At 32.3% G+C, this 72089-nt stretch overlaps 1 protein-coding gene across 1 annotated transcript; it reads left to right on the top strand.

Moving 5' to 3' along the window:
- The first annotated feature begins 35137 nt into the window (after window positions 1-35137).
- On the top strand, window positions 35138-69562 carry LOC127727201 (MIP-related peptides-like). The gene is made up of 4 exons (XM_052234654.1): window positions 35138-35299; window positions 64297-64380; window positions 66643-67174; window positions 68821-69562. The coding sequence occupies exons 2-4, from the start codon at window positions 64314-64316 to the stop codon at window positions 68822-68824; spliced, it is 603 nt and encodes a 200-aa protein (XP_052090614.1). The 5' UTR covers window positions 35138-35299; window positions 64297-64313; the 3' UTR covers window positions 68825-69562.
- Window positions 69563-72089: the final 2527 nt, after the last annotated feature.

The following is a 72089-nucleotide window of genomic DNA, read 5'->3' as shown; positions in this document are numbered from 1 at the left end:
CGGACTAGTGGACATAGTCAGACTTGTAAACATGTAGATAGACAGGTGAACATGAAGACAGACTTGTTGACACATAGACGAACCGATGAGAATGTAGACAGACTTGTGTAAATGTAAATGGGCAAAAAATTTGTCAACATAAAAATCTATGTCTAACACTGATTTTAATTTTTAGAAATACAGTCAAATCTGCTTAAGAGACCACCTGTATTAAGCAAAAAACTGTGTTAAAAGACCACCGAATTTAGATCCCTCTGTATAGTACATTTCATAAATATCGAACCTTTATTAAAAGACCACCTGTCTTAAGAGACCACTTTTTTGCTATCCCATAAGTACTAGTGGTCTCTTAAAACAGGTTTGACTGTATATAATGAAATCTATACTGTGGGGGAAAGATTTGCATGGGGGAAAAGTGACTATATGTATACGTATTGCCAATTTTTCGCTGGGGGAAAAATGGCAATGATACAACATTTCCCCGGGGGTAAACTTGGATCATGATAGTTTTCCCCCGGGGGGGGGGGACTGGCATGAGGGAAGGATGTCTATATTACACCGGTAGTTCAGTGGTTGTCGTTGGTTTATGCCTGTCATATTTGTTTTTCTGAATTGTTTTGTTATAAATATGACCGTTTGTTTGCTAGTTTGAATTGTTTACATTTTACATGTCGTTGCCTTTCATAGCCGACTTTACGGAATGGGTTTTTCTTATTGTTGAAGGCCGTACGGTTGTCTATAATTGCTTACATCCACTTCATTTGTACTCTCTTGCATAATTGTCCCATTGGCAATCATACCAAATCTCCTTAGTTTTATATAATCTGTTAAATTTAAAATAGATATCACAACCTGTATAAACATCTGTCATTTGAAAAAGTTATGACGTCATTGCAGCAAATCAATAAAGCGTACGTCGATTAGAGAAGCTAAAAAGTGGACGTCGATTTGAGAACAACAAAAAAGACGTCGATTAGTAGGGTATAAAATTGGCGGTCGATTTGGCATGTTATTTTAATGTCGTCGGATTTGGACGTCGAATTGAGGAACGGCCGTCGATTAGAGACCGATGAGTCTTACATATATATGCAAATAGTTTATATGACAATACCATTTGGCTTTTTTTAAGGGTTTTTTTTTGCTATTATCAAAAGAGTTATTTTGTGTGATGCTACGTTTCAATATTTGGTGTCATGATATATAGTGCGACTGCAGTTTTTCTTATATTTGTTAAGCATCTTACGCCGAATACATTGTAACGTACATAAACATATAATCCCGTTGGTACTTTATATGTATAAGATAACTTGTTTTGGGATTTTGATTGCGCGACCGTAAACGTATTATACGAGCGAACTACATTTGCGCGAAATTCAAAATGACAAGCATTTCGTTTGCGCGAAGAAATTGTATTAATACGCTTGAGCGAATCTACCTGTAATTCACCTGAGTTTTCACCTGACTTTTTATTGTGAGAATAACCTGAATTTTATTGAATTTTTATGATTTTTTTTTTAGGAAAATGAGATAACATGTTGGTGGTTGTCTATCATATTTGTTAAGAACATAGTTTGCATACCACATTTTCAATTCTTATATTTAAGAAATAATTTGTGGCAGCCGTATAGATTTGTTTTCATTTTACAATGGGTTGGGCATTTATATTGGATTATTTCCGAGCGATAGCGATGGGTATAATACATGTGGTAATAGCTGTAAAAAGATTGGACCATTGTTGGTACGATTTGTTACTTCATTAGACACACTGTAATTTCAGCTCACTAGTTACGTAAATTTCTTTTATGTAGTCGGCAAATTTATTTCATTTTTTATTATCAGGAACATCTGACATTATATCGTCAGCAAAACCGTCCTCAACTTCCTCCGCTGGAAGAAATGGCAATCAGAAAATCTGCGTTAACCATTTTTTTATTTCATTTGACCTATCTTTGTCCTCATTAGCTAAACCTAAATTTTGTATTTTGTCCAAGATGAAAACGACAACCTTTGACTGTAGTATTTGGATGAATTTTAACAAAAAGTTCAAATTAATTCTTTTTTTGTGAACTATAAGTAAACTTTGTTAACTTCAAAATTTCTTTAACTCGACCATTCACGACTCATTAATGTGTCCATCCACCCGACCACTAATTGAAAACATATTTGAATTCCGACCAATTCACAATCTCTAGACGTTCTTTACTCAACTAGCTAGACCAAATCAACTATACTCGATCTCAGCCCGATCTTGACCAGACCAGGTCGACCTGGTCGTATTGGGGTCGTAGGGATAGTCGGGAATTTGTCGGGTATGTACAATTTCAGTATAAAAAATGTCTGAATTTGTTAAGCCCCGCCGCAGCGTAGGGGGCATTAAGTGTTAACCTTGTCCGTCCGTACACGTGTACGTCCAATCAGTTAGTTTCCCTTCTCTCTAAATTTTGACCCAACCAAATGTTATGACACGTATACACAATGCTTATTACCATAATACACAGATCATGTGCTAATTTGGATGGCGTCACTTTTATCGATTTTGAGTAATGACCCTTTATAATGCTATATATATGCAAGCGGGCCATTATTTGTGTCCCATGGACACATTCTCTATTCTATTCATTTGGTTAGATTCAGTAGTTTACAGAAGCTCTGAGTAAAATCAGACATTTAAGATATCTACGTCGAAATAAAACAGTTGGATTTGTAGGCAATGTTGTTAGTCCTCCAGAATGTCAGGTTAATAGCTGTGAAGTACCTTGAAAAGGGCGTAGAAGACGAACAAAAAGTCGTAGACAGCAACGTGCGCCAAAGAATCTAGGTGAGACAGAGGTTGACACGACGACAGCTGTATGGGCAAAATAAAAGACTTGCAGGAGTTCAACAAAGAAGACCCCAAATGTTTATAAAATAGTCCTGAAAGTAGAGTAGGAAGCTGATATGTTATGGTAGCTTTCGTTGCTCTTTTCTTGAAAATGACATCATGAAACGAGATTTGTCCTCATATTGGTACTTACGTTAGATAACAATATACATAAATTTTACCAGCCCTTTTTCTTTCCTTTCTCACAAATTAAGCCTACTGTTTGTGTCATATTTGTGTATATGTATGTAATCAGTATTTTGTATAGATTTGATATCCAGAAGTTGAAAGGTTAAAGCTAGAATGTATTTTTGACGTATCCATGGCACAAACCTACATGTTTTTGCTAAAAGTGGTGTAAAGGTGTCACACATTTCCTCAAAATTTGGTCAAAAGTTGAAATTTCAATCCATTGGAGTGATACCTTTTCTCAAACTGTTCACATATATCCATCAAGAGATCAAATAAAAATCATTTGACTTTCGTCTCATTTTTTTGTAAAGTTGCGTCAAAAAGATCGTGTGAAAAAAAATTTTGTAAACATTTGGCCCCGCTGCATGTTTGTGCCTCTCCCAAGTCAGGGACCTCTTCAATGAATTAGTACACATTTTCTTTTAGGGGCCAGATGTAGCCCGCCACCGGGTGCGAAATTTTCTCCCTGTGTTGAAACATATACATTTTGTACTACAAAAATTTCTGGATCCAAGGAAAATACGGACTGTCAAAAAGAAAATAACCCATAAAACGAGTGAAAATAATCTTGATGTTCATATAAACAAACTTTGAAGGCTTTCTAAAAAAGATTGTTTTTGCACAATTACTTTCATATTTGAAAAAAAATCCTCCGTGGCCAAACAGCAGGATCTAATTTCCTTCCGGTGCATCTGAGATCATCCCAGTTTTTAAATGGGTTTCGTGTTGCTAAGTGTTTTGTTTTCTATGCTGTGATATGTTGGCTGCTGTTTGTCTTCTCGTCGGTTTTCGTTTTTCGCCATGGCTTTGTCGGTTTGTTTTCGACCTTTGAATTTGATTGTTCCTTTGGTATCGTTTGGCTCTCTTTTTAAATATTAACCCTCCTTGTAGAAGTACAGACAAGTACTGTACTTGGAGTAATGTTTGCGTAGTTAATCATTTGTTTAGTTAAAATCTGCATATCTAGATTAAATTATAGATTCGTTTTGTCTAGCAAATAATTATAACTCCTTATTAAAGTTTACATATGAAATCTCAAACGATAAAATGTCGTTCTTAGATGTTGATGTAATCAAAGGTCAAAGATTTACAACACATGGCATGCTTGACCTTGACTACATTTTAAAGAAACCAATTCTTATCTGTTTCTGCACAGATATAGCTGTCACTCACAGCATGTATTCAGAGGATTTATTAAAGGTGAAGCAATACGGCAAATTAGAAACACAAGTGACCATAACAAATTAATAAACAATCTAACTAATTTCAAAGTGAAATTATTAGATAGGGGTTATGATAACGTGGAAATAGATGATAGTATTACTGATGCTTTATCAATTGACTACTGAATTACTACAACAAAACAAATCAAAAGAAAAACAAAATATTCCATTAGTTTTAATAACTAAATATAATCCATATATACGTAAAATAAAGAAACGTATTATGAAACACGGGCATTTATTACAGTTAGACGAAGATTGTGTACAAATATTCAATACAGCACCAATTGTTGCGTATAGCAAACACAAGAGTGTTGGAGATATGCTTAGTTTGACAAACTACGAATTTTATATTCAGGAATAGATAACCTGATCTGTATTTGGCAAAACGTTCCGGAATCTTGGGCCTTTTATGATCTAATGACTTTTTTAATCGACCTTTTGTACACGAAACACACATACAAAATTACAAGCATGATATCTTTGACTATGATGCATTTTTTTCCTTTGATATTCAATATTCGCGTTTTTTTTCCTTTTCTTTGACGTATGAATATCTGATTAAAACAATAACCATTTTTATTTATTTAAGTATGTTTAAAGTCATTATAGTACTGCAAATTAAGAGTTCATCCTCAAATAGTTCCTTTTTGACTTAACAGAGCGTACAATCAATGATTGATTGAATGTTGTTTTCTGACCGTCCAGTGACAAATACTTCATGAATGTTTATGACGGAAAGTAATGTAGAGAACAATTTTCAGACAAGAAATACGAAGTTGCACGCGTTGTCGTTGAAAAAGAGCAGCGGGAAGGCGGGGGACAATTACAAATCATAAGTACAATAAATACAAACAAATCCACTCTGTGTTTTTGTTAGATGCATTTCTATTTGTATCCATCTGATGAGTTAAGCCTTTTTAAACTGATTTTTATAGTTCGTTCTTATGTTGTACTGTTACACCACTGTCCCAGGTTAGGGGATCCCGCTAACATGTTCAACACCGCCACATTCTGTATGTATGTGCCTGTCCCAAGTCAGGAGCCTGTTATTCAGTGGTTGTCGTTTGTTACTGTGTCACATATTTGTTTTTCGTTCATTTTTTGTACATCAACTATGCCGTTAGTTTTCTCGTTTGAATTGTTTTACATTTGTCATTTTCGGGACTTTTATAGCGGACTATGCGGTATGGGCTTTACTCATAGTTGAAGGCCGTACGGTGACTTATAGTTGTTAAATTATTTATGTGTCATTTGGTCACTTGTCAAGAGTTGTCTCATTAGCAATCATACCACATCTTCTTTTTTATAAACATCATGGTAAAAAAATTACACAATATTAATTCGCAATAGTGTTGGATAGTTTTATTTGATCTTTATAACTGTTACAGTTTCACAATTAAATAATTAAAATTATCACATGGTGTCGTCTTATGTCGTATGATACAATGTATGTTATTATTTACTGTTCTGTAGTTCTGTAGTTTATTTTCGTAATGATTGCCTAAAATGATAACTTGGCATGCCATACATGAAAGAAATGCGGACGTTAAAGAAAGGACTTTTCACAAAAGCGTCAACGGAGATTAATAGATTCCAGGGCCACGATTTCGTCATTTATAAAACAAAATACGTGTTTCTGACGGGTAAAGTTGTACTAACATTTAATGTTGACACCATTCATTGCCATTATCAATCTGTTGAGTATAGAATTTATAGTCAAAACTTGTTTTTGTTTAGAATACACCATTCCATGGATAACATGTTTAACAAATCTGTGCAGTTTTTACGCTACAAAGACATATCATATGTATGCTTCGACATGCCAATCAACGTCTGTGTCACAGTGTTCCAAATATTGAAATTTAGTCAAAAAGGAACTATTTGAGGATGAACCAGTTATTTAATAACTTTGGTTTCAGTTAGTGATTTACATTCCCAAAATTTCTCTGCAGTTTGTCACAGTTCCTTCTGATTTGTGTCAAACCCCGACAATCTGCTATAATCTCACTTTAAATTCATACAATAATAAATACAGGAATATTCTGTGTTCCTTTCTCGAAGATGTAAAATTTGTCGTAAAAAACTAGCCATTTTAGCACGAAGAAAAGTCTTTTTGTCGAATCCAGCGAATACCGGAAATCATCTCCGGTCCGCAGTTCGTTTAAATATTTCGATGATTCAATGAAAACAGACGATTTTTTTTCACCTTTTTTTAATTTTTAACTATGAGCGTACCTACGGCCCACTAAGGTTTTTGAACTACATCAACATTTATATTCAAGGAATGTTAGGTTTAAATATTATCGTGGGCCGTAGGTACGCTCATAGTTTAAAATGCAGAAAAAGATTTGGAAACTGCCATTTATCTGCCGTTTTCGCGAATCTTGAGGTGTTTACAGCAACAAAGCATGAATAATATCAGCTAAAGCTGACAAATCTATTGATGTTTACAAAAATATAGGTTTTAAACTTTAAAAATATAGTACTATAATTTATGGCATATCACTTTTAATTTGAATCGAAATCGGGGGCCGTTCTCTGATGCTTATCGTACCTAGCTTGTCCTTTTAGTTATTTCTAAACAAAATATTTCATAAATTTATAGGATACTTATATAAAAGAGAACTTATAAATAATTTAACAAAAAAAACTTATAAATAATTTAACAAAAAAACAGCTTGTGTTTATCTGTTTATCTTTTAAAACAAAAAAGTTATGCACATCTGTCGGGAGGAAAAATACGTCCACAAATCCGAATTTTGAGCAAATATCTGAAATTTTGACCTCATTTTACTCAAAAAGTAGCACATGAAGGTATATTTTTTATTACATATTTGATTTAAGCAGGTAAAAAATAGCCTATATATCTTAAGGGGGAAAAATTCTCACCGTCAGAAATAAACTGTTGGATATGCCCTTAATTGCCACGTACATGTGAATATTTGTTAGCGAAAAGGCTCTGCTGGGTACATAATTAATACATCACCCGAGACAGAGATGATATAAGAAAATTATTGTTCATGTATGCCGCGTTTCCATTCCACTTGTTTTAAAATTACCCGGTGCCAGTGTGATAAAATCCACTAATATACCAGGCAAAACATATGAATATATAAAATGTAATAATATTAAAAAATGATTTGTTTTTCAATAAACTCGGACTTGATCATTAAAAAAGTTTTTTTTTGTTTTCAAATTATCGCATTATACATTTCATTTCTATAAGTACTGATAAAAAGGGCGGATACTTTAGTGATGATAATTGACTAGATTCGTTAAACACGCCTTCCAACAGTAAGATATACAGTCTAATCAAAATAAATTATACAGCCTATGCTACTTTCGAGTTTTGACCCTTTAATGATGTGTTTGAAATAGTACAGCATATGCTACAATTTAAAAATATAGCATAGTCAATGTTTGTGATATAGCATATGCGATAAAACTGCAGCATAACCAGACAAATATATATTGACCCTTTTGGGACGTCAAATATAGCTTATGCTACAAAGCAGCATAAGCTATATTTTATAGCTTATGCACATCTTTTTACTTTTGACCCTTTCCGTACGCCATAGTTTACATAGATAATAACGCCATAAATAAATTGCATAATAATATGACCAACATTTGGAACGATTCCGTAATTAAGCTTACTTTTCCATAGGAATAATTGAAGAAATTCGGTCAACTTGGTTATTTTTTTGTTCAGACCTCAATGACGACTATGGCATACGGTATTTCTACTTTATTTTTCCGATTATTATCAATGATTTTTGAAAAGTAATTGCTGAAAGTATAAAAATATAAAGAGATTGGATAAGGAAGCTATCCTTTTCTGTACTGATTTGTCGTCCAATCAAAGCAAGGATAAAACAGTTTTAACCAAAAAAAAAAACAGAACTCAAAGGTCATTTCAAAAAGGGGACGTCCATAAAAACTGACAAAATCAAACGTTAGACTATATCGACCTACGGGACACATGAGTAACATATGTCATATTCCAGACTTATATCAAAATATAGAATATAGAATAAATCAAAATGGGTGCTAAAATATAGAGAATGATAAATAATGGGCTGAAAATATAAAGAATAGAGAACAATCACATGAAAAAGTTATACAAGAATACAAAAGTGAAGACTCCTCATCCATCCCTTCATATACAAAACTCATATGTGAACTACTTGCTGGCAGCTTCGGAGCAGAATTGATTCCACATAATAGATGAGGAAAAAGTAAATTGTTAGAAAACTCCAAGAAAAACGTTACAACAACTCTTCTAGCTATGAACTTGATCTCATATCATGTTTGCATGGAACACAGCTGAAGATCGGATAAAAGAACCTTACCGCCACTTTGAAACGTTATATTAAGACGCAAGAAAAGAACAGGGCAAAAATAAGTAAAATTGTAGTCATTTCTTATTTTGAAATTGTAGTTTTACTTGAATGATACAGGTTTTGACGAATCAGCATTTGACAAAATCATCTATTTTACATGTGACAATAAGGATAAGTAGTCATAAAACATGTTGAACACTGAGGAGAAGGTATCACTGACTCGTCGATTTTGTTTATTGCCATACCCATCTATTATTATTGTATTATTAACATATACCATTCTTTTGTTAATCAGCTGGACTAACGTACCTTAGATAAGAAAAGATCATGTTACATCCAATACTTCTATAGAATGAGACACGGTGGTAATTGTAGAACAGCACAGGCGAGGATTAAAATATTTAACAAGATATTGGATTCTCCAACTATAAATAAATCGTAAATAGGAGACAATAGTGTTCAACTAATACATAAAAAAGATGCGAAAGATACCAAAGGGACATTCAAATTCATTAGTCGAAACAAATTTCAACTGGAAGGAAAAAAAAGAATAACAAAAATATCCAAGGCAAATTCCAAAAGGGGAAAGTCAATAAAAACTAACAAAATCAAACGCTATCAATCAACGGAAACCAGACGTTGGATTTAAAAAAAAATGATCTTTTGTATTTTTAGGATATCACTATCTATATGTATGTATTTCTATGGAAATGTTGCATTTTTCGATGTAAGAGGCATGTCAAAACATATCTGTATTTTGGTAATATTATTTTAATGCGTATAATGAGAACCGTAAATTGAATATAGGCTATATTTAAATGCCATTATAAATAGACAACTTTTAACTCGACGAAAGAAAAAAAACATTTATGAAAAATCAGATGGCTAAAGGATATAATACTTCAGCACTTATTTTTATATTCCGACCTTGACAAAAAATCAACACAGAACCATGGAGCTCGTGTATAATAAGTGAGATGATAGAACAATGTTTATTTGTTGTTTTGTTTTGTATATTTTCCATGCGTTTCTACTTGTTAATTAAACTTTGTCGTAACAGTTGTTACATGATTTTCTGTACTAATTTCTTTTTTCTTCAGAATTTGTTAATACTATCTTCTTTCCACATTTGTTTACTTATTTCAACATCACGAGTTTTCCTTCCGCACTTTCATATAGTACGCCTACACTCAACCATTTGTTTAACAATTGGATGTGAAATACAGGAACTACAGAAAGATATGTAGAAGCATTGGTTGGCCTTGATTTAACAGATTAGTCAACTGATGGAAAGTTTATTGTTTAGATAGTCTCAATAACTGCAAGTATACCGAAATACTTAATTCCATTTCTATAACCCATAATGCGGCTATTGTATTCGGACCTGGTGTTGGTAACGATCGGATACGATTGTTATTGTTTTCATTTGATATTTGAAAGATTATTTTATGGCAATTTTCATGGTATCCTTCTGAGACTCCCATATCGGACCCAGAGCTTTAGCCCAAAGTCCAGATATTGGTCGAGAGATGATACAACCTGATAATCTGATAATTGCTAGGCCGTTTATGTCATATCAGCATTGCAAAACTGAAAGCAAGATTATCAAGTGAAAATATGTGATAAATCATCATCCCGATTGTCTTTGTAAATAATCTGTACCAAAATAAAAGTATCAGCAAAAAAAAAAAACAAAAAAAAAATTAAAACTCAAATGTAAATTCCAAAAAGGCGGAAGAACCTGATAAAATCGAACACTTCACTTTATCAACCAACGGAACGAATGGAAAACAGCTGTCAAATTCCTGACTTAGTACTGGCATTTTCTGAAGAAAATGGTGGGTTAAACCTGGTTTTATTGCGAGCTAAACCTCCGACTTGTATAATAGTTGTTTATAGTTCCGTTATATTAACAAAACTGGGTGAGCAACCCAAATAAACATAATTGGTGAACGTGAGAGTATTGCAAATATTTAGGTAAATAACATATAATTAGATTGATTGTACTTGATATTTCCCCTAAAAAGATTCAAACCATTTTAAAAACTCCCGTTGAAATCTGCCTTTATTTTTGCCAAAAACAATATTTTTAAGATTTCTGCTAATTCTATGTTATAATAAAAAAAAAGAGAAATGCAATATTTATTTTGCATTCAAAAGGACACAAGGGAACATCAAGAAATATACAAGAATGTTGAAGATTTTAAGAGATTCTTATTTTGTAATGTAACTTTTTTTTCCTTCTGAAAATAAGCCTTTCGTGCAACACGATGTTTAACGAATGTGGTTTGAAGGTTGCAATTTCAAAAGGTAGGATTAGAATTTAATCCGATTCAATTGGTAAACTTTATGGGTATTGGCATAGTAAACATTTCTTATTCCATCGACTTGTAGGTGACATATACTAAAATTTAATACATATTAAAAACGTCATCAGGTTCCAGTGGCAATCAAAAAACTAATTCCCTTCCATATCCTAATTTCAGACCTTGCCAAAAGATACATAAAAATAAAATTGAGAATGGAAATGGGGAATGTGTCAAAGAGACAACAACCCGACCATAGAACAGACAACAGCAGAAGGTCACCAACAGGTCTTCAATGCAGCGAGAAATTCCCGCACCCGGAGGCGTCCTTCAGCTGGCACCTAAACAAAAATATATACTAGTTCAGTGATAATGAACGCCATACTAAACTCTCTAAATTGTACACAAGAAACTAAAATTAAAAATAATACAAGACTAACAAAGGCTAGAGGCTCCTGACTTGGGACAGGCGCAAAAATGCGGCGGGGTTAAACATGTTTATGAGATCTCAACCCTCCCCCTATACCTCTAGCCAATGTAGAAAAGTAAACGCATATCAATACGCACATTAAAATTCAATTCAAGAGAAGTCCGAGTCTGATGTCAGAAGATGTAACCAAAGAAAATAAACAAAATGACAATAATACATAAATAACAACAGACTACTAGCAGTTAACTGACATGCCAGTTTAACTTGTTCTGATTATGTTAAGATATTTTTCATTAAACATTAAGCAACCAACGAACAACACAACCCATTTTCCTTGTTAAACAGGACATTGTTTCCGAAACAAGTAAACATCAAAATCGAAATGGCTTTTGTTAAGAAATAAATAAATCCGACTATGATCACATATAGCATGGCTTGATTAAATTTAAATCGATGTTTTCTTTTATAAAGAAAAAATTTTTGTTAATCTTTGAACCTTGCTTATTTCTGTTGAATACATGATTTTGTTTGCATTTTTTTGTAATTAGAAAATTCCATGTCATTTTACTGAATTCTCTAGGCAGATTGCCAGTTGAAGATCATGTGGCAAAGAAAATAATGCACGGGGTTACGAAACAGAATGCATACAGAACCCTCTGAAAGATTTAAGGAAAGCGTCTTGCAACTTTGTTTTTTAGCAACTTTTGATATATATTGATTGCCTGACATTCAACAATTCACATTTCATTGGGTTCTTGCATCTCATATATCACAGTGAATTTCAGATTAAGACATCTTCGCTAACCTAGGGTTTCGGTCCGGCCCCTCATCTTCACCATTGGCAGTTTCAAATAGAATTATCGTATACAGCGTTGGGTAATCTACCTGACTTTATCATAATTGTCTAATGACAGCACTTGTACTATTTTTAGTACGGAGGTGTAACAGTGGTTGTGTCCAGTGTTTACAAATTTCCTACGCAGAAACCGTATATATATACGTTAACATTCCGACATTTACACGAGATACATACCCAAGAACTTCAATTAGTTGATTAAGATTTTAAAGAGTTTCTTATTATCGTCCTATATTTTGGATGCAGCCAGTTACAACTGCGACCAATGGAAATCGTTACCTGACCTAATTTGCCAAGTGTGAAGAGGAGGGCCGGATCATAATACTTGGCCAGCGTAGATTAAGGATACTACCGAACCTAGAAGGTCTGCTTCAAATCTTGATCTCTTCCTCAAAATTGACAAGGATGGACAAATTCAAACTAGAATATAAGACAAACGTGATGATTTAAACTTTCCAATTGTCAACTTCATTTCGCAGCAGTAACATGCTTTTTGCCCCATTGCATGGGTTTTTACATATCTCAATTAATACGTTACGAAAATACATATTTACACTATAGGACTTCCTTAACAAGGGTGTGCACCTTATATAAAAACTGCCCCAATTCAGTATACCCTCTGTTCCATCGTATGGCGTTTACATATCTCGGTTAAACTTTACGCTCGTGCATGTTCACACTAAACCGTCTTTATTTACAAGGGTGTGCTCCCTACACATAAACTGCTCCTACAGATATATGAGGAAGAACGACTGAAAACGACACAGCATAAGTTGCAAGGTCACCATCACCAATTGATTGACCGATACCAGAATAGCCGTCTTACTGTGATTTTATGGTTTTTGGCCTATTCCAAATTTTGACATTTTTACTCAGTGTGGATTCGCATAGCGGGTGGTAAATGAAAAGCAGGAGACAATTGTCTTGTCGATGCGCCCGATATTGTTCCTTTTGGATTTCATGTTACTCCCTAGTTTTTTTAAATTTTTTACCAGTAAACTATTGTTGACCCGAATTATTTTTGAAATACAATATCAAAATATTAAGAAAAAGTGGAACAATTTCTGTGTGCCATACACTACAAACCAGTAAAAATCTGAAATGGCCTATATCTGTACTCGACTGTACTGATTTTTACTCGACCAGTCTGAATTGGTCTGAATTTTACTTAATATTACTCGACCCAGTCTTAACCACACTCGACTGTACTGATTTGTACTTAACCCTTATCTTTGGTATTGAAAATAGTCTGAACTATTACTCGACCAGTCTGAAACAGTCTTAACCCACTCTCGACCTGTACTCGACCAATACTTGACCAGCTCTTGACCTATTTTTTCAGTCTGAACCATACTCGACCAAAGGTCTGAACAATACTCGACCAATCTGAACCATACTCGACCAAATAACCTCTACTTTTTATAATTTTAATTGTTAAAATAACTTTCTTTTTAACTGACAAGCCACTATAAAATAAATATATATATATAAAAACAGATTTTTACATCCTTACATGATTCTCAGATTTATCAAATAGACATAGTTAAATTGCATGAGTCTTGTTAAATTGCATGAGTCTTGTTGAATAGAAAAACTTTCTTTACTTGAAAACCACACCTATACTGGGGGTAATAAAACCTTATTAATGTGCTTTTTGTTTGGCATATGTTTTTTAAAACAAAACTTGATTTTCCTAAATTTCTAAATAAAAACTACATAGGTTTCATGTTTACATTAAACAGTTATATAACTATCTTTTTAATGAGGTAACAACAGCCAACAAATTACTGACATTGTTTAACCTAAATATATCAGAAATATATCTATTCTTAATATAATTTGGGATATATATATATTTTAAAAAGGGATAAAAAATTAAAGAAATGAATAAAATTTTTCTTCTGATTAGGGGTAAACTATTTATAAAGTAATACATCCTGCTTGGGGCATACTGATTAAAAAGATCACACCTGGTCAGAAAGTAATAAATTTTTAATTACACCCATTGAAAATTACAATATCCTGTAAAACTTAAACAACAAGGCCTTTTGAATGCACTAAATAAGTAATTCACGAGTTTAAGAAATATAGGGTTTTCTTTTTACCTGTAAATAAAGGCAACAGTAGTATACCACTGTTCGAAAACTCATAAATCGATAGAGATAAAAACAAATCCGGGTTACAAACTAAAACTGAGGGAAACGCATCAAATATAAGAGGAGAACAACGACACAACAAAAACACAACATTAAAATGTAACACACACAGAAACGAACTATAATATAACAACGGCCATTTTCCTGACTTAGTACAGGACATTTTAAGAAAAATATGGTAAGCTGAACCTGGTTTTGTGGCATGACAATTGTACTAAGGTAATTAAACCTTATTAAAGTGCTTCTTGTATGCCAAGTCTTTAATTTTGACAAAACATATTTAAATTTAATTTAAATAAATTTCTACTGCAACTTTGAAATACAATTCCTTTTTTAGAATGTTATCAAGGATTGCTATGAAAGTTTTATTATTATTATATTAAACTCTTGGTTTTTCAAAACAAAGGTGTCAATGTGAACATTTATTAAGTTGCTTTATATACTATTTTATATATATTTTGATAAAAAAAAAATTTGAATAACATTTAAGATATTTGAATAATGGTTGAAAGTTCTAGTATTTTTGATGTACATAAAGCAATGTGAACATGATATCATGTATATAAATATTCATTTGATGAAAACTGAATTTATTACATGATATTTTTTTAATCCAATCAGAAACTACTTTCTTTGATCATCTTGTTTTAATTTTTTTTTTTAAATGTGATGTACATTGTATATATATATATATATATATATATATATAAAGAAGTCTAAATTGAAAACAACGTCTAACCCTATGATTGCGTTGGATAAAAACCGCAATTTTTATACGTGTGCATGCAAAACAAATTTCTTGGTAGAGGGGTCTAAATACAGCACAAACAACATTTTCCAAAAGACCAAAAAAAGTGAAAAAGTCTATTTTAACAAAACGCATTTGACTAACAGGTCGAACAACTGATGTTCTTAAACCCTGCTGACTGCCATTGTCGATTGCCAAATAAATTGATCACCAGATCTAACAAAATGAATCTTAATATTAATTTAATACCAAACAGAAAGCAATAAACTTGTGGAAAAGATGGTATACCACAAACATGAGGTGCAAAAATTTGTACACCATATCCGGATTTCGACAATTAATTTCTCTTCAGTGATGTTAGGAATCGAAAAGGTATTTGGAAGGCCATATATATATATATATATATATATATATAAGTGCCTATAAATAGCAGCACATGACATACAAATCTATGGGAGTGTGGATTAATCAGTACAGAGATTAATTCAATTACACAAATAAAATTATAGATTGCCTAACAATGTAATTTTAACACACTAATAGTGTGTTAAAATTACATTGTTAGGCAATCTATATATATATATATATATATATATATATATGTATAATAGTTCCTAAATTGATATAATTCAATAGATAGATACAAAAAACAGGTCTAGGTTGGTTAAGACTTGGTCGAGTATGGTTCAGACTAGGTCGAGTATGGTTCAGACTAGGTCGAGCATGGTTCAGACTTGGTCAAGAATAGTTAAGACTATGTCGAGTAGGGTTCAGACTCATATAAAATGGTTAAGTACTGGTCGAGTAAACGTCGAGTACAAGTTCAGACTGTTAAGTATGCTTCAGACTTCAGTCGAGTAATATCAAGTAAATTTCAGACCAATTCAGACTGGTCGAGTAAAAATCAGTATAGTCGAGTGCAGATATAGGCCATTTCAGATTTTTACTGGTTTGTAGTGATATCCCTAGTTAACATATAATGAAGCTATTTAGATCATAATCACCCCCAGTTTTTGGTGGGGTTCGTGTTGCTTAGTCTTTAGTTTTCCATGTTGTGTCATCTGTACTATTATTTGTCTGATTGTCTTTTTATTTTTGGCCATGACGTTGTCAGTTTGTATTCGATCTATGAGTTTGACATTCCCTCTGGTATCTTTCGTCCCTCTTTTAAAACGGTTAATAAAGACTAGTAGTCAATATTTGAAATTTATGTCTGGGATATTGCATGATCGTGATTAAGTATTATAATTATATACAATTTGATGTGAATTTTGAGAATGCTATTTTGAGTTCAGGATTATGTAATTTCCATAAAAAAACTCATGGCGAGATTGATCATATATATCTTACAGAACTTGAAATGCAGTAAACCGTAGACAATATTAGTTCTGCTTCTTATCTTGGCTAACAATTAGAAAGCTACAGTGAGTGTTAAATGAAAACTTACCGTTGCGACAAAAGGAAAAAATTTCCAATTGTCAATTTTTCATTTTCATATTTTCTTTTGTAACATTGTAATAGTACCTCATATACTGAATATACGACAATCGAGTAAGAGATTGTCATATCATAATAACCTTGACGGAAAAAAAATCATCAACGATACCAGGCTTATAGTTTTGTATGCCAGGGGCTTGTTTCAACTACAAACGATTCATCAGTGACGCTCGAATCAAAAAAGTTAAAAGGCCAAAAAAATGTACAAAGTTGAAAAGCATTGAAACCATAAATTCCGAAATAAGTTCACGCCAGATTTAAGTGGAGTATATTATTGAATTCATAACCGTGTAGACAAGGCCATTTTTTGTTGGCACGTCCAGTTCATCAATTGACTGGTCAGATCAGGTGAACTGTCTGTTACGCCCACTTAATACGTTGTTTGTATTATGTACATTTAAACGTACGGGGTCGCCAAAGGTTTATCAACACCCTAAAAACAAATAACTCGAAAAAATACTATAGCAGTACACCTTGTATTTTGATGAATATTTTGACATTATTAACTGATAATCGATAATCAAAAGATTTATGATTTCGCGTGTTATTTAAATATTAGAATGAAATTTAACTAGCTTTAAAAGTAGTAATGAATGTGTGAGCAATTAGATTTTTCGGACTTCAAAGTGATTTTACAACTGTAGTTTTCTAAAAATTTGTACGGGCTCTTCGTATCTTTCAACTTTTATCTTGTCTAAAATTTTATTTTTAGAACGAATGCACGGTACACTTTTAATCGTGGTACAATAACAAAATAAGAAAAAAACATATACTTTGGTACGGTCTTTTTCGAACATGTAATATATTGGACAGTAAAAAGCTACATGTATTTGGACCTAGCTTAATACAATTTGCATTGACTTTATGAAATAAGAATCATTAAAATCACTATCTAAATACAATTATTTGTTGTATTGATCTATTTTCTGGAACGCTATCATTTTGGAAGAATTCAAATTAGTTGGTCCGACGATCTACTGACTGACTCTGCATCCGGACTAGGTCTTGAAAATCATCTAGAATAATACATTATAGTTTGATGTATGGGAAACTTGAACTTTTCTGCTAACCACTTTACCTGATTAAATTCATGATTGGCAGCAGAACTAGTACTTTATCTTTAAAACTACTGTTCAATGCACTTTTTTTTAGGCGGACAATTTAGAGCTTGACAAATTTTCTATTGTTGAGGCAAAACGTAATAGTCCCAGAATTACTGTTTCATGTATATTATGTATCTTAGATTCCGGGAAATGGAGTTATATGCGAAATAAGGCGACGTACTTTGTTTGGGGGTTTGATGATAACTAAATTGCACGATATTTACCAAACACAATCGTATAACCCCGCTTAATTGTTTGTTTTCTTTTGTGTTTCATTTTGATATTTTCAGCCTTTTCCGCTGTGAACGCTCTTCTGCACCAGTGACAACTATTACAAATTTAACACAGATTTGAAAGTAGATTAATTTGTTAATTTATTTGTAACTTTCAAAAAGACTATACTGTTTACGAGAAAAATCACCAATTTCAAAAATTTCACTGTCAATGGTTTAATTTAATAAAACTTTTTTTGATAAATACTGTTTCAATTGTCGGTAATTGTAAAAGTATTTTTTCAACCTTAAGGATACATGTATCGATTTGATTTATGTAAACAATGAATATTTTCTGTCTCTTTTACGTTTGTCCATCTTTTGATTTTTAAATAAGGAATACCCGATAAGAATACAGGCAAAGAGAAAAAGTAAAATATATGGGAATACATAAATTTGACGCACAATAAATGACAAATTATCACAAATATAACAATAGTTTCACCACCAGAAAGAGTAACGGATTGATAAATTTATCTTATTCAATTTATTTCTATTTGATTTTTTATTGTCTTTCACAATCCTTAGGCTCGCAACAATGAATGCAATTAAGTCCTTTTGTTTTAGTGTCTCGTTTTATTTTTAAGTAATTATTGTTTAAAGACAACAACTACTGAGATAACACAAGTTTTCATATCAGTTATCAAAACTCTTTCAGATACAGAGCTGTTACCGCATGTGAACTTATTAAAATCATATTATTTATCTTAAAATTCTATTTTCAACTGGTTCAATTTTTGATGCATTTTAAAAATATCTTGCATCAATATTTTTAAGTTACTTATTTTCTAATATATTTGTCATTAATTCATTTTAATTGTGATATTTATTGGAGGTATATTACGTCTTACAAAAAACGATAACGTATGGAATGGATTGAAGATTTATCTATCGGGGTTGCTTTTCTGCTTGAGTGATTTACCTTACAAGGAGGCGGACACTTTAAAATTAGAAAGGACTTATCATCAGTTTGAATAAATTTAACGGGGGCGTGGCTTATTAGTTTGACGGTGGTTAACCTTATCTTAAAACAACTTTAATGACCGCAAGGAATCTGTTTGACTGGTATCAAAATAGTTTAAAATGGATTGAATGAGATAGAAAACCGTTTTAATTTTTTGTTAATCTTATTCAATATTCCAGTAATCTTTTTAAATAAGGTTACTACCTATTTGGCCGATCAATCTAATTATGGTTGCTAGTGACTGTATCAAGAAATTCATGATTATGTACCGACCATTCATTTGTTCAGAGAGTGTGTGTGTGTGTGTGTTTTTTATTCTACTGCTTTTTTTTGGGGGGGGGGGGGGGGGGGTGGGTATTGGTTTTTTTTCATGAACATACAGGAACAATATTTTTGTTATCTCATTGTCGTAATTCTTTTTGACCTCACATTTTTCTGAATGATTGAGGACTGCTAAAACAAATAAAGTATCAACCCGAAACATAAATACATTTAAACAAATTGGGTACACGGATACACATTCATTATCATACTAACTTTCTGGCTAATATAATTGTTTGTTTGGATAAAAAGGCAATATTTTTGGTCTTAGAGAATTGATCAAAAAGTAAAATCACAAAAATACTGAACTCCATTGAATGAGTTGTCATGCATGATGGACTACTACTTACTTTACCTAGAACAAGTCTTTTTCTTCAGTGAAGTTCAACTCCACTTTTCACATTTTTTTCATTTTTGTTATTACATTTACGACATAAAATTTTAGTTCTATGCTCATATTCAGGAATAATTACTTCGTTGCTATATATATATATATGAAAAAAGTAAAATAACAAAAAATACCGAACTTCAAGAAAAATTCAAAACGGAAGGTCCTCTATAAAATGGCAAAATAAAAATCGTTTGGTGCCTAAAATTTAAGATCGTATATTGAACCATACACACGGTGACCTACAGTTGTTAACTTCTACTGATGAGTCTTATGTTACGTCTGGCGTATTAAATTCTAATCCTGGTACCTTTGATAACTATTCTACGTCATTTTGTCTCTGGGGAAGAGTTGTCTCATTGGTAATCATACCATATCTTATTATTCTTAAACAGATGTATATTTCGGTTTATTGGAAAGCAAAATAATGTTCCCCCAAAGCGTAACGAAAAATTAGCGTGAAAAAAAGTAAAATAACAAAAATACCGAACTCCACGGAAAATTCAAAGTGGAAAGTCCCTTATCAAATGGCAAAATCAAAAACTCAAACACATCAAACGAATGAAAAACAACTCTCATTTTCCTGACTTGGTACAGGCATTTCCTTATGTAGAAAATGGTGGATTAAACCTTGTTCTATAGCTAGCTAAACCTCTAATTTTAATGACAGTCGCATAGAATTTCATAATATTGACAACAATGTGTGAGCAAATCAAACAGACATAATTGGTAAAAATGTTTAAAAAAAATTGGGGTACAGCAGTCAACATTGTGTTATAATCTTAACACTATAAAAATAAATAATTATTTCAACAAAGACAAACAAAAATGTATATCCCATATGCAAGTGAAGTTGGTATATTGCTGCTAAGGTGGGGGAAATTATAATATCAAAATTAAAATCGTCTTGTTTGTCATAGATTCTTGTGCTGAGATGACCGCTTATGTCAAATTCGATGTTTAAGTCTCAAAAGGAGGCGGAGGAAGCCGTGTCTGTTGTTTCTTTAATTTCTAGTTCTGGAGACCAATCAAAAACGTTTGGATTGTCAATTGAAAGAACATCATCAATATATCTGAATGTGAAATTAAATGATCTGGCTTCTTTGAATAGAGTGCTTTAAATAGTCGATCCATATCCACTTATATTATGAATAAATCAGCAAAGAAAATTCAGATATTCGTTCACGGAAAAAAAGCGAAATACCCGAACTACAACCACACGGATGAATAAACAGACTAATTGTATTCGTTAACGAATCAGCCAATTGCCAAACAAAACAAAAACGTCAAAAATACATATCAGTAATGCATCTTGGTTCCGAAAACAAGAGTAGCATGCACTTTTCATAAAGAGTAAAATTAGGAAAGTGATTGTCAAATTTCGGTAAAAGTGGACTTCTTAAAATTAAAATAAAAAGTAAAAAAATTACTTCTTTTTGCACACAACATATATAGATGATGTAATGTACACACATCAAACTGTACCGGTTTCCCTTTTACATAAAGCATTATACAAAAAGTATTTTAGTTATTCATATTTACTTTTTGAGACACTTGAGTAGTCTAAACATAGAAGTTTTTTATAATGAAAATCGAAATGGCTTTGTATATTTTTCTTTAATTGAATAATATTAACTCTGTACATTTGTTATTCTTTTAAATGAAACTGTTGGGTGTGATGATGAAAATAATATTTTAATGCCTTTTAAATTTTTTTGAAAGAAAGTTTTATTTTATGTATCGAAATGTGAAACAAGTGAGTATTGACATCCCCAATGGAAGGAGTCTGATATACTATGTATGTGTAGAATCATTGTTATCGATAGTAGATGACAAACAAGTTAAAGGTAAATGATTTGCTATATTTTACAACAAACGTGTTACGGTCTGTCCATACCGTTGCGGTTTTACCTCTATGTTACCTTCGTCTCTTGTTTTCAGGAATGCTTTGTGGAATGTTGTTTTGCTATAGTTTTATTTTCGTTTGATGTTCCTTATCCTTCATCGACTATTTTGCTATGGTATCTTCTAGTTTTAAAATTGATAGTTTTTACCATACCATGTAGAAACATTTGAGACCAAAGCGTAAGGATCAATATATCAAGAAAGAAATAATTTTCATTATCAATTTTTTAAAAACCATGAAGGTTGTCTTATGACTAAAGGCTCTTACCATTCAATAAAAAAAACTTTGCTTAAAATAAACATCTCACTTGACAGTTATCACATTATATTTTATAATGAACTTCCTTGTATAATGAAGACAAATCAAAGTTGTTTTCTTATGTTACCCCTATGAGTTGATTGACCTTTCTATCTATGGACGTGTTTATTGAACTGTCATACAGGTCAAATCTTAGGTATATTAAATATCAAGAACAAGATCTTATAGTGGCTTCATTAAATCTAAAGCAAAATATAAAATGTAACAGTACTAGGATATATTAGAATAATTCGTAAGGGTTCCGCGGAACCCAGTGTCTCGCCTTCTTTTGCAGTTGTCTATGTTTTCAGTGTGATAGGGGAATGCACATAATAGATTTACAGTAAATGAAATAAACAGTTTGAAATGTATGAAAAAAGTTATGCTTGTAAAAAAATAATACAGTATGCAATCAAATCTATAGATTTATAAAAAAGTTGTTAAATTAACAAATGATAAAGAAGATAATTTTTTCCATTGCTTGATGATTTATCCCTTAATTCACCAATAAAAATGAATGTAAATAGAAGATGCAATTATAAAATTTTGTTCAAAATAATTAATGCAACTAAAAAAGAAGAATATATGTGCAAATAAGAAATTGTGTGTTATAGGAAATATGGGAAGCAATTCCAAAATTTTCCTCTGGATACTCTATTTTGATCATGAACAAGCTTCTGTGCAAATTTGGTAAAAACCCAGGATGATTTAGAAAGTAATTTAAATCTGAAAAACCAAAGAATGAATGTAAATGTATGAAAGGTTAAAAGTGAAATACAGAAAAATTTTAAAAAATTCCTAAACTTTCCTGTAGATACCTTATTTTGATCATTAACAAGCTTCTATACAAGTTTGGTAAAAATCCAGGATGGTGGAAGAAAGTTATTAAAATTCTAAAAACTTTCACCACAGAGTGAATGTTATGTTAACTGGAAGAAAAACTAAATCCATTTATAAGTAAAATACGGAAAAACAAAAAGAAATATTTTACAAAATTTTCTTCTGGATACTATCTTTAGACCATTAACAAGCTTCTGTCTAAGTTTGGTAAAATTCCAGGATAGATTAAGAAAGAAATTAAAATTTTCAAAACTTTAACCACAGAGTGAATGTAATAGTAACTGGCAGAAAAACTAAGTCCAGTTATAAGTAATATATGGAAAACTGGATTTTCTTTACAAAATCTACTTCTGGATACTATCTTATGATCATAAACAAGCTTCTGTCCAAGTTTGTTAAAAATCCATGATAGTTTAAGAAAGTTATTAAAATTTAAAAAACTTTAACCACAGAGTGAATATTTGTGGACGCCGCCGCCGACGACGACGGAATGTAGGATCGCTATGTCTCGCTTTTGCGACAAAAGTCGCAGGCTCAACAAAAATGAATAGTAACAGAAACCTACAATGTATTACAATACAAATTATGAAAGAGCTAGAGAAAAATATTTGGTAAGATTTCTAAATTAATTGAAAACTAAACGCTCCATAAAAAATACGATGTACAAATATATATACTTAGACTGAAAATCTTTAATGAAATTCCATTCTATTCAAGACCAAATCTAGATCGCCGTCTGGGAGCTTTGATGACCTTCTTTCACATCTTCATCATTCGCTAGGGTTACATTACATAAGATCTATTCTTTTATCACTGCCTGTTATAAAAGAAATAAAATAACAAAAATATCGAACTCCAAGCAAGATTCAAAACGGAAAGTCCATTATTAAATGGCAAAATCAAAAGCTCAAACACATCAAACGAATGGAAACAACTACCATATTCCTGACTTGGTACAGACATTTCCTTGTGAAGGAAATGGTTGATAAAACCTGGTTTTATAGCTAACTAAACCTCTCACTTGTAATACAGTCGCATAAAATTCCATTATATTGACAACAATTTGTAATTTTCTAAAATGTTTGAGAGATTATGCACTTGACAAAGGATGCATAAATACATTTTCTCCAGTATACAGACTGGTCAGTATAATTTGTGATGTAGATCTTTTCCGTCTTTTCAAACCAGTAAGATCGAAACAATAACATGATAAAAATATGAAATTCATTCCAGTTCATTTTTCTAATAAAGGAATCAATGCTATCAACATCAGCAACGTTCTTCATCACAAAGAGGTAACATCTAAAATTCCACTTTATTTTCAAAAATCAAACTGTTCCTATTGTATCCTACATTTACACCAAAACCGTTGCACATAAAGTATTAACCTATAAGCAAGCATAGCAGGACCTTGATGTAGAATAATACCTAAATAACCCTCTGACATGTGACTGTTCCAACTCGCCTTGTATATTTACAGCCCCTATGGCCATGGTATTACTGGGGATCTAAAAATAATATGAACATCTCCGAAAGGCGATATCGCATAGTTCTAAGTTGAGAGAACCCCAACTCATCAATTGGAACCATAACTTCAAAATAATTGTATTTTCCATTGATGACTACACAAGAGCATGTGCTAAACGAGAAGAAGTTGAACTGGACACTTTGTCAGAATGGGTTAAAGCAATCAATCCTGTGATAAAACGTCGAATCCAAAAGTTGAAAAACTGTGTGAATGATCGACCAAAGTTAGTATTCATAGACAAAGAAGCTGTAAAATGTCTATCATCTCTTCACGATAAATATGCTGTTCTTGCGGACAAAGCTTCATATTATATTTTTTTGTATGTAAATCGTACTACTACGAGTGTCTTGTAAAAAATAAGGAATAGATAAGAGCTTAGGTAATCCCACATAAAAACTTATCATTTGACAAGGATGAAATTTTGGCGAATCATAATTCTTTCATGACTTCAATCAACGTTACATTTTGAACAGCAAATCTGAGGACTTACCTTGTTTGTAATGGATACCCAAGCTTCACAAAATTCCGTACAAACACTGTACATCTGCATGTTCTACAAATGAATTGTCCATTAAATTGACAAAAGTTCTGTCCGCAGTGAAAGAAGGTCTTCAAAAATACTGTGAAACTGTTTACTCGCGGAGTAGTATTGACCATATGTGGATTCTAAAAAAATCCAAAGAATTTCTGGATAATATTAAATCTCGACCTTTTTCGGAAATTGATTCTATCAAGACCTTTGATTTTTCAACCCTTTATAATACCATTCCCCATGTGAAATTGAAAAATCGTCTAAAAGAAATATTCCACAATGCTTTTCAAGACAAAAATGTAAGCGTACGCTATAAATTCATTGCTTTGGGATACCATACGGCATATTTTGTTAATATTGAACAAAAAGTTAAAACATGCTACACCGAGGAACAACTTGGAGGTAGACTTTTTCAACAAATTGTCGGCATTCATGTGGGAACGAACTGTGCACCTCTCCTTGTCGACTTCTTCTTTTTATATGAGTCGGAGTTTCTTCAGACACTTGTCATAAACAAGAAGATAAAAAAAAAGCCAGATCATTTAATTTCACATTCAGATTTATTGATAATGTTCTTTCCATTAACAATCCAAAGCCCACCAGTGTCTGAGACGAAAGTTTTGATCCATCAACAAACATGGCCGCCATGACTAAAAATAGAACATGGGGGTCAAATGCAGTTTTTGGCTTATATCTCAAAAAGTAAAGCATTTAGAGCAAATCTGACATGGGTTAAAAATGTGAAACAGGTCAAGATTTACCAGCCCTGAAATTTTCAAACAAATCAAACAAACCATTGTTGGGTTGCTGCCACTAAATTGGTAATTTTCTGTCTCCTCTGAAATTTCTGGGCCAAATACCTTCAAACTTTAAATGAATATTCCTTTGGGTATCTAGTTTATAAATTGTATCCGAAATTTTGATCCATCAACAAACATGGCCGCCATGACTAAAAATAGAACATAGGGGTCAAATGCAGTTTTTTGATTATATATCAAAAAGTAAAGCATTTAGAGCAAATCTGACACGGGGTAAAAATGTTAAACAGGTCAGGATCTACCAGCCCTGAAATTTTCAAACAAATCAAACAAACCATTGTTGGATTGCTGCCACTAATTGGGTAATTTTCGTCGTCTCTCGTCGTAAACTATTTCAAAAATCTTCTTCTCTGAAACTACTGGGCCAAATACATTCAAACTTTAAATAAATGTTCCTTAGGGTATCTAGGTTAAAATTGTATCCGAAGTTTTGATCCATCAACAAACATGGCCGCAATGGCTAAAAATAAAACATAGGGGTCAAATGCAGTGTTTGGCTTACATCTCAAAAACTAAAGCAGTTAGAGCAAACGTGAAAGAGAGTTAGAGTGATGATTAGGTAAATATTAACTATTATGAAATTTTCATGCCAATTGGAGAATTTGGAGAATTTATTGTTGGGTAACTGTTAGAAGTAGTTATTTATTAGGAAATTTTAGATTTTGATTATTTTCTTGAAAATTATAGTAGATAAGAAGAAAGTGTAAATGAGAAAAATAGTATTGATCTATCTGCATGAACATTTTCAGAACAACTTGCCAATCTGTTGTTGGGTTACTGTAAGAATTTTTTTTTGGGGAGAAATTATAGTTTTGGTTATTTCCCTTGAAAGATTTATTTTTCACAATTTTCTTCTTGAATCATTACTTTTTCTCTGAAACTACAAGACCTAATTCAACTCCTTTTCACCAGGTTTACTTGTAGATAATAGATCAACTTAGAATTTTGTTCCAATACAATGATTTTTAACCAATAGGGGATTATGTATTGCCATGCAATACTCACAGAATTCTTGTTATATTTCATATCTTAAGCACTAAGAACATACCGGTAACTTAGATATTTATTTTGAGGCATATATGAGTCTTGGAGTATAGATTCTAGGTACGTACTGACGTTGTTTATCATCTTAATTATGTGTTATAGTAGGGTTGGTTTTTTTTCTTTGTATATTTTTAACCTTTACTGTTTAGTAAATTATTTGTAATATCCTTTTGGCATGGCTCGGTATTTATACATCCCGCCATTTGTCTTTAATTTTTGTTAATGTGCTTTGTCTACTAATGAGTGTCTATATACCACTTTTTTGCTGTTGACATAGTTTTTTGTTTTATAGTGATTAAGATTATAACACAATGGTGACTGCTGTACCCCAATTTTTGACATTTTTACCTTTTATGTCTGTTTGTTTTGCTCACCCATTGTTGTCAATGTAATGGAATTCTATGCGACTGTCATACAAGTGAAAGGTTTAACTAGCTATAAAACCAGGTTTTATTCACCATTTCTACATAAGGAAATGATGTACCAAGTCAAGAATGTGACAGTTGTTTTCCATTCGTTTGATGTGTTTGAGCTTTTGATTTTGCCATTTGATAAAAGGCTTTCTGTTTTGAATTTTCCTTATAGTTCGGTATTTTTGTTATTTTACTTTTGTATATATTACAAATATTAAAAGTCTATCGTTTTCATCCTTCATCCTTCATCCTGCATGGCGTTGTTAAGTGTTTGCATGACTTTGCGTCAACTTACTGTTACACAGTATTTGTATATCTCATGTTCGGGTGTTTCCGTTTGTTTTTAAAGAAAAAGTTCTCGTCTGTTTAGCTTTGTTTTAAATATATTTATAAAATACTTTCCATATTTGTTCATTGTATTATCTTTTTTGCAGATATAGAACGGGAATTTATTATTTTCGTATCGTTCAGTATGTTAGTTTTTGCCATATCTTTGTCAGTTACAAAGAAGAATATGCACGGTTATATCATTTTAGGTTCGATTTGAACATCATTAAACTACTGATGAATCTGACATTGACGTGATGTTTCTTTACACGACGAACGTTTCAACATGCAAAAATTACAAAATTGTATTTTGAAGTAAACAACAAAAAAATCAACGTTTGCTACGATGACAAAGCAACGCCTAAGTCTTTAACATTACCTGCGACGACAAGAATCGTGTATCAATGGTTTATTAAATGCTATTGTCAATTACAAGATATTTTCACAATAGGGATTTTCCTTTTACGCTATCATAATGAGTTATTAACAATAGTATACGTATTACATTTCAGTGCATGTCGTAATGATACAGGGATGGTCAAAGGAGTAGGGAAGATAAGGCCCCAAAGGAGCCCCTTTTTCTTACTAAAATTTCAAAGTAGTTTTAATGGCTATTATAGCAGTGAATCATGGTTAAAATAGTAAATAGATAGAACATAATGCTTATTTTTTGAAAAGTACGAATCAGTGTACTTGTTATAGCGTCCTTACTAGTACCCATTTTAATTTTTCACAAAATTCAATGAAAAGCACAGAACAATTTCCATGACCGGACCATATATCTCACGCGTCGAGAAATAACATATCTGACTTGAATATTTCGTTTGTCGAACCTTGTGCCCTTACCGCACCTACTCCTTTCACCCTTGTTCGTAGCTAATTTCTACGGAATTTTGTTTTCTTTTTTTCCTTTTCTTTTCTAAGTGAAAGTTTTTGTTTCTTAATTGTGAAAATGAAATAATTCCATAGCATGTAGAACTCGTTTCATACACCAATCTTTCTTTTTTAGCATTTTGCTTGCGAATTGTAAAATAAGTGAGAGGTTTAGCGCCATAAAACCAGGTTCAATCCACCATTTTCTACATAAGAAAATGCCTGTACCAAGTCAGGAATATGACAGTTGTTGTCTATTCGTTTGATGTGTTTGTGATTTTGATTTTGCCATTTGATTAGGGACTTTCCGTTTTGAATTTTCCTCGGAGTTCAGTATTTTTGTGATCTAACTTTTTTTTTTTTGATACCTTCACAGGATAAATATTTAATTTTTTTAAGGTTTCTTCCACCTTTCTGTTGACGTTTTCTGTACCACTGATGAGGATATATTAAAAAGCACTTCGGGCGTATTCGATCTATAAAGCGTTATTTTTTTTTTGCACAGGATCATAAGCGCTGCTGGTGGACTATTAGTTCCAAGGGTATCATCAGTGGAGTAGCCAGCACTTCGATACTGACATAATTTATATATTAAATACATTTCTCAGTTGATACATGTAAAGAAATTATTGTAAAACTAAGTTCAGAAAGTTCATCTTATATGAATTTGGCTATTATTTCAAAGTCTATTTTTTGGTGATAAAGGGCGTCATGTGTTTCGGTGCTTACACATCATTAGCTTTTAATGTTTTGGCTTTGAGCGTTCTTGATGAAGGTAAATTCAGAAAAGTGCTTCGGATTCATAAAATTTATAAAATCTTATTTTTATTTTTGAAAGCTTCATCATATCTTAAATATAAAGATTTCTGTATCAACAAGTGAGCGATGTTGTTAGCCGACATAGGGAATGTGAACGCTTCGGACCATCGTTATTTTACGCCTATGACGATGACAATGTTTATGGTTCAAGACGAGACGGTTGGGTATGGTCTAGATACATTAAGTCCTATTTTCGCAAAGGAGTGCTGTCAGTTTATTGAACAGGTGGTTTCCCCTTCCTACCGCCCCTAAATTAACATGAGACCTTTTTTCTCAATATCACTTTATTTTCTTGTACATAATCAGGAAAAATACTTTGGCCGTATAGCGTTGTAGGTTGTGCCATATGTCTTATGTAGTCGCGATACTGATGAAGTAATACGTCTTTAAGATTCGTAAAGACAAATGGCCTCAGTCTAAACCCTGATAGTCGCTATAAGACAAGTAATACGGGGTACACCGTCTTGAGGTTTGAAGTAGTGTACCTGTTCTGTCTTGCTGACATTACCGTTTGAAAGCGTGAATTTTATATATCTAACTTCCTCGTCCTTATTCTGATTGATTCATCCTGATGTTTATGTCTTCAGGTAAGTCACGTTTCGTTTTCTTTGGGTTGTCTTGAGTATTAACCTTACATTTTATAAAATTTCTTGGGTTGATCTTATTGACGTTAATAACACTGATTTCAAGAGCTCGATCGTCTATGCTTGTCTGGATGTCATTCTGTGTTGAAAGTTTTCTTCGCAAAAGATCAGCACAATGATTTTCCTTGCATTTGGTATATTCACATTGCCAGTTGTATCTAGCAATTCCTGTATTTTCTTATTTTGTATCGTCCAAAATGTATTTGAGCGGCTTATGGTATGTTCGAATTACAAGTTTGACATTGTGCAGATAATGATTCAATAATTGCAGTGCATAGTAAATTGCTAATCCTTCCTTCTATATTGTCGACAATTTTGGTTTGCGAAGGACTAAGCTTGTGGTGTAAAAAGGAGATAAACCTTTCCTTATCGTTATCAGTTTTTGGGGTCAAACAAGATCCGATACCGCTACTACTTGCATCCATGCACAAAGACATGACGTGGGTTCGTGTCTAGGTAAGTAAGTAGTGGTACAACAGTAAGATTATTCTTTAATAAATCAAAAGGCTTCTGACATCGAACTATCTACTTAAAACTAGCATATCGTATAGTGGGTTATTTTCGCTTATATTCGCGGATAGAACAAAATCGCCAAAATAAATTCCGCCAATTTAAATGTGCACATTCAATGGTATTGTATATATAAAGTTTTGAATCCGCAAAAATAATAACCGCCATACTATTTTGAATACCTTATTCTATGAAAATTTTACACCTGCGAAAATAACCCTCTATACGGTACTTCCTAGTAAGCTAGTAAGATTGATAAGTTGCTCCACTATTTTGAGAAACTGGGTATGAATCTTCGTAAGTAAGAATACATGCAAATGAAACCTTAAATATTTGTTGTAGTTTTCGGTGATGGAAATTTCTTAATTGCTTCAATTTCTTTAAATCTGAAAGGTGCTATTGGGGTTCTTAGAGATAGCAAAAATATCGTACAAGTAACTTTTGCAAAGGCTTTGCGTCTATGTAAAACTATATTCATTAGATCCTGAAAGAATGCATGGGTCTACTTAAACCCAAAGGAAGTCCCTTTGATTGAAAGAGTCCATTGTGACAGATAATGGCAGTCTTTTCTTTACTATCGTCTTCTAACTTGACCTGCCAGTAACCACTATTTAAATCTAAAGCAGTAAAGCAATAAAACTCTCCTAAGAGGGTAGGAATCGCATTGGTCAAAGGTACAGGAATAAATGGGTTGGACTACTTTGTTGAGGCTTATGGTGTCTACACAGATTTATTGTGGACCATCATTATTGTAAACTATTACTAAATGAAATGAACAAGTAAGGGAACTTTGACTTTTCAATTACTTAAGCCTCATATATTTATTCAATAACCTTATTAATTTCTTTCTTTTAGTTCAATGGTACCCGATATGGTCCGTTCCTGATTGGCCGGTATTCATTTTTCAATGTTACGCGGTATGAGTTTGACCAAGATCAGAGACTTCCTGGCAAAAATATTGGTTTTCTTCTGAAGCGGTTTCAGAACAGCTGGTATAAACTCGTAAAGTACTTTGGCTACTTTTAAATTATTCAATTCATACAAATACTGATCATCGTTTAATTCCATCATGTGTTTTCAATTTATAGAAAAAAAACTGTATGTATAAAAGCAACATATGTGTATGAAAACGTCTCAAGATTTATGATAAAATCATTAACATGGACCATCCATCTAATAAATCAACACTATGTTTTCACATTTTTCGAGTACTTCATTCAAAAAATTATGTCATAAAACATCGCAATTTAATTAATTTGAATAAGTAATTGACATTAAATATATTCTTAATATGAATAATTGATAGAAATATACTTTACAAGCTTTCCGCTTTGAAATCGAATTTTCGATTTTGCAAATTTCAGCTTAATGACGTATCATGTTCACGTGGAATGATACTGTTTTCATCTTACTAGACAATTTTTGTCGAAATTTGGTGTTTGAAGGTTTACTTTAAGATTCAAAATAATAATAACAAATATATTTTTTATTTCGAAAATCTGTAAGTATAAGAGCTGACTGCTGTTGGTTTTTTTTTTATAATTTATACGAAATGAAAGCAAGCGAACTCTTCTTGCTACACATGTGATGGTCACTTGCTTTCATTTGAATTAATTATAAAATAAACAATATGCAATTTACAATCAATTGTGTTTTTCAAAAATGTTTTGTCACTTTGTCTCAAACCTACAACTTATCACAAAATTGTTCTGTTAAACTTTTTTTTGCTTATTTTCCAAAATGCATTTTCCTACATAATCATAGTTGACGGTAAATTGCATAACGGTCAGTAGCATAGAACAGTATTTAATAGGGGTATAGATTATTGATTTGATAATAGTTTAAAAATCGAAGATTCCTTATATATACATTTCCCTTAATGATTATTTCCACGTTGTTTCATCCATAACCTTAAGGAATATAAAATATTGATGCGCTTCTACATATTACACATAATCACCACCTATGAAAATTCAAGGCATAACTCATAGTAGATCATTGGACATGTATATATACATTCATAGATATACCGATTTGAGAATCTCCAAATTGAAGCTGACAAGACATTGCAATGGTTTCAGAAGCAGTAACATTCGAGTTTGAATTTCAAATTTCGAGTGTGTAATTTTTGCATTATTTATGGTTTTTAATTCTAGTTAGTCAATTAACCGAAAGATGTCCATTAGATTCAGACGATCATGCATATTTTTAGCATTTAGACTTACAAGCTTGATGTAACATTTTAACATTGAATCTATGAAGCTCAAATCGTGACATTTATATTTTCGTCAATTAGAAATCTACAGTGTGTACATTTAATACTTTCTATTGCGCTATGTTAATATTACAATTATCATGTATGTCTATTCTTAGGGGCAGGAAAATTTGATACAAGATTGATTGCATCCATATACAGAATGACCAACATACTGTATTCTAATTTCGCTGACAGGGCACAATAAATTGTACTATTGTATAATTGTATATAAAGCTTAATTAGGCAGTGTTTCTTTAGTGGATCTTCATATTATATATTGTAATAGGTTTTGCAGTGTCCACAACTCATAAAGGACGGAAAATGTTAAATAGCTGGTCTCACTGATTTCGAAAGAATTTGATTAGTTTTATCTACTGCCACAATGATTGATTGATTGACTAGTGTTTAACGCCACTTTCAGCAATATTTGCTATCTCGTAGTGGTCAGTTTTTTGTTGTTGTTGTTGTTGGAAGAAGCTGGAGTGCCCGGATAGAACCACTGACCACTGGAAAGAGATATGGGCAATATCTCCTAAATATCTTTCACAGTAATACAATTTTGAAAAAACAATTTTTACTAAATTTTACTGATTCCAGCTTAGTGTATGTTATTTGAGGTTGAAAAAAATCAATTTATCGTATATCTGAGCACGTAAACTATATCATAAATGCTTTTAGATGGCTTCAACTACAATTTTGAAATATAGTTAATGGCAAGCAGGGCACCAATATGTTGTTGAAAATCAAAACCCTACTTTGAATCAATATTTGATTTTAATGACAATCTAGGATTGAAATTTTTGCGCTGTATCTTATTGTTCAGATGATCAGTTCAGACATCAAAAAGTTAAAGATGAATTTACACAAGTTTTTGGCAGAATTAGTCAACAGCACAACCTCTAAACACGAAATATTATTGTGTCAGTATAACTACTACCAAAATACAGTTTCTGTTGAGATATTTTAATGTCTTAAAATTCTCTCTATGCACATTTTTAATTAAAGAAAACGCTTTTCGGGATGACTTTTTTAATTGCCTTTTTTGTTTAGTTCATACGTTTGCTTAAGATATCTACGTCTTATTGGCATCTGTACAAAAAGAAACTTTTTTGTGAAAGTTAACTAGGCCGATGAAGGTGCAATCCTCCAAATATTTAATAAAAAAATTGAACAAGAACCATATTCTTAACTTAATTTAAAAGAAGTATTGTAAGTAAAACAACTGTTTATCTATATTAATACAAATAAGTTAATGTTGGTTTGAAGATTCTGCGATTCGAAATTTTACAAACAAAAAAAACATTTAAAAAAATGTGTTTTTATTGTTTGGTCAATATCCATTATACTCAACATACGATTGAGATTTAACATATTATCCTTGAAGAAGGATGCATGATACAAGTCCATTTTCTCTCTAAAATTGTAAAAAAAAAATATTGAATTATTCAATACTTTTAAAACTATTTTGATTTTGTTTATCAAATGATGGAAGTATTATTTGTAATGTGACTGAGGACCTGATTTCACCCCCGGTTTTATTTATGTGGTTCGTGTTGCTCAATCTTTAGTTTTCCATGTAAAAAGTAAAATCACAAAAATACTGAACTCCGAGGAAAATTCAATCGGAAAGTCCCTAATCACATGGCAAAATCAAATGACAAAACACATCAAACGAATGGACAACAACTGTCATATTCCTGACTTGGTACAGGCATTTTCAAATAATATTTTGTTATTGTTTTTGTCATGGTGTCGTCAGTTTTTATCGGACTTATGATTTTTCTATTTCATCCTTAATATCGTCTCTCTCTTTTCATGGCTTCATCATAGTAGTCATATTTGACATGTTTTACTAAATATTAATGGGAAGATCTATTCTGTCAGTTTAGAGTTTATTTAAAAATCAAAATGTTTGAAGACCTTGAGCGAATACTCAAGACAAATTCAAACTTATCATTGCTGATCTTTGACAAATCAGTATCTTGAAAAAACCCAAAAGGATGTGGTTGAATAATTTATAATTCATTTGTGTACTTTGTTATTTTTGAAGCGCCAAAATATGGCCTTACCATACCCCATCCTTTAGTTTTCATACTTCAACAATGTGCAAATCTATCTAATCCTCGAACGACGCAAACTTAAAATTGAATTAGCCACAAATATCACTTAATAATATATCATATATTCATAGAATTAAAATAGATATTACATTTCTCTTTCGATGCAACACGTTTAACTCAATTAAAATGACCAGCAAAAATATAGCAATTATCACCTCAACTTTTTACCCTGATAATTGATCAAAATTCGTCAACATTTTCCTCACCATTTTTTTTTACTTAAAAAGTGTTTGCGTTTCAATTATAGATCTAATAACGCTTTCAAGAAATTGTCGTTTAAAATGAATTATTAACTTTACATTTGATTCGCAAGTTGAAAGTTTTCTCTTGAGAAATCATTGTTTCAATAGATCTGAAATATATATCTAGCTCACCTACGCTTAAATCGTTAAAAGCTTTTTCTCAAGGAGACATATGATGCTTGAAAAAAAATATTCAATGTTAAAAGCTAATAGAGACATCCAGAAACTAATTATAAATTTCTTTTATAAGACTAGAGCGATAAGTCGACGTATGTATTGTGGGAAGCGTAAGGCGGTCTGCGTCAATAGTCACGCCCTGTTATTGGCAATTCCATATAAAAGTAAACTTCAGTAGTTTACCGTTACACGAAAAGATCAAAAAGGGAGTACATACAATTAACTTTTATATTATTGGCATTAACTTTACAGAAACAGAAGAGGAGTAGAACTTTGGCATAATTCGAACCGTAAGTATTAGCTTTATGCATTTAAAAACAAAATGCCCTTTGAAAAAAACATATAACTTGTATTCCTATTTTGTAGAAAAATGTTTTAGTGTTATTCCATTGACTTAACACCTTACAACATAATTCTAAAATGAGATGTAACCGGATATTCTTTACCTTATGCAAGAAAATACGTTTTAAAATATAACTTTTAACTGAACGTTCGGTAAAATAAGAACATCTTCCAAGGAATTATTTTTAGCGCAAAACAAAAAAGAAATTGCTTTTTGTATGATAGGTTATGAAATGATAAAGATAGGTTTGATTGATTTCTTAAGACAAAGATGTTTTAAAAAAAACATGTACTTTACAATATCATAAACATTCATACAACAGCAACAACAACATAGTTTATTGGCAAACAAGGACCAACAAGGGAGGGGGCATACGAACCGACAAATAGAGAGGGAAACGAATGTTCATTTGATTAATTAAATCGTAAACCTCATTCATATTTTTAACATACAATATTTGCCAGCACTGTGCACTTAATTAATCAATTGAACATTCTCTTTATTTTCATTGGACATTATTAATATCTTTTATTGAAAGATTTAAAGCAAATAAAATTCCAGTAGATGTATATATAAAAAAAAAAGTATTTACCAAAATACCGAATACCAGAAAGGGATAGGTCCATAAAAACCTGACAAAATCAAACGCTTCACTATATCAAACAACGGAACGAATAAGATATAATGGGACAACTACAGCAAACCAACAACTTCAATTACCCAAAACAAACATATCACTGCTGAGTTTTGCCCAAAAAGTTTAGATAGTAATAAAAAAAAAAGTGTTAAGCGGAATATTTTTAGGAAAATATGCAGGATGACACATGATGAATTTCAATGATTTACTTAGAATAATATTTTGAAAAAAATTAGTTAATAAGATACATGAATTATTGCAATACAATATATTTTAAAGAATTGTGAACGATATCTTATCTAGAACATGCTCTTCTTAGTTCACTGCATGCAATCATTTCGCGGTCATCCTTAGTGATGATCTATTTCATCGTGAATTATCCAAAAGGTGTTAAATCATTTACATTACTTCTCATTTCTCAACAATAACAGTATAATTAATAAAAATGTGTCATTATTTATCATCCACGAGGCTATGTCAGATGGCAGTGACATGTTCGTGAACGAGATTCCTTTCAAGTAAAGTTATCTCAACGAGTAGACTTATAGTGATACTGACTTTTAACTAGGGTTTCAACTCCCTCGGACAAAGTTGACTGTAGATGTATTTGGCTGTTATTTGTATGTTCTTATCTATTATATAGCTCTTAAACGTTTTCGGTTCATATACATCGTTCGCTTCAAATATTCGGCTTTTGGCGTTACTGCTGAAGGTAAATCCAGAGAAGCGCTTCGGACGCATGACATTTATTAGTTGTTGCTTTATTGTTTTATAAAATGCAATTAGACACCTTGTAACTTCCTGTAAAGTACTATTCTGTCAATGTCAAAACACCGTGTTAAATTCATTGGTCGCCTCTAAATAAAATAGAAAAATAAACATTTTTATAGGGGATGACCATATTAGTTATAACAATCTTCTGATGCTCCTCAAGTAATTAGTCAAAATCAATATAGTACATTAAATAATCATATCTATTTACTAGTATATAAACTCATCATAAATACCAGGATAAAAAAAAAATTATAACCAAGACGCGCGTTTTGTCTTCAAAAACAATCATCAGTGATGCTCGAATCTAAAAAGTTAAAAAGACCAAATAAAGTACGAAGTTGAAGAGCATTGAACACCCAAAATTCCGAAAGGTTTTGCCGAACACAGCTAAGGTAATCTATTCCTGTGGTAGTATATACGTATACTCTGAAAACTATTAATAACATAACAAACTAGTTTATTTTCATCAAGAAAAAATGAAACAGTTTTCTTTTATAATGATCCATAGTCTTGCAAATCTTTATCTCAAAAGATAAAGCGTTCTATCCGTTTTTGGTATACCGTAACCTTTACGTGTTTTAGTTAACATACATTGTTGAATTGCAGTCTCAACCACATCCTTCTGTCAGTTAAAAGACCGCAACGATAAAATATAAGTAGTCGATGCAAGTATATTGTATGTTTTATGCATTCGTTCTGTATCAGTCAACCGTGATAATATCAATATCAGTAAGGATTGCAGAGGCTTTATCAAACCCTTACATAAAATAAAACATTTGTTTTTAAATTTAAAATTAAGTGTATATGATATTTTTTTTTCAATATCATTAGAGCTCTCGATGTACCTCAAAAGGATATTTCTATAGCGATGTATCTCAAAAGGGACAAACTATCTCATGGGAAACTCTCTGTAGTAAAATATCTCATTGGAAACTCTCTGTAGTAAAATATCTCATTGAAAATTCTGAAGTAATATATGGCACTGGAAACTCTCTGTGGTAATATATATCAGTGGAAACTCTCTAAAGCAATTTTTCTCAAAAGAAAGTTGCTACAGTAATATATGTCACGCCAGAAGTCACAACAACAATATATAGCATAGGAGAGCCCTTGCTTCAATATATCCAGTTGGAAAGTCATTGCTGCAATATATATCTAATTGGAAAGAATGGAAACGTTGATATACAGAGTTAAATAAAGAATGAAAAGTACTAAAACTGTGTAATGAAAAGAAAAATAAATGTTAAACAAAACATCTACAGATACCAAAATGATCCAAGCCACACAAAAAAATCAAGGAACGGCACAGTCTATAATCACAAAAAACTGAACTTACAGAACGGTCAATACTTAGAATATTATAACTATCAAAACCATGATAATTGGAAGGATTAGTGTATCGCGCCCCTTATATCCCAATTATACTGCCATGAAAAAAACCGGTAGTATCTACAGAGTATTGGACAATACGACACTGAATATTACACATGTCCAACATCCTAATCTAAGGTAATATTGTCTGAAATGAAAACACCAGAGTCAAAATGAGGACGTAAAAGAAAAAATAGATCCGATAAGCATATACCATATGTTTCTAGAAATTAATATCTGATTGTACTTATACATTCGAACAATGACTCTCTATATAACATCATTATATCATTGTTTTGTTTTCTATCATCCCAATAAAATAATCCCACATTGGCTCAAAAGACTGTTGGTATTTTATGTTAAAAATATCAGTCAGTTTAATGAGCCTCTAAAGAAATATATTATTTCGCGGAAATGATTTAGGACGTAGATAAGCTGTTAAAGTGTGAACAATAAAGAATTTTATACCTTTTGGAGATATATTTTCTATTTGAATTTTGAGATAAGCCTGATTTTTAAGATAATATTTTACAAAAGAGTATACTCATGGGAAGTTGAAACTTGGTTAATATTAGGGCCGTAGTCTATAAGTTAAAGAGATCCTTTCATTCTTATAATATGTCAGTTAATGGTCTTCTGAATTTGTTTAAGCAATAAGTTTAAAGTTTAATCGTTCATTAACTGCAGCTGGTCGAAATCAATTACCGATGATTTTCGTTTGATCTTTTTTAAATAATTAATTGGTTGACATTTATAACACCAGTATTCCGTCCACAAGCTTTCAAAACTATCATGCAGTTAGTGTAAAATGAAATTTTTTTTTCATTGGGATGATAGTTTCCTCTCAATGAAGAGAGTTTAAAAGTACTAATTTCATGGAAACTAATTTTGTACCAACATGCTACTACATTTTATATATAAAAAAAGACGCAATTCACTTATGTCTTTTTTGTTCGATAGTATTGTCTACAGATCGAGAAAGTCTTACAATTTGTGAAGGCGAAAATTTGATGAAACGAATCAATAAGTGAATAACGGTAAAAACTCCTTTGAAATCTACTATTATATGGTTTCATTGAGCATACAGAGCCAAATGTAAAAATAAGTCCTTTAATGTATTTCAGCAAGCTACAACTTCCGATCAATAACTGCTCCCAGAGCTCAACATCAGAACATATTACAAGTTTTATACCTTATGGGTTATTAATATCTCGAATGGTGCATGATAAAATTATGATACCATAAGGAAATGCGGTGCTTAAGCTTGTGAGCATATCTGTAAATGTGTCTGATACAATTCCCCATTGGGTTCCCTGTTTATAGGGATTGAATGTTTCTGTGAAATGTGAAAAAGAAAAGTGCTTAGAAATTTTAACGAAACAAGCATTTCACACGATGGTATGTCTCACTTCTAGGAAAGACATTTAACGTTAATATACTTCATCATTAAATTCATGAAATATTAACCATGGGCTCTACAAAAATATACACCAGTCATTATAGTTTTTAAAAGATTTGTATCAAAGAATGATAGCAACAAACATCATAGTCTATGTGACGATAACAATAAACTTATTTACTATGTATATAACACGTTACAAACAAATATCAAGACTGTAGTATGACCTATTCTTTGATCGTTCTTGACAGAACCTGAGGATCGATCAAGCACGTGACAATAATGTGCACTATCTGTTAAGTATAATCATTAATGTAGCTACTGATATATTTTGATAAAATGATTTCTAGGCTCATTGGGTCATAATACTTTTCGATGTCAAGTGCTTTAATGCAGTGTTTGTCAAATTGATATCAAAACGACACTGTGCTATAAAAGTTATCTTACACAATATGGACAAATACTATTTATGTACATTAAATAAATTTGCACAGTGATTCCTATGTACACAGTTTTCTTGAATAACCTGACATTTAATACAATAATACACCAATTTCCGGTGGAAATGTCGGGCATTTCCGTCAATATTCGTGGACATCTTGGTTTTTCGTAACTCTAAAGAGCTGTGTAAACATTTGGCTATTTAGCAAATCGTACAAATACAAGAACAATATAATTGACGTTAAATTAAATTGGTCACGTGACATGAATATCGTTTTGTCTTCCATATACCTAGTTTTCACAATAACTTCGACTTTTGGAGGTCGGCAAAATATCGAAATTTATGGTGTCATGTTCAATTATATTTGGGTCTATTCAATATTGGATTTTCTGTTTTACATTCCAGAACAATTTTATAAGATTCAAATGAATAAAATAACAAGCATCATCAGAATGTCATTGAAATACAACATATGTATAACGATTTATTCTTCTACGAATCTGATATTATTACTTAACAAATCATTGCTACAAAGACTATTGACAATGAACTTCTAACTATAATATCAAAGATTTCTTTTTGCGTTAAAAATTACCGAAAATGTATCTCAAACCATTGCGAAAAATATACAATTAGCTTAATTCTATATGTGTATATATGCAATTCTACATTTTCCTTAAAGTACAATGAAGATCTAGAAGTCATAGAAAAATCTTCGTTTTGGTGTATTTATTACTGAGAGACAACAACATAATATTATTAAGAAAAGAAAAACTCGCTCATGTGAATCAGGTGAAAATCATTTTGTAAAGCAATTGGTCTCACGGGAACAACTTTCCATCGTTTGTATTCAGTAATTTCTCACAATTTCTCCAGGCTTTAATGAGAATCGAAGAAAAATCTATTAAATTGGATCTTTTTATTTTGAAAAATAAAAACCGTATCCAGAATTTATATTAATAATGAAATTTGATTTCAAGGACTTTCAACACACGGTTGAAGCGGACAAAAAGTACAACTTGAATATGAAAACATTTATAACAATTCATCTCAATTCATTAACGAGAAACAGAAATGAAATGGTTCTTAATTGTGATTTATTTCATTTTTGTTTTATTTTAATATAAATAATTTGCAAATACAAATGGCCAACATTTTCAACAGATTCTTATTTAAATATTTAGCTTTGTCAAAAATCTCGATTCGAATTAAGCAATTCTTAATCGCCCAGGACGGAAGCAATATAAGATAGACGATAATTATTATGTATATATATCGATGATTTTCAGAAACATGTGTCACACTTAAATCAACCAGGAAAACATGTCGTATAGGAACTTTAATAACTGTATATTCGATGTACTTAATTTAACTTGATTCTCAATTTAAGACTAACATGACTAGAATTGTAATTTACATTGATCATCATCCAGTAGTAGTTAATTAGAGAGTTTATTAGATTTATGTGTGGCATTATATGACAGATATTTCACACATTCAATAAAATTTTCACACTTCTTTTCTATTTAGTATGGAGGAGGTTGTCATAGTCACCGAATATCGCGTTATACTTTAAATTAATTAGTAGTTTGGAAATAGTATTAAAAAAATCAACGTAAATTTCCATCGTTTATATTTCTGCTTAGACGCAATGACTGTAAGAGTTCATATTTTTTGGTGTTATAAAATCATTGAAATACCATATTGTTCTTTCATTAACCTAATTTAAAATGCCCTTTGAAAATTTCCTTTTCAAATTATCAACATCGTGCTTTAATTCAAATGTCAAAAGTCAAATCAAAAGGTTTACTGCTACTTAAATTCGGGAGTTGATATGTCTCTTATAACATTAACGGTACAAATTTTTACTGCACCAGATGCGCATTTCGACAATTAATATAAAATTGAGAATGGAAATGGGGAATGTGTCAAAGAGAAAACAACCCGACCAAAGAGCAGAAAACAGCCAAAGGCCATCAATGGGTCTTCAACACAGCGAGAAAATCCCGCATCCGGAGGCGGGCTTCAGCTGGCCCCTAAACAAAAATATGTACTAGTTCAGTAATAATGGACGTCGAACTAAACTCCGAAATATATAACAGAAACTAAAATTAAACATCATACAAGACTAACAAAGGCCAGAGGCTCCTGACTTAGGGACAGGCGCAAAAATGCGGCGGGGTTAATAGATATAGGAAGATGTGGTATGAGTGCCAATGAGACAACTCTCCATCCAAGTTACAATTTATAAAAGTAAACCATTATAGGTCAAGGTACGGCCTTCAACACGGAGCATTGGCTCACACCGAACAGCAAGCTATAAAGGGCCCCAAAAAAATTACTAGTGTAAAACCATTCAAACGGAAAAACCAACGGTCTAATCTATATAAAAACGAGAAACGAGAAACACGTATGAACTACATAAACAGACGACAACTACTGTAATCAGATTCCTGACTTAGGACAGGTGCAAACATTTGCAGCGGGATTAAACGTTTTAATGGTACCAAACCTTCTCCCTTTTCTGAAACAATAGTATAACATCACAACATAGAAAAACACACTATAAAATATCAATTGGAAGGCATAACTCAATCAAAAAACGTAAATTAACACACAATGAACGAATAAATTTGACCTGTGACACCTAAATGCAAATACACAGTTAATAAAAAATTACAAGGAATAAATAATTAAAGTCAAAAGTAAATAAACAGGTTTTTTGAGATCTCAACCCTCCCCTATACCTCTAGCCAATATGTCTTTTCTGTGAAGCTGGAGGCCAGAATATTTGAAAATCCTAACATGATTACTAATATGAAATGCTTATAATAAACCCCAAAAAAAGACAAAAAGTAAAACAAAAGCCGGGCAAGAAATTAGAGCTTTGCATTATAGAGATATAACCTTAGTTTAAAATAATTCCAAAATTTCGCAACATTAAATTTTGATAACACAATATCCGTATGTTCATGACAGTACCGAAGTACTCTAAAACAATAAATAAGACAGGTAAAAAATTCTCGTTTTTTCTCTATATTAAAACTTGAATTTTCATTTGTTCTACGATGTAGAATTATTGAACTTGAGATATTTCCCATCAGCAACCGTAGGCTCTCAAGAGAAACTATATGGCTTCTTTAGCTTTCAATTGGTAAAGGAAATGAATAATTGGACGAAGAATAACTAAATAATTGAAATTTATTTCTTTTCTTTAAAATAAGTCTAACAACCATATAAAAGTTCTTCGTTAATTCGCATTGCTAGAGGAGTAATTCATTCTATATTGAAAATAATTAAGCTAGAGTGAACGATGTTGAAAATGGCGTCCTCACGTAAAGGGCATGTCAATTAAATACCTTTTTACAAATTTACCGATGTACTTCCCCCAACTCTCTTTTGGATAAGAAGTATTTTTTTCTCAAAAGCTTGAAAAATACAATGTTAAAGAACTCTACCCACTGATAATTTAGCCCGATCGTTGATTTGACTAAATGTTAAAGTAGTATGTTTCATTAATCAGTATCAAAAATCACTAACATCCAAACACGGACTCTATTGACAGTTAAACATACGATTGTTTAAATATTTACTAACTTAACATGTGTGAATTGAAATCAAATAATACTACAAGCTTTTCACTAAGGAATAATATTTATTGGAAATTAGAATGATCTAATAAGTCATCGAACTAATATCTTGTCAATTGAACCTATAACATTTCCGTTATTTAATCAATTCAATCACAAGTAAGAGAGGATAACTAATACCAGATTCAAAGACCTTCTCTGATGGAAACTATAAATACACATATATATATAAACAGAAATTAGAAATTTAGACTACTCACTACTAAAAACTAATTGACTCATCATATACCCAAGCAAAACCTCTATAAAAAAATAATTTGACAAATCGTAGAGACCTAGACACATTCATATATGTCGAATAACACACAAATTGATCAATCCGCTATCAAATTGTATCTCTTTCAAAAGGGAAAAAGATGAAGCAATTGTAATCGTAGATTTTAGTTTCATTATTTCTGAATTCTTGCGCTTTCTAACTTTTTGAAAGAACTGAGGACATGTTTATAAGACATATAGGCACAACCACACATTAAACAGGAAACGATCCTCGTCTAAAAGTCGCTTGAAAGTCAGAAACAATAAACCAAACACTGAATACTTAAATTCAGAACAATTCCTAGCCTCGCTTAAATGAGTAATGTGAAGATGTGTTTTTTTAATTGAACAGTTCATTAAAAACGAGGTTGAAGTAAGAAGATATCATATGCGGCAACCATAAACCGAAAGTCAGAGAAATACAAACGTCATGAAACATTTAAAAAGTGAGCTAGACATATAAACATATTAACAATTCAAATCCGCAAAGAAATAAATATTTCCCATGCTTTTTTAGATGACAAGGGAAAATGGAGTGAGAGGTAACGGAGTTCAGACAAATTAAAATAAGGATGTTGTCCGTTTAATGTTCTTCATATCCACTAGAAGTATGATGAGAATGATCTGTAATATTTAACTTCAGTCTCTGTCTCTACGATCTAAGTTGTTACCGTAGCACATATGACTTAGTTACAATCAGACTCTATTTAACAAATCCTTAGTGTAATAGCTCTCTAGGTGACAAATTGCATTACAATAGTGTGAACTCAGTTTATTGCTTCAAATTTGTCTTCATAAAATCGTTATAGCAATGCCAAACCTAATTATACTATTCCTGGTTTCTGAAGTTTTCAAACTTGTAATCGTATTACAGATCTGTCACCATACACACACACTATTCTTGTTGGATAGAGCACAGAAATGGACGGTATTTTCAAGAGAAAAAAATAAATAATACTTCCAAAAGCAAACGCAGCTTTTAAGCTAATATACAGTGTTAGACAAATTAATTATACATGCTCCATATAACAATCACAGACACATAATTTTTTTTATATAATGCAATTTTAAATCAAATCATAATACAAAAATAATTATAAAGCAAAGTGTGACATACAAATCATTGTTAAAAAAACAGAAATATTTTAATCACGTTGTTTTTCAGCTTATTCTAAATATTTACCCAGATGGTTTAGCTCTTTAATATTTTGTTTAAGAACTGCTATGTACCATGGAACAAGTGTATTAATAATTTGGCTAGTTAATGAAAAATGCTTCTGATAACAATAAAGCCAACTATAGATAAATAAATTATTCTTGAAAAATGCAACATACAACAAAAACGAAAATCACGTCATCCAAGGAGGCTGAATTATTGGACATAAGTTGCTTATAAATATCTGCACTAAGACTTTATAGTTTAAACAATATGGCATGGTCATTTCAAACTTCATTTTGCATTTTCACTGAATAAAACGTTGTATCGTACTTAAAAATTCGTATAACCGAGGACTCCCAAAACGAATAAAATGTTGTATCGCACTTAGAAATCCGCATAACCGAGGACTCCAAAAACGAATAAAATGTTGTATCGTACTTAGAAATCCACATAACCGGGGACTCCCAAAACGAATAAAATGTTCAAAGCACAAAGTTTAACTGAGTTTTTATCTTTTATTCAGTTTATAAATTTGGAACCATGTGAATTTTATTTGCTTTAAATTTTATCATATAAAATAATTTTCATGGTTTAGTTAGTTTAATAGATTTCTATACATGAGTAGGATCAGTAAGAAATGTTTAATGTTGCTAAGATATTTGTCTTAGTGCATTCTGTCATACGGAAACTATGATGGTCGATAGTACATTTGTTTGTTTTTTAGATAATACGAGGAGTTTGTCTTTCATGGCCCAGTTATCAGTTTTAGAATATTGAAATCAATCCTGAGAATTACTTAAGATGATAATCAGTAGACGACTAGAATTGCATTTGTTTAACCACGTCTTTTGTTCCTAGAATTGCATTTGTTTAAACACGTCTTTTGTTTCGTGCACATAGTCATCAGCATTACTCATTCCTTTCATTTCATTTCAAAACCTTATAACGAGTACTTTTATCACTATCAAAATACATGTTTCGTGAAATGCGAAATAACCAAAAAAGGACTAGTTATGATGATGTGATTCTACAAAGCAACCGTCTAGATCAAAAATAGCAAATACATTCATGTGTATATATGAATTACTTTTCCTGTTCTTTGCCAGTGTTGGTAAATATGCATTTACCTAAAATTACTAAATTTTCACATTTTTTTGTCAAATATAAAAAAAAAGAACGCTTCTCTGATTGTTCTATTATGGTGTCCGTAAATTTTATCCAGATATCCTCAATTTTCATTAAGACAAATATTTGATGTCTTTCTGAAAATTGATGTGTAGTATGAATGTTTACAGAGCTTTAGTAACATATGGTACAAGAAAAATTTAAGCGTATTATCGTTCTCAATTGAAATGTAATCAATCCATGAAAACTACTTTACCTTAGAATATAGCAAAGTGCTCTCGACCAATGAAATTGTAGGATTTAATGTCTCTTAATTGTGAAGAACGAATGTAAATCATGTTCTTAGTAAGGGATTATCCTATTATTTGGGTCTATTTACAGTTCAAAACAAAGAGTTTCTATAAATGGTTTACAACTGCCCCGAAGCAAATTTATCAGATTGAAAGGATTTATCACAAAGTGATTGAAACTGACTTAAAGTTAAATTGTGAAACAAAAAAATCAAAATAAGTTAAAGTCTACTGGTGCAGTAAAACTGGTACCTTTAATATTATTATGAAAATATTAATAACTTTAAATTACTATAAAACTAAAAAATATCAAAGCAATGCAAAAAAAGAAAAAAAAGAAAAAAAAGTTTTAAAATCAAAAACAATCTAAATCTTTAGCTTTCCAAAAACTCTGATAACTGGACTAGCGGTTGGGAAGAATAGTTATTTCCAATATTCCTTTAAAATTAAAAAAAAAAGGAATTTAATTCAAGTTTTGAATATATTTAAAACTTTTAAAGGCATTTCATTTGAACATTCCCCTGTTATAATGAAATAGTATTTGATTTAAGAAGCCGGACCAAAATATTGGCTGTGAAAATAAAATTAGTTGTAACTTCAATATAGTTATTTATTTAAACTGTAAATAAAAAAAGGATAATTCCTCACAAAAATAATACATTATATAAATTCATGCTCACAATCAGGAAACATATACAATTCCTACCTTTTCTTTGGACTGTTGTCACCTAATGTCTATAACGCATTTTTTTTTTAATATTTCCCAAGTTATAAGAATGTCCTTACATCACTAAAACTAATTCATAAATGAAATGCCGAAAAGGGAAGTCATGCATCAATTATAAACATTGCACTGACAAAGACACTAATTCTTGAATACAACCAATCAAGAGATCATTTGAGCCTTGAGCACTTTACAATATTCTAAGTTTGTAAGAGAATGATAATCCCTTACTTCATGATAAGTACTCGCTAACGCTCGTACTTAATCATGAAGAAAGGGATTATCATTCTCTTACATATACTAAGTCATGTTCCCTTTTTTAACCCCCATGACTACAAAGGCACTGTTCTTCATAGTCGATTTTGTAATAAAATAACAATAAGTCCACTTATTGAATAAATATTAAAAGGTTTTAATTGTTATCTTTAGTAAAATGTTCCATTATCTGACTATTATTACTCCGTAAACTGATCCCAGAATGCACCAAGATTATTGAGCAACATGCAGAATTGTTAAAAGGACTTAATTGAATAATATATAGGTGAACAGACGACAAAATGTAAAAGAAATGCCAAAGGCTAGCATGATTTTTTCCATAATCGTCTAAACCTAAAGTTTTAACCGGGTATATAGAAATATGGTCAACGTAACATGCTCGCGTCAGACATTAAACTCATGCAGAGGGGATTGTCCGTTTTGTTGTGCTGGATATGTAAATACACACCCACGTGTTTAGCTGTGCGGGATATGTAAATACGCAGCCACGTGTTTTGCTGTGCGGGATATGTAAATACGCAGCAACGTGTTTTGTTGTGCTGGATCTGTAAATACGCAGCCACGTGTTTTGTTGTGCGGGATATGTAAATACGCAGCCACGTGTTTGGCTATGCGGGATATGTAAATACGCAGCCACGTGTTTTTTCGTGTAGGATATGTAAATACGCAGCCACGTGTTTTGTTGTGCTGAATATGTTAATACGCAGCCACGTGTTTTGTTTTGCGGGATATGTAAAAACGCAGCCACGTGTTTTGTTGCTGGATATGTAAATACGCAGCCACGTGTTTTGTTGTGCGGGATATGTAAATACGCAGCCACGTGTTTGGCTATGCGGGATATGTAAATACGCATCCACGTGTTTTGTCGTGCAGGATATGTAAATACGCAGTCACGTGTTTTGTTGTGCTGGATATGTTTATACGCAGCCACGTGTTTTGTTGTGCGGGATATGTAAAAACGCAGCCACGTGTTTTGTTGCTCGATATGTAAATACGCAGCCACGTGTTTTGTTGTGCGGGATATGTAAATTCGCATTCACGTATTTTGTTGTACGGGATATGTAAATGCGCAGCCACGTGTTTTGTTGTGCGGGATATGTAAATACGCAGCCAGGTGTTTTTGTTTTGTTTTTGTGCGGGATATGTAAATACGCAGACACGTCCAATAGGAATGAAGATGTTAAATCCGCTTTGCCTTCTGCATGCATTGCAGGATAAAATGTATTCCCCTTCCTTATATACCCTGTTTTAAATGACAGTCAGTATTATTCCCACATCTCCCCAGTCGACGCACGCTTTGTAGAACTTACCTATTTGAACTACTAGTATCGTTTAATTGTTTTCGTCCTGCATCTGCATGACGAATTTTCCATGACCTTTAATAAAACATATATCAGTCAATCAACAATTACAACCGATATTGAAAGCAGCATGCCTTAAAACTTTGATCACCATTCATGAAGTTTGCTGTTAAGCATATGCAAATAGTGGAATTATTTCTGGAGTGTACAACTCTTTCGATGTTTAAGATACATTGCGTGATTGAGGAAATGTCTGTTTCACAAGCTAAACTCTATACTAATATCAAAACAAAACAGACAGCTATTCGTCTTTCCTTTTTTTAAATGGTGATGTTCCTTTGGTTCCTTTTTACGGAGTGTATATTTTCCAACTAGTTTGCTAAACCCGTGTCTTTACTGACGTTTTGGATTTCAATGATCGTAATCGATATGTATGACATGTAAAGTATACCAAATCGGGGATACTGTTATCGCATAGTAAACCTCTTCTTAATTGATCTTAATTTCTTCATAGAAATAAAAACTATATAGTTAGATATCACATCCTATTTTTTTCCGCGCTGTGGTTTATAGAGCTCCTAAATAAAAATATGATCCATGTAAACTCTTTGCCTTGTGTATTGAAGAGGATAAAAACCCACCTAAAAGTCCAATGAACTAAACATAAAGTTAAGTTACTAGTATTAAAAAGAAAATATTTACAAAATTAATCAAATATGATATTAGGTTCAATGAAGCATTTAGTCTATTGACTCTAGTTTCCTGTGCATCCTTGAAGAGGCGGTGTAAAGCAAACATCGATCAATCAACCAATCCTATGCATCCAATTGGAGGGAAACGGACTTCTCTTTTTTTCTTCATCTTTTTGTCTATTCTGAACAAAGTGCAAAGTTAACACTGTTCATACATGTTAGTAAGTGCTCTTACTTTCCGAATTGATTTATTTTTATAACTATATTCTGAGATATGATTTTGCGTTCTCTACGATGTTAGAAAACATTTAATCCTGCTACTTTCCATTAGTAGAAGAGTCAGTTTTCACTCGTTTGCAGTCTTTCATCTGCTGATTTCGTTCGTAAACGAACCCAAACAAAAAGAGTTAATTATCTTTTCACGGAAAACCTCCAAGAACATAGTTCAAGAATGAATTCGATAATCATGGAAAAAAATTCAAAGAAAAACAAACAAACGATAGCTATCAAGTTAGCTGTGGCCAACAGAGTTTCAATAACAATTGTATTATTAAGGTATGATAGCGTTGGGGAGTTGTCGCCTTCGATTGGAGACGATCACGAAGGCATTGTAACTTGACGCAAACATTTAAACGAAAAATATTTTATCAAGCTGCCAGTTTATTTCAAAACGGCATGTCAATTGTAAATTTGACGTAAAATAAGAGTCAATTAAAAAAAGACTTGCATATAAATAACATTGAAATTACTACTAAACAGGAACAGTAAACATGCAAGATTAATGTAACCGAAGTGATGTGATAAACCAATAAACAAGTTACACTCATAACCATTTCCTTTTGTGTAATGTGTAATATAATTATTGCATATAAATTTTGAAAATTTGAATATAAGATAAAAAAAAAAAATACCTTGTAATGCCAAGAAAGGAAAAATTCCAGGCAGTATAAAAAAAACCCAGAAAATCCAAAATCCCTGGCAGAATCGGGGGACAAAAGCTAATAATTCAACTTCGTAACAAATGTTAAATGAATGCCGTATTTCTAACTTGTCATACTTGTTAACAATATCTATGGTATTGAATATAAGACAAAGAAATAGAACAGTTATGCAATAAAGATTATATTGTATGACATATATAATAACAGATCTTTAAATCTTAAACTGTATATACAATATTATTTTAATGTCATAAAAATATAAACTTTTTTATTCTTAAACTCTATGAGTCCATTTCCCTTGTCCGTCTGTTCGTCCAACAAATATATTTGTCGCAGTGTTCTCATGTACTTTTGAAAAGAATGGCATTATATTTTGTCAGCAGCTTGACAGTGATGATTTGTAATGCGTTCACAGATTTCTGATCCATCCGACAACTTCTTCCTGTTTGCCGATACTTTGAATTTTTCAATATGATTTTGTCGAACAAATGTCTTCGTCACACTATTGTCAGGCAGTACTGAACAGATTGACTTCATGCTTGATCACCAGCATGACAGTGATGAGTTGTAACATGTAGGCACTTTTTTTGGACCTGCCCAAGACACAATTCCTGTTTGCCTCATTTTTTAAAAATATTTTTAAACATGTTGAATGGACTTATATTTTCATCACACATTTCTTTAGTATTAATAAACATAATAATTTCATATTTGGTTAGCAGATTGACAGTGATATTCGGGCGCTTTACATGTATATCGCATACCTACTTCCTGTTTTCCGATACTTTGAATTACGCGTGGGTTATACTTAGCACGACAACACGTGCTTCTTCTTGTATCCGACACGAACACTGTTTTTTTAACTTGGTATTGTGTTTCGAACAGTCCGAAAATGGTTAGCATCAACCTGTCGTTGATAAAACCCCTCCATATACAGGGAATTATGAAAGGGAAAACTATTTTGAAATGAAAGAATAGGTAATACAGTTTTATCATTCATGGTTCATTTCAGATTAGCTACAAACAAAATCAGTTTGGATATTATACTACTCAAAGGAGTTTAATTAGATTAAAAGTTTCAAGCAAAATGTACTATTTATATACTACCAATACAATTATAAACTATTATTACAATTGTAAACTATTAAAGCTAACCTTCCGCATTGAGGGCAATGTCACGGCAAATGTTGACCTTTAAAATCCCATTCCCACCCCGTTACCGTTACAGTTGGTCAGTGGAAATTTCTGCAGAAATGTCAAAGCAGCATAAAATGGTAGAGTCGATTTTCCGTAATGTGAGTACTATTTGTCTCTGAATACTTTTTTATAAGCCGAGGGGAAAATGGCAAAGTTACTAGCGAAAGTGTTGAAACGGAAATTCCCAGGTTATGTATGCATGATAAGTAGTTGAGATAATTTGAAGAAAGTATTTTAGAAAGACATTTTAAGGTTGATATACATAAAACATTTTACTGTTCGGTAATAAGATATTCAAATAAGAATTTTATGAGTAAAAGAACTGAACTTTATTGGATTTAAGAGGAATTTTATAAACAAAATTTCGTCTGCAGACATCCAAACATCTTCTTTTCCATCTCTACTTTTCTATTTGTCATGGGAAACTCCATTTTAAGGTAATGAAGATAGAGTTATGCAATTTTAAGCTTAATTTATGCCTTGCACTTAATTAACAAATTGTTGTATAAAATGTGAAAATTAGAAAAAAGAAATAAATACATTTTTAAATCGAATTTAAAGCCGGCGTTGCTTATTTTTGGCTGACTGTATATTTTGAATATGTCATGTTTATTCGATATAGGATAGAAATTGCATTGCGTGATTGATGAAATTTCTTTCCAACTGAAAAACACATCAATGTCAGAAATTGAAAAAAAAATGCTATAAAATGACGAAATTCTGAGAACAATATTTACGAACAACAGCTAGGGGGAAAGCTTTTCACAATGAGCATATACTATCTAATTAAAGGAACAATCTTATGAATTCCATGGAGCCCTCGGTCTAAGTAGTTCATTTACAATCTTATAACTTCCATGGGGCCCTCGGTCTAAGTAGTTCATTTACAATCTTACTGGGACGACATGGAGTGCCGAGGGAATTATTGACAGTGATCATGAGGTTGACACTTTGAGTTGCAGCCAGTGTTTTTGTGCTGGCACGTCATGGAGTGCCGAGGGAATTATTAGCCCGGTTGACAGTTCTTTTGTGCTGGCATGGAATGCAAATCCTCGAGGGTACTACTAACCCAGTAACCAATGTTTTTGTGCTGGCACGATATGGAGTGCCGAGGGAATTATTAGCCCGATAGACAGTTCTGTTGAGCTGGTACGTCATGGAATGTAAGTCCCCGAGGGTACTACTAGCCCAGTAACCAATGTTTTTGTGCTGGCACGACATGGAGTGCCGAGGGCATTATTAGCCCGAAAGATAGTTCTGTTGTGCTGGTACGCCATGGAATGCAAGTCCCCGAGAGTACTACTAGCCCAGTAGCCAGTGCTTTTTTGCTGGTATGTCATGGAATGTTAGTCACCGAAAGCATAGGCATTGCTCCTTTGCTAGCAAGATATTTTTTAAACGGTTTCTTGAAAAATGTTCAGTTGTCAAAAAATGTTTAAATAAAATTCTAATAGTATCCAACAACTGCTGTGCATGTGTTCCTATGCTGGTTTTGATTTGATGCTCCTCGACTTTAGATTCCTTCCGACTCTGATAAGAAGTATATTTTCGAAAAAAATAGCATATTGTGCACTATTCACTTGGATTTCTTGTAGTATTCAAAGGAATGTACAAAGTACTTTTAAAATATATTAAAACTAATTTTGTACATCGTTACCATGAACACCATTTAACCTTATCAATTATAATGTATTTATAATCTGCCATTCAGTCATCTTTATAATGTATTTATAATCTGACATTCAGTGATCTTTATTTGGTTTATTCAAGGAAACAAAACAAAAAATAATTTTCTTAACTAAATTTGAGTTAACTCTTTTAACTGGAAACTACAGACAAAATAAATTACAATCCCTTGGGAAAGCCATGACAATTTTAACTTTTATTTTAATTTGATGAAAGCTACATTACACGCACTTATTTCTTCAAACTTTTGTAGATTAATTTCTTATCGATTTCTTACACATAACAATGCTCGAATGACTCCATACCATTACTCCACATTCTATTTCTATTTGTTCAGATTTTGTAAAGATATTCTTTTCGAGAATATTTGGACCTATGAACTGTTCTTTTTTCCTGGTTCAATGTTGATGTTATCTTGTTGGTAGCCGCACTGTACAGGTTATTAGTTACCGTGGTTGTTTGGATGTGTTTTGAGTGGTTTCATGGTTTCTTCTATACGTAAGACGTATCTTACCCGAGGATAGCCTTATGTTTCTGATTTAACGCCACCAAAGTTGTGGTTTTACAACGACATACTTTATGCGTAAAATTGTTCTCTTATTACTTGTATTTAATTTATCAGCTTAAAATTATGTTGGTTGTTGCAGAAGTTTGTTGTGATTTCTATAGTTTATGTAATTTCTGTTATCTTTATGAAAAACGTTTTGATAGCTAAGAGACTTCAAAAAATAAATCAAAACTAATCTAGTGAATGCTTTATCTGCTTATTATATTAATGTTTTAGTAATATATATCTGCCACAGCTACTTAGGCTCTAAGAATATCAATAATTGGAACAATATCACGGTACACAACTTTGTGCTTTATATCTTTTGAGCACTTGCAATTACTTTTAGATTAATGTCCCATAAAGTATAACTTATATACCGACCAATGTTTCGCGAAAAACAGCCTTTGACTTTGATACTACATGTCGGATGAGGTTAAAGTACGATTCCCGTTCAATGTTTGTTTTCGGGGAATCTACACGATACATCACATAATTTAATGTTCCCGTTCAAGAATGGGGTGTTTGATTTTGAGGGCTGTGAGAAATAATTTATCATATTTATGCATATTTTATGGCTTCTGTTTTTCATAAACCATTTTTGATCATTTAAAGATTAGTTTGTGACAAATGAGACGTTATTTATTGTCTTATGCAGTATAACATTAACCTAAAATTTAATAAAAATGAGGTGGAAAAGGCAAATTATAGGAAAATGTGTTTTTTCCCATAGTGGTGGATTTTCATGATTAATATCATTTTAAGTATAAATCCTGTGTAGAATATTTTCCGCATGATTGACGTTGTGTACAAAGTAATGATGTGATGATGTCAATTAATTTCACAAAGTGGAATTCGCCAATCGATCGATTATGCTTTACGTAGTTTACAACAGATTTAATGAAAAAAAAAAAAAAAAATAATAATAATAATAATAATAATAATAATAATACTTGCAATATCTAATGATAATAAGAATAATAATAAAAAATATTATTATTATTATTATTATTATTAGCAGTAGTAGAAGTAGTAGTATTGGTGATAGTAGTATAAAAATCAATTATTCAAACAGTTGGAAACCAATCAGTTTCCATTTTGTATGTTTTCACATTCATGCAATTTCAACAACAAAACTATTTGCCTCGAATGTACACGATAAACTTATAGGTTATATTTGTAGACTAAAATAAAGCTCACAGCCAAAACAAAAGCGGGAAACTTGATACAGCAATGTCCTATCAAAGAGTGGTCGTGTCTTTATAAGTCTTCTATCTGATACCAGAAATACATTGTCAACTGTTACTAGTCTACTGTTAATTTTTATGACAGAAACCATGATTAATCTCGACAAAAGCATCAGATCCCAACAGGCAAAAGTTGTAGGAAAATAGCTTTTTCATTAATAGTGATTTAAGAAGCCTTTCCATGTAACCAGTTTGACATTATAGTCATATGTCTAGAGGCACTTTAGCTGTTAATTATTATACGATACGGCTTTGTTTTCATTGTTAGACGTATAATTTTCAAAGATCTAAATTAGAAAATAATGAAATAGAAATTTTGAAAAACAAAGACTAAATTGTACATATTGTACAGCCCCTTATTTACGTTGGTGACTGGATGTTGACCTCTCAGTAACCTTTGTCATTTCATTATTTGTGTCGTTGTATTGCTGTCTCATTGACACATTCCAAGCACATTCTTTCATCCAAGAGTTCGTATAACCATTGGCACGTACCAAGCACATTCTTTCATCCAAGAATTCGTATAACTATTGGCACGTACCAAGCACATTCTTACATCCAAGAATTCGTATAACCATTGACACGTTCTAAGCACATTCTTTCATCCAAGAATTCGTATAACCATTGACACGTACCAAGAACATTCTTTCATCCAAGAATTCGTAAAACTATTGACACGTACTAAGCACATTCTTTCATCCAAGAATTCGTATAACCATTGACACGTACCAAACAATTCTTTCATCCAACAATTCGTATAACCATTGACACGTACTAAGCACATTCTTTCATCAAAGAATTCGTATAACTATCGACACGTACTAAGCACATTCTTTCATCCAAGAATTCGTATAACTATTGGCACGTACCAAGCATATTCTTTCATGCAAGATTTCGTATAACCATTGGCACGTACCAAGCACATTCTTTCATCCAAGAATAACCATTGACACGTCCTAAGCACATTCTTTCATCCAAGAATTCGTATAACCATTGACACTTACCAAGCACATTCTTTCATCCAAGAATTCGTATAACCATTGACACGTATCTAGCACATTCTTTCATCAAAGAATTCGTATAACCATTAACACGTACCAAGCACATTCGTTCATCCAAGAATTCGTATAACCATTGACACGTATCTAGCACATTCTTTCATCTAAGAATTTGTAGAACTTCTTTGTTATGTCAAATTGGGAACTTTATTTATAATGCCTTGCTCTTTGCAAATTTTAGAAGGCGAACAAAATTATTCTTCGGATAGCTGCGAATAGATGACTGACTACATCTATAGGTCCTTTTGGGTTAGATTTAATGCTATCCGCCCTTTCATCGAACAAATCTATGGTCATCTATATTTCAGAAGTGGCATAAAACATAACATAATTCATGAAAACATACAATTTTGTGTTGATGGGAACAAATTTACAGAAGCAGACGAAGCATATAAAATTACAGTATCAAAAGACCGTACGGTGACCTATAGTTGTAAACTTCTGTGTTATTTGGTCTCTGGAGGAGAGTTGTCTCATTGGCAATCATACCACATATTCATATTTTTATATAAAGTAACTAAAATACTCAATGTAGGAATGTCATGCTTCAGAAATCTTAGGTGATTCTTAGGTAAAAAGTCACCTAAACTTCTTGGACAAAATTGGTAATTTATATACATATATAAAAGATTGGATATTGGTAATGGATTAAAAAGTATTAAATATAACAATTTGAAAATATTGACCGCCTAATTATAGAGTGCACCGTACAGAAAATGTAAATAAGAACAAGAAGTTAGTCTTTTTTCAAACAAACCGTAATATAGAGTTTTTTTTATTAAACAGTTATATCAAAATCCAACATTTTTCGTTGTCTGTGGTATATATATTTTTAAAACTCTAATAGTATTCTCTCCTGTGGAATTTTCTGAAATATGCATATATAGGTCTAGATTATTAAAAACAAAAATACTACATATAAAGAGACTGAAAGTTTGTTCTGCTAATGACATTTAAATGGGTCTTGATTGAATTTGGCAATAAACGGTAGTCCCAAACAACAAAAGAATATTTGTTAAAAAAGGAGATATAAAACGTTCCCATAGGATTTTTTTCAAATACTGACTTAATTGCCTAAACGGTTGTAAACGATGCCGAGAAGAAAGTTAAAGGATTTAAACGTATCTTCTAATTTTCTATAAGCATACATTACATATTTTAGATAAAACCCATTTACGTTTAAGTCGGTTCACTGAATACATTTTGTTTAATTCAGTGTTACATTTGTAAACTGTTGTTAGATATTTGTATATTGTCTGAAATATAATATATTAGTATAAAACAAAATCATTTTAACTTAAAAGTTAAAATATACTACAAAAAATGTTTTTAACGTTTAATTCTTTTGCTAATTTATTTTATTTGGCAACTTTATGAAAAATATCATGATAACGACTTTTGTATATGTAGTAGGGTCAATTTTACGTATGTATTTCCATATGTCCTTAAAATAACTGTTTTTTGGTTGTGGAAATAAGACTATAACAGTAAGTATTTTTTTTTATTAATTGTTGGAGACCAACTCCTGAGCGAAAACGGCAAATTTTTACGAAATTCCTTCATGGATCAGTAACACGATGGCGCTAATTGCATCTACGGCGAGAAGAAATGGTTGTCACCGTGGCGTATCGTTTCTAGGACTAGATTAGTGATTGATGGTATTGACATAAGTAGTTTTTACGTCAATTATGATGATATGTCCCAAGTGAGACACAGTTTAACCCTCGCTTATTAATCTCTAATGTTCATTGATTAAATCTCATTTAACACGTGACGCGGATGTATACTCTGTATGAAATGTCAATTAATCATCTAAGAAAAGAACGGTTTGTGTCTTGGTTGAAACTACCACAGTATGACAGCCTTTTCCGATCCAGCTGATTATATACATATACAATATACGAACATTGACATTTGTACAAACCTCAGTTACAAGAAGAAAAGCGAGACTTCCTCCTGCTTCATAGTTTGTTCAAACGAAATCTAAATTTTCCGGTAATATAAGTATTTCGTTTTAAGGCTTGAGGCTTAAAACCCTTGCAACCTAAAGTAACATATCCTGTATTAACCAACGTGCCAATTGAGACTTTTTTAAGCAATAGCCCATGGTCCAGAAAGCTATTTAGATATCTGCTTGGCAGCGTCGATGGAGATTAACAATATTATGGGCCGTTTTACCAAATAATAGCAAATCATTTAATATAATTGCCAATGAGACAATTATTCACAACAGGCTTACAGAAAATGGTTTTAACAACTATAGGTCGCCGTAAAGATTTAACAACTATAGGTCACCGTAAAGATTTAACAACTATGGGCCACCGTAAAGATTTAACAACTATGGGTCACCGTAAAGATTTAACAACTATGGGTTACCGTAAAGATTTAACAACTATGGGTCACCGTTAACAACTATGGGTCACCGTAAAGATTTAACAACTATGGGCCACCGTAAAGATTTAACAACTATGGGTCACCGTAAAGATTTAACAACTATAGGTCACCGTAAAGATTTAACAACTATTGGCCACCGTAAAGATTTAACAACTATGGGTCACCGTAAAGATTTAACAACTATGGGTCACCGTAAAGGTTTAACAACTATAGGTCACCGTAAAGATTTAACCGTAAAGATTTTAACAACTATAGGTCACCGTTAAGATTTAACAACTATAGGTCACCGTAAAGATTTTAACTATAGGTCACCGTTAAGATTTAACAACTATAGGTCACCGTAAAGATTTAACAACTATAGGTCACCGTAAAGATTTAACAACTATAGGTCACCGTTAAGATTTAACAACTATAGGTCACCGTAAAGATTTTAACAACTATAGGTCACCGTTAAGATTTAACAACTATAGGTCACCGTTAAGATTTAACAACTATAGGTCACCGTTAAGATTTAACAACTATAGGTCACCGTTAAGATTTAACAACTATAGGTCACCGTTAAGATTTAACAACTATAGGTCACAGTAAAGATTTAACAACTATAGGTCACCGTAAAGATTTAACAACTATAGGTCACCGTAAAGATTTCATCAATAAGCACGGAACACATACTGTAGAGTAAACTATAACAGACCGAAAATGTGTTACAATTTAAAAAGAGAAAACTTTAAGGCCTGATTTAATAACATTAAACGAAAAACGATTATGATAGATACAACCAACAACAACAACTTGACAACAGACCTCTTGCTTGTTAAATGATTTCCAGGGGCACACCTAGAACAGTGGTGTATCAGTTTGACTTAAATATCTTTATTGTCATATAAACATATATAGTGTGTGACAAAAACAAAACATATTTTAACAAAGAAATAACAATTCTATAATAAATGAACACATGAAAAAAAAATATAAGACTTCTGCCCTCAGTTCCAATGACTGTTTTATAAACGGGCCAATGTTTTTAACATGTTCCATGGATAGAGGGGTTTAGCATTTCATTTACTTTTGCTCTTGGGTAAGAGACATAAAATTATCATTTAAGACACAAAGTACCGATCTAAGAGTACTCAGTTACTGAAAGGTAGTTCAAATCCCGAATTCAACTACTAAATAGACTATGTATTCACAGATTATAAATATTTTCAAAAGGCTGTACTGTGAGCGTATCTATTTCCTATATTTTTTTGATTCATTGTAATCATTTTATACATTGTATCTATAAAAATAAAACAAGAGGTGGTATAGTTAATGAGACAACTCTCAACCAGAGACAAAATGACCTAGAAGTTAACAACTATATAGGTCACCGTACGGCCTTCAACAACGAGCATACCCATACCGCATAGTCAGCTATAAAAGCCCCGAAATGACAAATGTAAAACAATTCAAACGAGAAAACTAACGGCATTATCTATGTAAAAAACAATAAACGAAATACAAATATGATATACAACAACAAACGACAACCACTGATTTACAGGCTCTTGATTTGGGACAGGCACATAATGTGGCGGGGTTAAACATGTTAGCAGGCACCCCTTAAACAGGGACAGTGGTGCAACAGTACAACATTTCGCTGCCAGCATTTACTTAGACCTAAATAGTATACTCCTTTCGTATAACTTCGTGAAAACTCCAAACAAAATGTGTTTTTTCATCTTTAAACAAATTTAATAGAAAAATAAATAGATGTGGAATATGATTGCCATTGATAATACTTTCCAATTAAAGTCGATGGACAATTATGTAAAAATAACCTACAGAATAACATACGGCCTTCAACAATGAGCAAGTTAAAAAAAAACTTTTAACAATGGTTTAACATACAATAAAAACAAGCTCAGACGAACGTACAGTTAAAAAAGCTCAGACGAACGTACAGTAATACAAGCTGAGAAATAGCTCTCAACAAGAAGATTAGAAAAAGCTTTTAGTACTATCATTATCACATGAAGTAAGTAAGTAAGTGAATAAAACTTTATTTAGATTCGGCATACGAACAAACCTTTGGATATTCATATAATATGTTGTTCTCTTCAATGTAGTATGCTTTTAGAATAACATTAAGGGTACCAATTTTTCTGCACCAGATAAAACATGCAATACACACATTTCAAAAACATAAAAGCGTTATTGCATACACATACTTATACCTTATACGCTCATATCTATTATTCTAGTATGAATTAATACAATATATAGTGTTGCTGATAGCCCAGCAAGCATAGTGGACAACGGAATTTATTAATTATTTACATACATGTATCTTAATATATATATATAAACATATGAAAAAATAATAACCACAATTACTCCGAATAACGAAACCATGATATATACTATTAGGTACAACTTAGCTAGAATAATGTAAACCTTATACGAACAAGAGCTATTATATGGTTGACATGAATGTAAACTGAATAACTGAATAAATGAATAACTCGATCATGAACGACCTCGCCGGCCTGGAACAACTAAACAAACCCAATTATGGGATAAACTGGAAACCCGGGTCCGACCCAATGCGACAAGTCGTCTCACGAGACATACTCGGACGTGTATTGTTTTAAAAAACATATAAATACATGTATCATAATTTATTCATAATACGAATGAAACTTGAATGCTGCCCTGTCTGCGGCGGGCTAGAAAGTGCATGATAGTCTCAGGGAAAAAATTTCCCGCTATAAAATTAGTCACGTGTCTTATACCTAGTGACGTAAACTTATAAAACTATACGCTAGTACCGTACTACATACAATAATTTCTCCCTATAATAGCGAAACGTGAGAAATTATACTTTCCTTCAGTTTGATTTTTACCTATAATTTGATCTATGTTTTTTTTATTTATCGCGATAACTCACACATATCAAACTAAGTATTAACCACAATTTTGAAATACGACCATGGGTGTAACTAATGCTAATAAATTGTATTAGCGAGAAAATTTTCTTTCTAGGTCAATAAAGAATGACCTAATATCATATATCTCTTACCTTAAGTGAAAAAGACTTAACCCACATATTTAAAATGATAACTGCGAAAAAAAAATGACAATTTCAAGAATATTGCCTGGTATCTTACCTAAGGAAAATAAAATAGCAGACAAGAAGTAATAATCGCCATATTTGAGTTGTTAAGTGACATTACTTTCCACTGTGCACGTATTGTTTCACACATCATTAATCAGTGCTCTAATTGCGTAACTGTTCAAACTATTCAAATGCAGTATTTATCAGAACCAGGAATCAATGCTAAAAGACAATTTTATAAGAATATAGATATGTCTGCTTGAAGAAATCCGACTTCGAATTATCTTACTTCGATTCAGATGACTTGGCGATTCTTTTACAAAAGTTAACATCTCCAAAGAGACATGAGCACTGTAGACAATTACAAATTAAATTTTAAGTGATACAGGCTACTTTTTCACACCTGTCTGACAAACGACAATTACTGTTAACGTATAAAATGCCAGTGCTAAATTCTCTCGAGGTATAACACATGACTGACGATCAAGTTAATAATAAGAAGTCGTTTTAGTACAACAAAACATACGAAATATACTACTCAAAGATTGATTGATTGATTGATTCGTGTTTAACGCCACTTTCAGCATTATTGTGCTATTTCGAGGTGGTAAGTTTTTATTGTTGGAGGAAGCCGGAGTGCCCGGAGAGAACCATCGACCTTCGGTAGAAAAACTGACAATCCTAGTCAAGTAATATTGCAGTCGAACGCACCTGCCACGTGCCGGATTCGGACTCACAACCTCAGTGTTGTTCTACACAAAGAAATTCCATTGAGATTAATGGGGGTCAAACTTTCAGGGTTCATATTTTTGTAGAAAATGCTCAAAATGATATGAAATTAACAGCACTCCTGTTTAAAACGATGTTTAATAGATTAAAGAAGAAAATTGCAATAAACAGATCTACTCGGTACAATATGTACCACTATCCATGCAATAACCCTATATCATTGTATTCTTTTGGTTACGAACGTTTTATTAACATGTGCTACATTTGCCGTCTAAAGAATGGATTGATTTGAACTCTAACAAATATGATAGCATGGTTAGTAAAACAATATATTTTATATGTTATAACAAAATAAGTTAATTGTTCTACCGAGAGTGAATTTTGTAATAAAATCGGTACATAATTGGATGACTTTGGGGAAAACCCTTTACTGCTTATCTGTCACGAAAATAAAGCATATTAATATGGTATTAACTGATAAGAATAAACAGAGATTATAAATAAAACCCCATTTACATTCACTTAAAGTCGTTCCATATTCAATTGGTTCATTCTGACTATTTCATATAGGTGAAATATACAAAAACTCATGTTGGCGTTCGCGGTTTGCCTTTTGAATAATATAGCTGATTTCAGTACGTAAATCACGTGTTTCAGTGAGAACGACACATGTCTTATTGCGTATGACACCTATTACAGTCCGTAGAATACGTGCTTAAGTGCATACAATACCTATTTCTAGTGTGTATGACACCCATTTCAGTGTATACAACACCTATTTCAGTAAGAACGACACGTATTTTAGTGTGTACGACACCTATTTCGGTCAGAACGACACGTTTTCCATTGCGTTCGACACGTATTTCAGTGCGTACGACACGTTTTCAGTCAGAACGACACGTATTTCAGTGCGAACGACACCTATTTCAGTGTGTACGACACCAATTTCAATAAGAACGACACGTGTTTTAGTGCGTATGACACCTATTACAGTGCGTTACACACGTGTTTAAATGCATACAATACCTATGTCTGGTGTGTATGACACTCATTTCAGTGTGAACGACACCTATTTCAGTCAGAACGACGCGTATTTCAGTGCGTACGACACCTATTTCAGTGCGTAAAACGTGTATACGATATCTATTTCTAGTTCGTATGGTACTCATTTCAGTGCATACGTCACCGGTTTCAATTATTACATTTTAGAAGCCGGCTACATAAAACCTTTCGGAGCTTTAGAACCAAAAGTTACCAAATACCAAATTATTCTTAAACCAAATTAGTCTGAGATAAGTCAGTACACATATGTAATTCATAAAATGAAATTCTATACATTGAACAAAACAAACAATTTAATTCATATTCCACATTAACAATGTGAACTCTTTGTTAATCTCAGTCTAGCATTTTGAGATAATCTTTCTGGTGCACTTTAGTTTAACCCCGGTTTTTATGTTGTTCGTGTTGTTTAATCTTCAGTTTGGTGTTTGTTAATTGTTTTTTCTTTATTTATCTTTTGGACATAGCGTTGTCGGTTGTTTTTTCTTTATTTATCTTTGGGACATAGCGTTGTCTGTTGTTTTTTCTTTATTTATCTTTTGGACATAGCGTTGTCTGTTTTTTTTTTCTTGCCTCTTGGTATTTTCTTACTTTTCTTATGTCACTGTACAGAATAATCTTTTATCGGTGATCATGTGTTAATCGTGAACAATAGTGCGTCGCATGCAGCAAATGGCATCTAATAAATTGAACAATTTGTATCAAATTTAAGTACCGTATCATGCCGATATTTTATTCAACATATTTTAATAAAACAAATGCGAAAAACAATGACCATGAAATGGCATTAGTATGTTATGGTTAATAGATTTGTTTTATATCTCACACTTGGCTGTGTATTTTATATCATAATTGTTTTACTCACACTTGTCTGTTGCATGGTTTTTTCAGATATTCCGGGGCACAGAATGAATTTATCGACTACCTTTCTGGCCATTACATATTTAATTGTAAGAACATTTGCCAATGGAACAGGTAATGCTACTTTGTATATTTGATTTACACATTTATATTTATAGTTGTGAATATTTTAACTTGTTGATCCTTAAATAGCATATCACATGCAAACTTTTAAAGGAAAAGGATCGTTTAATTTCTGATTTTCAGTTTTTACATTGATATATTATGTAGGCCATGAATTATTAATTATTGTTTGCCTTATGCCGGCATATAAAAGCGCAAAAAGGTTATATCGTAGCTAATTTGATCCCTTAAAATATCCTAATATGTTGTATTTAAAAAAGAAAGATTACAAAAATTGTGATTTAATATCTCATGTGATTTTGTTGAGATTTGTAAGTTACAGGAAAAAGACTTATTATTTCACTCAAAAGTCAAAGTCTTCGTGGCATGACTTCATGACATAGAAGTACAAAATGTTGATTAAAAACAGATTGAAGTGCACAATATACAAAAAGACGTACCAACGTCAACGTGACAAGACTGCAAACAAAAGATGAACATTCTAACCTATGGTTTTTGGTCTCCTATCAATACCTTGAGTGGAAATATTTGAACCGAAAGATTAAGTATATATACTATGTTTTGCAAACCAAATACACCGAATCCATCGAATTGCTTTTTGACATATTCACAAAAAAACTATCGACTTATTCGTTACGGTGAAGGTAAAACTTCTTCAGTGATGACATCGATTATAAGTTAAAGCTGATAATATTTCTGACAGAGCAGAGACAGTGACCACCCCCTCCCCCTCCCTCTTTTCACTCAAACAACCGTCTACAAAGAGCACGACACCTTTTCAACACTGAATAGTGCAAATGTATTTAGGCAAACGACGTCAACACTTACAGTGGAAATCGACAAAAGAAAGAATTGACTCTTGAAATGCAATCACGCTACCTTACGTTGACTTAATAGATAAAATTACGGTACGGTAATTATGATTTCCTGCGTTTTATTGGAGAATTATTTGTATTATTTATGTCCTGTGATTTTATTAAGTAAAACAATTTACTTGATCATACTTTGCACAATATAGCCGTAAGATTTATACGTAAGCATCGCCTTTTGTTTTGCATTTGATATGTCTATTCTCAGTAGTTGCATAAGATGTGAAAATATATGCGCCATTTTGTCGATTCATTTAAAAGGAAGTATATCGAAGAATGTTTCCGATGATTCGTCCTTCCACGTGGCAAACATAGTTTATATTTCCGGTACTTAGATGGATTCATTAATATTTGATAACGAGGCTATATGAATGGAACCTACAGTTTTGTTTAGCGGTACTTTACCAATGCCCAAACCCTCTGCAAGGATTTTAGTCGTTTCAGATTGTCCTCCTTACTTGGAATTTCACGCTGATTTATATTTTGAAATCTTTTATTTTTTAAACAGAAATCCAAACCTGGTGGTAAATGTAAGAACAAAGTATACATGCAATGCCTCAATAAAATGAAATTTCTTTTGAACATTACTGTTGATGAAATAAAGATAAAACAGGGAAACTATTTGATGAAAATCACACCCAACTGTAAATGTCCTGTTCGTGTTTTTTGTAAATAAAACAACCTTATTGTCGGGTAAATAACATATAATAGTTATTCCTTGTTTTTTCTTTTGAAGGGAAATGATTAGTTCACTTGTTCTTGTTCTTGGGTGCATTGTCATAAAATTACCATTTATAAATCTTAATATAATTGCTACCGTATCAACTGGCTAAACACACTAGTTATGACCAACCAGCCTTCTACTGACAAAGAAAGGCTATTGGGTGGATTTCTACAATAGACATGGAGCAATCCTGTATACGTAACAAGTCTAAAAAATAAAATTTCATCTTGTTTTACTTGGGAAAAAATTAATTCCACTTGTGATAGGGTTTTCTATCTTCAATATGTATTTTTTAGCTTTTTATACCTTTACCGAGGATTTTTTTTTCTCGAAAGAAGATATCTATAAAATATTAGTTAAGTGGTTTATATAATACTTTGATCTAATGTCGTTAACTACACACACAAAATTGGTAAAATGGTGTAACAGTTAGTTACACTCACAGGGTCATTGCCCACTAATTACAACAGACATGCAGTATTTGTTTAAATTATATTCAGTCAATACCAAAAAATAAGTATTTAGATGATTGTTTGCGCGTCCATGAAATGATTATGAAGTTCTGCAGTTCAAAGCATTTTACAATTTGATGCTGTAAAATGAAGATTAAATTTGGTTAAATTATTTCTAATTTTGTATCATTTCTTCTTGCATTGACAGGATTTGAACAAAGCGATAGCGAAGATGCAGATCTTGCGCATACTATAAGGATGCGTAGTGCGCATATACCACGGTTTGTTGGTAAACGGACGATGGGCGAGGACGAAGTCGAAAAGTTACTTATAAAACAACAAGAAGAAAATGATGATCAAGAAAATGAACAAAAATTCTTATTAGATTTGCTCAAAAGTTATGATGATAGTTTGTCTGAATCGCAACACCTTTCGGGGGATTTTAATACACAGACTGATGAAGATTCAAATTCAGATTTATCAGCATTTGAGAGAGATGTAAAATGGGCTCCTAGATTTGTTGGCAAACGGCGGTCGCCTATGTTTGTTGGCAGACGGCGAGCACCTTTATTTATTGGAAAGCGCTACGCACCAAGATTTGTCGGCAAGCGAGGAGCACCAATGTTTGTAGGAAGGAGAGGATCGCCTATGTTTGTAGGACGGCGCGATTCACCACTGTTTGTTGGCAAAAGAGAAAATGCTCGACCAGCTGATACTAGTTATTATGTTGGAGGAAAAAGGTCAGTTAATGCAGCAAGCGAATACGAGCTAAATAGCGCTAGTTTAAACAGTTTAAATTTCGATACGCTAAACAATGATATAAAGGACAAAAGGGAAAGGGAACGGCTTTATTTACCTCAGGAAATGCAAATTTTAAATGGCCATCCCATGTTTTCTGATTTTTCAAAACGATTTGTTGTACCAGAATTTGTAGGGAAAAGGGAAGGCAACAGTTTGCCCAATATTCTTTCAGAGAAGCGCTTTGACACTCCGTTCTTTGTCGGGCGGCGCAGCGCTGATTTCGCATTAGATGATTTAAATCCAGGTTTAAGCTATGTAGCACCTACAATGCAACGACAATTAATTAGTAATGAGAATAACAGGACGTAAGTGCGATGTTGTTTGGTGGTCACAATTAATCCTTATGTCTTATTAGAGTATAAACGTACGCATGCGCGAATTCATGTAAAACGTTTTCGAGTTTCTCCAAATATGTTCAGTGAACACATTTCACTCACTATAAGTATTTGTATTGATATTGAATCACATAACTCGAATCCGGTTTACAAGATACAGTATATGCACAAACTGTTGGCAATTACCTTTGCGATTTCCAGGCGCACACGCACATTTATTGGGAAATTATGTAATAGCATGCGCATGGCTATATAGGATTCAATATTGCAGAGCAAGTGTGCTATATCTATACTATATTGTATGTTATGTAATATATACTTATTATCAAAGACAATTCTTTGTTTGAATTTTATTTTCTTCAAATAAAGCTTAATCTTAACTACTTAAATTAAATCTCTTTGTAGATATTTTATTCCTGTTTTCATCAAACTTAAATTTAAAAATGACTTATCTGTATGACAAATAAAAATTGAAATAAAAAGTTTTTGTGATACTCAATAAATAGTAAAAGATGAAAGGCAAAAACTTAAATATTTCAACATTGTAATAGCGGTATGTGACTTAAAAGGATGAAAAACTGAATATTTCATGTTTTAATTTTGAGTGTTCAAACGATTAATGTGTCGCAGATAAAATTGATATTTGAAATTGTTTCTAAAATCATTTTTTTTAACAAATGATATAAAACCAACTTACGCATGAAATCACCCACTATTTGCTAATATACAACGTGGCAGGAATGTTAAAAGTTTTATTACACAATACAGTACTATAGTTTTACCAACTTCATCAAACATTCACTAGATTCAGGTTTTACGCCGATTAAGTCAGCCTTAATATATTATCTGTTCACAAGATGCAAGAAACCTGTATCATGGAATCGTTCATAATTTGAATAAGACGGTTTGTTTTTACAAAGAATTGTCTACGTTTGTTGTTGTATATCATAACCATTGTGTTTGTTTGTCAGGTTCAGATTTATTGTCGAGGGAAGTATGTTTATTTTAAGAACTTTTAAAAATATCTTTGACATTGCTACAGTTCTTTCTTTATACTCGGTTATTTGTTCAGTGCGGTATTGACCGAATTCATTTTTTAAATTTATATTTTGCACCAGAATATTGTTTTATTTTCCATTTCATTTTTGAACACTTTAACGATTCCTTAAGAATTTAGACAACTTATAATGCATCATTTTTTGACTCATTTACCTCAATTAATCATTATAATTCTATTCTTCATATTGTAGATGATCTAGGCGATTCTGACGCCGTAGACCGAGCTCTCCAAATTTCTGCTAATCTCCTCACCACACCCGATAATGACTCGCCTCCGTTAGACATTCCATATCTTTCTAGTGTCAAGTATCTGGAAAATGGCAGACTACCAAGTATTCAATCATTAGCTTTTACGGATCCCGGTCAGAACGATGAAAAAGAAGAATTAAAAAAATATTTTGAGTTTTTAAGGAAAAAAGACAAAAAATATGCAGAGTTTATTGGTAAAAGATCTAGAATGAGCTGGAAACCCTTTCAAAGTGACGTCGGTGAAAAGCGCGGTATGGAATTCATTGGCAAAAGATATATGGAATTCTTAGGAAAACGCAACATTATTCCTTTAGATAAACGATACATGGAATTTCTTGGGAAACGCGCTATGGAATTTTTGGGTAAACGCACAATGGAATTTCTCGGTAAACGTTACCCTTCTTACAGATATGGAAAATTACAACAAAGACGCCGCGGAGATTGGATTGGCTAAATATTCATCGTTTGTTAACTAAACGTTTAAGTAGCTAAATATGGGTCCGGTTATATCCGAAAGTTCTAGATATTATTGCTTTTGTAAATATTTCCCATCCAATCATATCTCATTATGCATTCAGATTTTATTTTAATGTTCTTTTTTGCGTTGTATCGTGTAAATATTGCTTCATAGTTTGTTAATAATGTTTCGGGTGCGACGAGTGAGAATAAAAAGCTAAATTTGGATATTTGGTCTTTTTAATAATGCCTTGAAACTTTCATTCTATATATTCATGATTTATGTATCAGTAGTTTTAAGTAGTTTTAGTTTGATTTCAGCATTTGGGAGCATTCTTTGCGTATTGTTATGCGTTTACTTTTCTACATTGGCTAGAGGTATAGGGGGAGGGTTGAGATCTCATAAACATGTTTAACCCCGCCGCATTTTTGCGCCTGTCCCAAGTCAGGAGCCTCTAGCCTTTGTTAGTCTTGTATTATTTTTAATTTTAGTTTCTTGTGTACAATTTGGAGTTTAGTATGGCGTTCATTATCACTGAACTAGTATATATATTTGTTTAGGGGCCAGCTGAAGGACGCCTCCGGGTGCGGGAATTTCTCGCTGCATTGAAGACCTGTTGGTGACCTTCTGCTGTTGTCTGTTCTATGGTCGGGTTGTTGTCTCTTTGACACATTCCCCATTTCCATTCTCAATTTTATTTGATGCGATATGTTTCGTTATTGTTTTACTTGCCTTTGCTGTCTATTATACCACTATTATAGGATGGAATTGATTTTGTTATCTGATTTTTATTGTATGTTTTTCTGTGTTACTCTTATTATTCTTTTGATGAGATTGAAAAGGAGAGTATTGAAAGGAAAAATGAATAGAAGATAACATAATCCTTTAACTTCACGTTCCGCTATGAAGATGATGTTCGCTCACTAAATAATTCAAAGTTTGATGACTATGTTGAACGCATCTATCCCGTCGAACTTTAAATAAAGGATACAACTGTAACTCACATCTTGACTACCGTCTTAAAATTGACAATGAAGTTTAGTTGAGAACAAAACTTTACGACAAAAAGAATGATTTCCGCTTCCCAATTGTGAATATCCATTTCTATGTAGCAACATTCCAGTAGAGCCTGCATACTGAATACTGAGTATATATTTCTCAATTAATACGATATTTCTGAGCTTCCTTTAATTATTTCCTTGATAGAGGGTTTCTGCTTGCAAGGAATCTTTTAAACCTAGAGTTCCAAGTGGGCAAGTTCAAATCATCCCGTCGAAAATTTTACGGACGCTTTCATGAATTGGTTGACCGTTAATACTTGTTTCACAGATAACGACGGATTATTCCAATTGTCGCAACCACAATCCCGTCCTTTTTCCCTCGAATGTGACCTACCGAATTACACTTATCACCAGGATTGTACTTTCATAAGCAACACGACGGGTGCCATTGTTGGAGCAGGATCTTCCAGAGCACCTGAGATCACCCCCCGGTTTTTAGTTTTTATTTTGTATACTGTTGTTTTTCTTTTGATTGTTTTTCGTGTATTGCCATGGCATTATCAGTCCGACTTATGAGTTTGATTATCCCTTTGGTATCTTTCGTCTCTCTTTTGTGTACCCACCACATATTCACATGCCTGTCCAAAGTCTGGAGTTGTCGTGTATTATATCTTAATCACGTGGTCCGTTAGGGATATCATGACAGCCTCTGTAAGATTAATCTACTGTTTTTTTCTAGATTGAGGAGGATTCAGGGCTTGACATATAGTATGGACTGTAGGTTGACCCCTAGATGTCTTTTGAGTTTTTGTGTCGTTGGGTTGCAGTCTCATTGCCTTATACCCTACATAGTATTTATTCATGCATGTTTTTATACATGTATTTATACAGCATTTAATATCTTAATTCAATTCTGAATTCTGAATAAAACAGAACTTCTGAATTGTGACGACGGCAGAAAATTTCGGGTTCAAATATGCAACCACAGGCGATATTGATAAGACCCTAGATATTTTTTTAGTCATATGGCTGAACCCATGAACCGATATTTTATTTGGACAAGTTTTCTCGATGAAAAATAAGGCAAAATTTCACTCGTAAAGCAGGGTAAATTAAGTGTTAATGTCGCCCAGCGTCCAATACTTTTGGAACTTGGATGATTTAAAGAGAGGCGAAGGATACCAAAGGGACATTCAAACTCATAAGTCGAAAATAAACTGACAACACAATGGCTAAAAAAGAAAAAGAAAAATAGACAAACAACAGTACACAAAACACAACATAGAAAATTAAAGACTGAGAAACACGAACCCCATCAAAAACTGGGGGTGATCTAAAGTGCTCCGGAAGGGTAGGCAGATCCTGCTCCACACGTGGAACCAGTGGTGTTGCTCATGTAAGTACAAACCCGGTGATATGTCTAATTCGGTAGGTCACATAGGAAAGGGGACAAGATTGTAGCTACGACAGTTGGAACATATCCGTCGTCATCTGTAAAACAGATATTCCATAACGGTTAACCAACTCGTGATGGCGTCCGTAAGATCATATATCTAAAAAAAACTAAGGTTGCAACTCTCTTGCCAAGTTAGCCTTTTGACAAAATTGGCTATTTGTTTATGCCTTGCTCTTGGAGTACGTAAAACATTTAAAACCTTATGCCAGAAATGTGGCAACAGAAAAAGAGGATCTAACTCGAAAATGCGTGCACATAACAACCAATATTAATTTTAAGTTGACTTTGCATGAATGA

The sequence above is a fragment of the Mytilus californianus genome, unplaced genomic scaffold (genome assembly GCF_021869535.1).
Source record: "Mytilus californianus isolate M0D057914Y unplaced genomic scaffold, xbMytCali1.0.p SCAF_19, whole genome shotgun sequence".
In the NCBI taxonomy this organism is placed as follows: Eukaryota; Metazoa; Mollusca; class Bivalvia; order Mytilida; family Mytilidae; genus Mytilus; species Mytilus californianus.
This window is presented reverse-complemented; position numbering and strand designations above follow the sequence as displayed.

Bases quoted from the DNA above. Each gene is read 5' to 3' on its own strand.
- LOC127727201 (XM_052234654.1), top strand. From the start codon at position 64,314: ATGAATTTATCGACTACCTTTCTGGCCATTACATATTTAATTGTAAGA. The intron at 64,381-66,642 runs GTAATGCTACTT...TTGCATTGACAG, and splicing joins AACATTTGCCAATGGAACAG to GATTTGAACAAAGCGATAGC.